The 70,730-nt window shown below is 49.0% G+C and overlaps 3 long non-coding RNA genes across 3 annotated transcripts; all 3 read left to right on the top strand.

Moving 5' to 3' along the window:
• The first annotated feature begins 34,504 nt into the window (after positions 1-34,504).
• On the top strand, positions 34,505-37,015 carry LOC135578169 (uncharacterized). The gene is made up of 3 exons (XR_010469508.1): positions 34,505-34,754; positions 35,394-35,505; positions 36,940-37,015. It is a non-coding gene; the product is annotated as an uncharacterized LOC135578169 (long non-coding RNA).
• Positions 37,016-48,219: 11,204 nt separating this feature from the next.
• LOC135578168 (uncharacterized) lies at positions 48,220-50,583 on the top strand. Its single transcript, XR_010469507.1, has 3 exons — positions 48,220-48,322; positions 48,962-49,073; positions 50,508-50,583. It is a non-coding gene; the product is annotated as an uncharacterized LOC135578168 (long non-coding RNA).
• Positions 50,584-60,520: 9,937 nt separating this feature from the next.
• Positions 60,521-64,142, top strand: LOC135578167 (uncharacterized). The gene is made up of 3 exons (XR_010469506.1): positions 60,521-61,881; positions 62,521-62,632; positions 64,067-64,142. It is a non-coding gene; the product is annotated as an uncharacterized LOC135578167 (long non-coding RNA).
• Positions 64,143-70,730: the final 6,588 nt, after the last annotated feature.

Here is a 70,730-nt window from a genome sequence, read left to right as displayed (position 1 = left end):
GGCCAATGACATCCTGGGGTGTATTAGAAGGGAGGTAGTTAGTAGGTTGAAAGAGGTTCTCCTGCCCCTCTACTCTACCCTGGTGAGACCGCATCTGGAATATTGTGTCCAGTTCTGGGCCCCTCAGTTCAAGAAGGACAGGGAACTGCTGGAGAGAGTCCAGCGCAGGGCGACAAAGTTGATTAAGGGAGTGGAGCATCTCCCTACTGAGGAAAGGCTGAGGGAGCTGGGTCTCTTTAGTTTGGAGAAGAGGAGACTGAGGGGTGACCTCATTAATGTTTGTAAATATGTAAAGGGTGAGTGTCACGAGGATGGAGCCAGGCTCTTCTCACTGACAACCAATGATAAGACATGGGGCAATGGGTACAAACTGCAACACAGGAGGTTCCACTTAAATAGGAGAAGAAACTTCTTCTCAGTGAGGCTGGCAGAGCACTGGAACGGGCTGCCCAGGGAGGCTGAGGAGTCTCCTCCTCTGGAGACATTCAAAAGCCACCTGGACACATTCCTGTGTAACCTCATCTAGGTGTTCCTGCTCTGGCGGGGGGATTGGACTAGACGATCTTCTGAGGTCCCTTCCAATCCCTAACATTCTGTGATTCTGTGATTCATAGTCTGATACCTCTCAATCCTTTCCCCCGCTGAGCTCAGGTGCCAAACCAGTTGTAAAAACAACCTTCGTCCTTCAATAGCTCCTTGCAGGGCTGAGGCAGAGGCGAGAGAGCGAGGCAGGTGCGCGGGGGGGGGGCCGTGGGGGGTGGGGGTCTGTCGGTGGGAAAAGCGGGGATCGAACCAGGGACCCATTTGACCAATCCGCGGGTCCGGCGCCCTGGCCGCTCCGCCAGCGCGATCCCACGGCCGTGGAACGCACGGCGCCCCCTATAGGCCGCAGAGCGGCGTGCGCTGCCGCTAGGGCCGCGAGCAGGTAGCTGTCAGCAGCGGGAGGTCTTGGGCTCTGTCAGGCGAGGGGCGGGTGGGGGGGTGTGTGATTGGGCGGGGGGCAGGTGGGGTTGCAGCGTGGTGGTGGGAGGCAGCGAGTCGGTGGGTGCCCCCCGGCATGGGCCGAGCTTAGCGGGCGGGCGGAGGTTTGTAGGGGGAGCTGTGGCGTCCCCCGGCGGTGGGGATGGCGGTAGAGGAGCGGCCAGGTCGCGGGACGCTGGTCCGCAGGGCACCCACTTCCATCCCCACCCCGCCCACCGCCCCCCCGGCCTTTAGCCGCCGCGCAGGCCGCTCTGCGGCCTATAGGGGGCGCCGTGCGTTCCACGGCCGTGGGATCGCGCTGGCGGAGCGGCCAGGGCGCCGGACCCGCGGATTGGTCAAATGGGTCCCTGGTTCGATCCCCGCTTTTCCCACCGACAAACCGCCCCCCCCACGGCGCCCCCCACGGCGCCCCCCCCCGTGCACCTGCCTCGCTCTCTCGCCTCTGCCTCAGCCCTGCAAGGAAGGAGCCCTTCGAGAAGGAATGTTGCTTTTGCAACTCAGCTGCCACCTCACCCAGCGAGGGGGGAAGGATTGACACACATCACACTGGGAATCCTTCCCACAAACCAACTCTCTTCCAACTCATGCTGCAATGCAAACTCATTCCTGCATTTCAAAAACAAGTGCAGCTAGAGGGAAGGCTAACCCAAGAGCCAGGAACCCACCTTTGCAATAGATCCAGCAGGGGAAGGGCCTTCTTAGCATGAGATGAATGAGTCCTGGAAACTGAGGCAGGCGGCGGGCAGTCCGGAAAGCCTGCAGTACCCAACCCCTGGGGAACAGGGCAGGGAATTTGCAGCTGGCATTTGTGGGGGCGTATAAGCTTTTTGCCCTATTGCGTGTGCCTACTTTTAGGTAGAACGGCCCGTTTCGCAAAAGCCTTAATAAAACGTGCTTTGCCGAGAGATCCTGCCTGAGCCTATTCTGTTGGCAAGATGATGGTTTCCTACAAGTCTGGGGGCTCGTCCGAGACTCGACGTCGTCATCTCGGGGGTCCCTGTCGCCAATGGACGGGAAGGCGTGCCCCGTTGATTTCAATGGCCTTCTGGATGGTCGGTGGGGATTCCAGGACGGACGGACAGACAGAAACTGCAGGGCTGTGGGGACGAAGGCGGATCCCCGCAAACCATAGGCGAAAGGAGAAAGGAAAAAGCGGGAAGCACGATACGAGCGAGCGGGCAACTTTGTGCGTGGACCAAGGTAAGAAAACAGACTGTTAAGTACTACCTTGGTGGTCGGGGGCATTCTGAGAGGAGGGACGAGGCGCAAGGAGAAGCCTCGAGACTCAGAATGGGAAATAGAAAGGAAAAATGGTGACATTCCTCCGTCCAGTCCTTTAGGGAGGATGTTAAGGTACCGGGGAAACGTGTGGTGTACAAAAAGGAAGGATAAATAGAAAATGATAAAGTATTGTGTTTTGTCTGGACAAAATAGCCCTTAATAGAGTGATATTCTGGCCAAAATACGGATCCAATGACAATTGGCTATGCAAAGATCTAAATTGGTATGTAAAAAAAACTGTAGGGCCTTTAAATCTTCCTCCACACCAGGGTGGGTGCGAGTCCCTCCCTTCCTGCAGTATGTTTTTGAGTGCAAAGTGTGTGGCCTGATCAGTGTAAAGTGCACATAAAAGCAGTGTTCGAGTCTCTCTTGAGAATGGGAAAATATCCTTTAGACATAAGCCGTTGACCAAGTCTGAGACTAGGATGGGATCCAGCCGCACCTAAACTCCTCTCTGAAGGAGATTAGAAAGCAAGGGGCTCCCTCTGAACCTCGTGACTCAACGGAAGCGTGTCTCTGAATTTTTTTAGTGATGGGAAATAAAACTCGGCATAGAGAAGGGGACACCCTTGGCCGAGGTATTGCAAAATTGGGAAAATACTTATGGTACAGCAAGGTTTTCAAGAAAAGCATGCAATGACCTTATATCGAGGAGACTGGCAAACTGTAACTAAAAAACACCTAGAAAACAGATGTCCTGGACAAATGAATTACTGGTACGTATAGGATGATTTGGCATATGACCACCATAAAGAGGATGGTCGAAAACGAGTATAAAAACCTAGGGAAAGAATTTTAGCTGCAGTTGGGAGTAATTTAACTAAGGTGCTTGCAGAGCTGGTCTCTGCTCTCTGTATCACCTCTTGATTACCTCCCCAACTGTCTTTCTTGTCCTTACTGCTTTTGCTGGGCTTTACCCTGGGATTGCTAAAGTTATTTTGCAGTGCAGCCAGCAGCAGATGTGCGTGCGTATGTGTGTGTAGGGGAGCAAGTGCGAAGGGGGGGATGTACATGTGAATGCCCTCCAGTGTTCCAGTGTTACACGGATGCACCCCCTGGCACTCTGGGGATTTGATTATGTGAGGAAATCGAACTCTGAAGGGAAGATGGGGATCGATGAGCATCATGATTTTCTAATTTTTTTTTTTGGGGGGGGGGAGGGGGGGAGCGGCTAGAATCCATTCTGAGCCGATGTTATCCTGTTATTGAGAGAGTTGGTCTTTCCGGAAACATCATTTAAAAGAATGTGGAACTAACCCCACAGGCAGTGGGAGACTACCTGGCCCCAAGGTGATTCTAATTGAGATGATAATAATCAAACAAATGGAGATAATTGCCAAACGGTGGTTAAAAATCTGATAAAAGCTTTTGAGCTTTTGAGGAGATAAGAGTAAACTGAACTGAAGTGCAGGAATGTAGACAGAAGCCAGGGGAGCACCGACTGGGGAAGATTTTTGGAAAGCTTTGTGGACTGGTAGCAAGTGTGTTTGTGGATCTACGGAAGTATTTCCGAGAGCATGTGCCAGGTTGGCAGGAAGAATTTGCAAAAAATCTGAGTGTGGTCGTGTTTGTGTATGATGGTCGGGAACTGAAGCGAAAAGTTGAAGCAGACTGATTGGTTGCAAGTGAAAGACTGGAAGGGAAAAGAACAAAACAAAACCGCAGAAGATTTAGACCAAAGTCAGTGAAAAAAGTGAGAGAATGAGAGAAAATGGGATGCTATTATTGTGGAAATCTGGGATATTTACCCCTAGGGCGGCAACTGTTGGAAATGACTAAAGGAAGAAAACTCAATACACTTTGGAAAATCAGAGGGGCTGAAAATGTTTTTGGTGTTGTGGTGGCTTTTTTTATTGGTGTTTTTTTTTGTTTGGTGTTTTGTTTGTTTGTTTGTTTGTTTGTTTTTTGTGGGGAAACGTTTAAATTGGAAAAGAGCATGTAATTGGTAAAGTAATGGTGGTAATTGGTAATGAGGTCTAGTTTTTAGCAGAAACAGAAGCTCCCATGTCCCTTCTAAATTCTCCCCTAAAAAGATCCAGAACTGAAGACGGAGTTGTAATAAATGGGGTAGCAGGGAGGAAGGAGAGACAATTATGAATAAATTCCTATTTGTGATAATAAGAATTAAAAGCGTATGGGGAAGGAATATATTAGGGGAAGATTCCCCAGCTTCTATATTAGAGAGAAACCTTTTACAGGCTCTGGGTGTGGAAACACAGTTACTGCCTGGGGGGTGACAAGGAGAAAATTTGAAAGATATTGTATTACCTGGAAGTTTGTGTTGGTTTTGGCTGGGCTGGAGTTAATTTTCTTTGTGGTACCTGGTATGGGACTATGTTTTTGATTGATGCTTAAAACAGTGTTGATAATACAGAGATGTTTTTGTTATTGTTGAGCAATGCTTGCACAGAGTGGAGGCCTGTTCTGCCTCTCACGCTGCTCCAGCAGCAAGTGGGCTGGGGGGGAAGCGACAAGCAGTGGCACACTGATCTAAGCTCTTAGACCCAGTGTCTCGAGGTTGGCCAGAGTGTGTGCAAGCTGCAGCAGCAACTGCTCTTCTGGTGGGAGAAAGCAGGAAATTAAACCCTGCTGCTTTCCTATGGAGAGGTGGCAATGGGCTGCACCTCTTCATAGATGGGTCTTCAAGGGTAATTCAGGGGAAGAGACACAATGGGTGTGCCATCGTTGAAGGTGTGAATGGTGAAATAAGAGAAACGGGAAGGTTGCCTAATAACTGGTCAGCTCAAACATGCCAGCCACAAGCCGTCAGTCAGGCACTGCAAATGTTAGAAGGAAAAGAAGGTACCATCCGTAATGGTTCTAGATACGCATTTGGAGAAGTGCACACCTTTGGGAAAATTTGGGAAGAATGGGGTCTAATTAATAGCAAAGGTAAAGAATTGGTTCATGAAGAACTAGTTGGACAAGTGTTATGGAATCTGATGTCACCAATAGAAGTGGCTGTAGTACATGTTAATGGACATCAGAGGGGCAACTCTTTTTGTGTCGGGGAAGTTGGTTAGCAGATGAAATGGCCTGAGAAGCAGCCTTAACTTATTTATTGCTTCAGGTTTTATCTCACGCCCGAGGTCCTGGCCCCACAAGAAATTCCAGTTTTCAATGAAAGATAAAAAGAAGTCCTCCAAGAGTTGGAAGCCAGGGAACAGAATGGGAAATGCGTACTCCCAGAGGGTAGAGAAATGTTAAATAAGCAAACCATGAGGAAGGTATTAGCAATTTTACATCAAGAGAGTTAATGAGGAAAACAAGTAATGGGTGCCATAGTGTTATAAAAATATGGGTGTACTGGAATTTATACTATAGCCAAGCAAATTTGTGAATGATGTGTGGTTTGTAAAAAAGTAAATGAAAAGGCACTTAGGAAGCAGCCTGCAGGAGGTTGAAGGCCAAGTTTATGACCCTTCCAAAATATACAAGTTGATTTCACAGAATTACCTGCAGTTGGCTGAATTAAAAACTTACTAGTGTTTGATCATCTTACCAGGTGGGGAGAAGCCTTCCCTCTTAGCACTGCCACGGGGGCAGTGGTAGCAAAAGCGAAATAACGGATGGACCCCCACGGTTTGAAACTAAGGATTTGTTTCTCAAAAACTGTATGCTCGGGTTGTCTTTTCTGTCTTCTCTCAGGCACCAAGGGCTTCTGGCACAAACTCTGCCTTTAGAGTCTGCAGCTCACAAGTTTCAGCCTGGACAGCAGGTCCTGGTCAAATCCTGGAAAGACGCTAAGCTTCAGCCAGATTGGGAAGGCGCATTTCAAGTTCTGCTGATCACCGAGACAGTGGTGCGACCAGCTGAGAAAGGGTGGACTCATTACACGTGGATTAAAGAGCCAATCAGACCTCCAAAGGACAGTGAGGAGTGGCAAGTACTGACAACTGACGACCCACTTCAACTAAAGATACAGAGATGAAAATGAAATGAAACTTTTGGGGATTACTAATCCTGTATTATGTAGAATTTACAAATGGGTTACTTAACGTGAACGTCACTGAAACTGAAGGTTCCCTAACAATTTGAGTAGACGCTTGCCAGATCCATAGGTGTGGGGATGTACAGAGCTAAAGGGAATTGAGTTATGAAAACAAACATGTGTCCAAGGGGACCGAGTCTAAGGATGATTTAAATAAGTGCATAGTTTTTGTTGCTGTCTCTCATTGCCCCTCCTGATACAGTGTTATCTGGACCACAGAGTTTGGGGGATGGACAGTGAGCAATGAATGGTTATAGAATGAAAAAGAAAACTTACCCTATCCAAAGGGCAATCTCTCCCGGGATGTGAGTCTCTGCAGTGCAACCCTTTGCTAATTACGCTACAGGGAGCAGATGATTCAGTAAGTGAGGTTTATGGATCACGAATAGACATTAGTAGAAAAGATGCCCTCGCCTCAGCCCCACCTGGCCCGGCACCAGACGCCCAAAGCCCTTGGCCTTTCCTCCTTGCCGCTCACCAGCCTGCGCTGCCTGCCGCCCGCTTGGCCCTCTTGCTCTTGCTTCCCCGGCCCCCGGCAGACACACAGCCAGGGACACCCAGGCAGCACAGCAGGAGGGGAGCCCTTTGGCCTGCTGCCCTCCTGCCCACCCCCAAGCCCACCCCAAATCATGCATGCGCCCAGAAACCCTGACCTGCACCACAAAGGCAGCAGCAGCAGCACCAGCAGCAAGGAACACCAGGCCTGTGGGCGCAGCTGGCCTACAGCAGGGGACGGCCCTTTGGCCACTTCCCGGATGCTCTCCTGCTCTCCACCCTCCCAACCTCTTGCACACCCCCAGCCTCGGCGCTGCAGGAAAAAGAGACAACCTCACGGCTCCGGGAGGCCCGCACTCGCAGCAACAGCCACACCACAGCTGCAGTAAGCAACACCGCTTTAGCCACCCCTGCCAAACACGGTGCTAGGCCAGCTGCCACTAACAAGAGTCAACTCCGTCCCAGCCAGAGCAAGTCCGCAGAGGCAGTGGCACCTAGCCCACCCTGGGCAGAAGGCAAGATGCAGGATGCCGAAAAACCAAGAGAATCAAGCCCTGTTCACTTGTCCTCACCACTAGCAGGACCCTGGCTGTGACTCCAGATGATTTGTGCGCTTACCGTCTGTCACCCTCCTCAAGTGACCAGTGTGGCCAAGTCTCTGTACGGATCCCTGGGGGACTGTGCCCTGGAAGGAGTCCAGTCCAGCAGCACCAACGGGCACGTTCAAACGCAGCTTGCGACAAGGCCCTTCCTCTGCTTAGGAGCGCCGTCCTCCGGGCTTGCCTCTGCAGATGTCTTTTGCTCAACAGTGCCCATCCTTGGCAGAACCTTTGGCTTCTGCTTCTCACCTAGGCGTCGAAAGAGAAGCTTTGAAGTGAGAACCAAACAGGTTGCCACTAACCTTGCACTCTGTCCCCAGGGGAAAGTCGCTAACGCTGTCCCTCTTCAACACACCCGAGCCCAGATTTTAAACCACTCTTTTTTTTTTCGGAATAAAACCCAACAAGTGGGTGAGGGAGGTGACACTTAGGGCCAAGGCAGGAAGGAAGGAAGGAAGGACGGAAGAGTTTGCATCTGGTTTGCGCCCCAGAGTCTCCCGTGGGTGGGCCTGGGCCGGTTGTTCCATTTGGGTGACGCTTGCTCCCAGGCCCCGAGCAGGTAGCTGTCAGCAGCGGGAGGTCTTGGGCTCTGTCAGGCGAGGGGTGGGGTGGGCGTGGGGGGGGATGTGTTTGGGCGGGGGGCAGGTGGGGTTGTAGCGGGGCTGGAGGTGGTGTGCAGAGGGGTAGGAAGGGGGGAAGAGGGGAGGGGGGTATGCTCTTTGCTCTGGGAAAGCGATGACAAGACAGGTCCAGATTCTTCAAGTGCGTAGGAGCTGTGATTTATTTGTAGTTGTTTGTGAAACAGATGTGAAAAACTGGTCAATGACTTGGGCTTCTGCTCAGATTGGTAGCTAATGCAACAGCTGCTTTTGCTGTTTGACAGGGGTTTTTTGTTAATAATTCTTAAATTCCAGTCTTAGAGAGCGAGACTAGAGAAGCTCTTCAGGATACCTACAATGTGACCACGTGCTGGCAGGAGTGGTTCATCGAGGCTCTGCTCATCTCAGTGACCCATTCATATTACAGGTAATAGGAACTAATGTTTAACTCTATTTGTCTACTCTTATATGGTATCTGTTATGCGGCATGCATGTAATAACTCTTCTGAAATAGTGTGTCGGTCTTAGCTGTGTATGTTGTTTGCCATACGAGGCCAGTATGACAGGATTTTAAGGCTGCAGAGAGTTCTTTGTACTCTCTCTTTAATCGAGCTTGAGCTTCTCACCTGCTCCAATTGAAACAAAACAAAAAACCCCAAACCTAACAAAACCAGACAAACAAATCCAACCAACAAACCAAGCAAAAATAAACCAAAACCAAAACCAAAAGCCTCTGTTTTTGAAATGATTTGGCTGCTGGAGAGCTTATTTTCCAGAATTATTTTCCAGCTGAGGTATTTAGTTCTTTCTCCTACTGTTCATGAGACAAGCCTGGAGTCGGTTTTGTCTAATCAATTCTTTGACAGGCAGTTGTGAAGGAGTGAAACGAGAGCTGTGGCTGCCAGTTCTCATCAAAGGTCTGCAGGGCACGTGTGCCTGCTGCCCTCTGCTCAGTGCCAGTGAGTGCAAGGGGCTGTGCCAGTGCGAGCTGAGTTATAGGAGTCAAGTGCAGAGCTTATTACACATTATTACCTTACACATAATATCTCACAGCCCATCTCACAGCCCATCTTCACCAATGTTCACGTGTCCTTTCTGTGCATTGACCAGTAAAGGTGGGGAAGACCTCCTCTTTTTTTTTTTTTTTTTAAATATGCACAGGTTTCCTCATATGTGGCTCTGAGATTTCAGCAAGTACTTGCTGGCTACGTGTCGTGACATCTCTTTTCTGAGAGGGAAAACGGAAAATGAATTTGCCAGCAGTTGTGTTGCCCCTGATCTGTGGAAAATGAGTCAGGCATCCAGTGAAGGACACTTTTGTCCCAGTTTGTGTATTTGTCAAAGCACTTGGAGTAGGAGAAGACTAAGAGATCCAGGTGACTTGCCAGTCAGTGGGAGAGGTTTTGTAGTCACCAAGTAGATGCAGGACTAAGACCTTGAATTTCTTATGTCACATGCTTATATAATGAGGTTTGGTTTCAGCTGCTATCCTGTGCTGTGATTATTGTCATAATTGTGCATATTAGCATTATATTAACTCAATTACGTTGCGTGCTGAAAGGATGCTGTAGGAAAGACTTAACTACCATTAGATCTGTCGACTGTCTTCACAGCAAACGTGTTTTCCTCTAAGCCGGGGGTGTCAAACTCATTTTCACTGGGGGGCACATCAGCCTCGCGGTTGCCTTCAAAGGGCCAAACGTAATTTTAGGACTCTAGAAATGCGACTACTCCTACATTTATACAGTCCTAAAAATGCATTTGCTACAAATGAGTTTGACACCCCTGCACTAAACATACTTTCTGAAGAGGCTGCAAAGCGCTTTTTGCATTTTGGCAAAACTTGTGGATCTTTCAACAGGACAAAGCCCCTTTCTCGCTGACAGAATGGAGAACGTGCTGATGAAGCAAAGGGGAGAAATGGATGGGCTACAAAGGTAATGCCTCTGTCAAAAGAAAACCTTATCCATCTGTTTGGGCTTTTAATAAGTACCTCGGAGTGTCAGGACACGACCCTGTGTGCTCACAGCAGCTTGTGTAGTTGTCGTGTTAACGTCACAGGGTCTGAAAATGAATTCAGTCGTGATGTCTTTTTATTTGTCCTTTCAGCTTTCTAATTTGTAACATTCTTGAGTGCGATGCTATAGGAAAGACACATGTGAACAGCTTTTAATTTCCTCAGAGTATCCAGTTGCTGCAGAGGGTAACTTACAATGTTCAGGTCTTTTGTGCTGGTGCCAACGTCAATGAATTAATTTCATTTCTAATGCATCATGTGTAAGTGTGCACTCAGTTACCTTCTCTCATGGGAAACACCTGGCTAAGTTTCTAAACTTTCTGAAGGCCATTAGCATATTGCACTAACCTGGTCTCCAGAGTGACCTGTGGCATTTTTACTCCAAGCTAAACAGAGGTTTTTCTTAGCAAACCATGTTGTTACAGCCTGTCAAATGCAGTGGTTGTGGGACTTTCAGTGACTGGATATTAACTGGCCTCTTAGCCCACCTGCATATCCCAGGGAGCTGTCAAAGAGAAGACCCAGGGGAAAAGTCATGCTCGTCATTAGGAACAGACTTATGTTACATTAAAATGACTTTTGTGCAAGGGTCCTTGTAAGAGATCTAGTGACTCTTAAAAGCACCTGCAATAAAGGACCTTTGATAGTGCTGGTCTCTGATAGACATTTTTTTTTTTTTTTTCCCCCAGATGTGCTCAGTTAAAAACTGCCCACACTATGGGGATTGCAATCTGAATTTTGCTTGGCTTGGCAGAATGGTGTCTAGTTAAAAAACAAAACAATACCACACTCCCCTCCCCACCGCCACGGCAACAAAATAGAGTCCCCCAAGCACCCCACCCTCAACCCCCAAATTCTGGTAACTAATTTCTGGATGCTTTAATTAAAAGTCTTTGTTTGACTTCCTGGACTTTTCAGTCAAACCACAGAAGATGAGGTAATGATACCATGTTTAGGACTCCTGGCGAATCTCCGTCATCACAACTTACCTGTTCAAGCTAAGATGAAATCTTTGGTAAGAGTTTTGTTTTTGTGGCACGACCCTGGCTTGAGGGCAAGAGAGTTACTGGACTCTGGGGAATTGCCTTAGTATTTCTTATGCTCGTTTTTGTGGGACCAATAACCCTGACCTGTTTGTTCTCCAGAGTTGGTGGTTGTTTCTCCTGTATTGGAGAAAATAACCAGTAGAACAGGCGGTTGGGTGTTCTCTTTCCTTCTCTACGTTTCTGTGTTGTTGCGCTAGCTTGTGTTAGGCATTCAGTTTCTGCAGCTGTTCTCTGCAAACGAAGGATGAATTTAAAATTTGAGCATTCTTCCTTTGACAGTCTAAATGTTGTTAACACATGAGGACTGTAGTTGGTTTTCTGGTAAGCTGCCTGAACTTTGACCGACAAAGATCTCAGTCTATTAAAGGATAGATCAAGACAATGTCACTGATGTTGGTGTCAGGCCAGGACCCTTGAATACTCATACACATCCATGTCTGAGCTGCTCAGTTCGTCTCTCTGCTTGGAGTGGTGCCAAGGGGAGTTATGGTTCAATTCAGAAATGCAAGTTAATCTACATGGCACTGAATGTGACACTGTTTACCTTGGGAGAAAGGAGAGGGAAGGAGTAGGAGGAACTCTTGTCATCTCTGCCCACTGAGGAGAGAAGGAAGGGGGGTCATTGTTCAGTGGTTCTTTTCTATTGGAGACATAAGCAAAATTACCTTCTCATCTTTCTTTAAAATAATGATGGCGTTTATTGGCTTATTCTTTTTTTCCGTGTTTCCTTATACAAGTTCAACACAGACTTTATTCATTGACATCCACACCAGTGTGGTGCACTAGAAGACTAAAGTAGATAACCTAGAGAACGTTGCGCTCTGACGCCAGGGGGAAGTCGGTAACGCCATCCCTCTGCAACACACCCCTGAGCCCAGATTTTAAACTGCTCTTCTCCCTTTAAAAAAAAAAAAAAAAAAAAAAATCAAGCGGGTGAGGGAGGTGACACTTAGGGCCTAGAGCACACCACCAAGCAGGTGTCCCTGGTGGCCAAAGGCTGGTACCAGACTCTGTCACCCAGTCTGCTTCCAAAACAGCTCCTTGGGAAAGAAGAAGCAACCTGTCATTCCTTTCATTTTTGGGGACTCCATGCGAAGAGCAGCTGCAGACAAATGTTTCTTTCCTTTCTCTGCAGACTTCTGAAGGTGTTCCAGAGAGGATCTTCAGAATATTGAAGGATTCAATATACACTTACGACAAGCCAAATCAAGGACTGATAACAAACCTCCACTACCCGGTAATGAAACCAAAGGCTTCACAAAGAAGCCAAGGGTTCCAGTCAGGAAAGGATGACATCTATGCAGGTGAGAAACATAGCCCTGCCTTAGTGGTTTTGGGCTTATTTTTTTTTTTTTTTTAAAACGAATGCATTGCCAGGTGTGAGGTGAATAGTTGCTACGTGTCCTCTGAGACCAGCTTGCATGGGCAGCAGTTCAACGTCTTTCTCCTTCACGTTCACTGGAAAACTGTTATCCCCAGCTTGCAGTTCCACACCCTCATCCACTACAAATTTGCAAGTTAACATTGCGAGAGACGCTGAAGGCAAAGCAGGACATTGCCCACAGCTCGCTCCTTCGTGGGTGTTGGTGCTTCCAGGCTAGGGAAGGCTGAGGGCCTGGGTTAGGGACCGATTAAGCAATCTGGACATCCATAAATCCATGGCTCCAGGTGGGATGCACCCGCGGGTGCTGAGGGAGCTGGCTGATCATTGCTAGGCCACTCTCCGTCACCTTTGCTAAGTCATGGGAAACGGGAGGGGTGCCTGAGGGCTGGAGGAAAGCAAATGTCATTCCAGTCTTCAAAAAGGGCAAGAAGGAGGACCCGGGTAACTATGGACCGGTCAGCCTCACCTCCATCCCTGGGAAACTGATGGAACGACTTATCCTTGGTGCCATCTCAAGGCATATCAGGGATAAGGGGGTCATTAGGGGCAGTCAACGTGGCTTCACCAAAGGGAAGTCGTGCTTGACCAACCTCATAGACTTTTATGAGGACATAACCGGGTGGACAGATGATGGTAAAGCAGTGGATGTGGTCTGTCTTGATTTCAGTGAAGCGTTTGACACGGTCTCCCACAGCATCCTCCCAGCTAAACTGAGGAAGTGTGGTCTGGACGATCGGGTAGCGATGTGGACTGTGAACTGGCTGAAGGAAAGAAGCCAGAGAGTCGTGATCAACGGGGCAGAGTCTAGTTGGAGGCCTGTGGAGTCCCTCAAGGGTCGGTACTGGGGCCAGTACTATTCAATATATTCATCAATGACTTGGATGAGGGAATAGAGTGACTGTCAGCAAGTTTGCTGATGACACCAAGCTGGGAGGAGTGGCTGACACGCCAGAAGGCTGTGCTGCCATCCAGCGAGAGCTGGACAGGCTGGAGAGTTGGGCGGGGAAAACATGAATGAACTATAACAAGCGCAAGTGTAGAGTCTTGCATCTGGGCAAGAAGAACCCCAGGTACTAGTATAAGTCGGGGAATGACCTGTCAGAGAGCAGTGAAAGGGACCTGGGGGTCCCGGTGGATGGCACGATGACCATGAGCCAGCACTGTGCCCTTGTGGCCAAGAAGGCCAATGACATCCTGGGGTGTATTAGAAGGGAGGTAGTTAGTAGGTTGAAAGAGGTTCTCCTGCCCCTCTACTCTACCCTGGTGAGACCGCATCTGGAATATTGTGTCCAGTTCTGGGCCCCTCAGTTCAAGAAGGACAGGGAACTGCTGGAGAGAGTCCAGCGCAGGGCGACAAAGTTGATTAAGGGAGTGGAGCATCTCCCTACTGAGGAAAGGCTGAGGGAGCTGTGTCTCTTTAGTTTGGAGAAGAGGAGACTGAGGGGTGACCTCATTAATGTTTGTAAATATGTAAAGGGTGAGTGTCACGAGGATGGAGCCAGGCTCTTCTCACTGACAACCAATGATAAGACATGGGGCAATGGGTACAAACTGCAACACAGGAGGTTCCACTTAAATAGGAGAAGAAACTTCTTCTCAGTGAGGCTGGCAGAGCACTGGAACGGGCTGCCCAGGGAGGCTGAGGAGTCTCCTCCTCTGGAGACATTCAAAAGCCACCTGGACACATTCCTGTGTAACCTCATCTAGGTGTTCCTGCTCTGGCGGGGGGATTGGACTAGACGATCTTCTGAGGTCCCTTCCAATCCCTAACATTCTGTGATTCTGTGATTCATAGTCTGATACCTCTCAATCCTTTCCCCCGCTGAGCTCAGGTGCCAAACCAGTTGTAAAAACAACCTTCGTCCTTCAATAGCTCCTTGCAGGGCTGAGGCAGAGGCGAGAGAGCGAGGCAGGTGCGCGGGGGGGGGGGCCGTGGGGGGTGGGGGTCTGTCGGTGGGAAAAGCGGGGATCGAACCAGGGACCCATTTGACCAATCCGCGGGTCCGGCGCCCTGGCCGCTCCGCCAGCGCGATCCCACGGCCGTGGAACGCACGGCGCCCCCTATAGGCCGCAGAGCGGCGTGCGCTGCCGCTAGGGCCGCGAGCAGGTAGCTGTCAGCAGCGGGAGGTCTTGGGCTCTGTCAGGCGAGGGGCGGGTGGGGGGGTGTGTGATTGGGCGGGGGGCAGGTGGGGTTGCAGCGTGGTGGTGGGAGGCAGCGAGTCGGTGGGTGCCCCCCGGCATGGGCCGAGCTTAGCGGGCGGGCGGAGGTTTGTAGGGGGAGCTGTGGCGTCCCCCGGCGGTGGGGATGGCGGTAGAGGAGCGGCCAGGTCGCGGGACGCTGGTCCGCAGGGCACCCACTTCCATCCCCACCCCGCCCACCGCCCCCCCGGCCTTTAGCCGCCGCGCAGGCCGCTCTGCGGCCTATAGGGGGCGCTGTGCGTTCCACGGCCGTGGGATCGCGCTGGCGGAGCGGCCAGGGCGCCGGACCCGCGGATTGGTCAAATGGGTCCCTGGTTCGATCCCCGCTTTTCCCACCGACAAACCGCCCCCCCCACGGCGCCCCCCACGGCGCCCCCCCCGTGCACCTGCCTCGCTCTCTCGCCTCTGCCTCAGCCCTGCAAGGAAGGAGCCCTTCAAGAAGGAATGTTGCTTTTGCAACTCAGCTGCCACCTCACCCAGCGAGGGGGGAAGGATTGACACACATCACACTGGGAATCCTTCCCACAAACCAACTCTCTTCCAACTCATGCTGCAATGCAAACTCATTCCTGCATTTCAAAAACAAGTGCGGCTAGAGGGAAGGCTAACCCAAGAGCCAGGAACCCACCTTTGCAATAGATCCAGCAGGGGAAGGGCCTTCTTAGCATGAGATGAATGAGTCCTGGAAACTGAGGCAGGCGGCGGGCAGTCCGGAAAGCCTGCAGTACCCAACCCCTGGGGAACAGGGCAGGGAATTTGCAGCTGGCATTTGTGGGGGCGTATAAGCTTTTTGCCCTATTGCGTGTGCCTACTTTTAGGTAGAACGGCCCGTTTCGCAAAAGCCTTAATAAAACGTGCTTTGCCGAGAGATCCTGCCTGAGCCTATTCTGTTGGCAAGATGATGGTTTCCTACAAGTCTGGGGGCTCGTCCGAGACTCGACGTCGTCATCTCGGGGGTCCCTGTCGCCAATGGACGGGAAGGCGTGCCCCGTTGATTTCAATGGCCTTCTGGATGGTCGGTGGGGATTCCAGGACAGACGGACAGACAGAAACTGCAGGGCTGTGGGGACGAAGGCGGATCCCCGCAAACCATAGGCGAAAGGAGAAAGGAAAAAGCGGGAAGCACGATACGAGCGAGCGGGCAACTTTGTGCGTGGACCAAGGTAAGAAAACAGACTGTTAAGTACTACCTTGGTGGTCGGGGGCATTCTGAGAGGAGGGACGAGGCGCAAGGAGAAGCCTCGAGACTCAGAATGGGAAATAGAAAGGAAAAATGGTGACATTCCTCCTTCCAGTCCTTTAGGGAGGATGTTAAGGTACCGGGGAAACGTGTGGTGTACAAAAAGGAAGGATAAATAGAAAATGATAAAGTATTGTGTTTTGTCTGGACAAAATAGCCCTTAATAGAGTGATATTCTGGCCAAAATACGGATCCAATGACAATTGGCTATGCAAAGATCTAAATTGGTATGTAAAAAAAACTGTAGGGCCTTTAAATCTTCCTCCACACCAGGGTGGGTGCGAGTCCCTCCCTTCCTGCAGTATGTTTTTGAGTGCAAAGTGTGTGGCCTGATCAGTGTAAAGTGCACATAAAAGCAGTGTTCGAGTCTCTCTTGAGAATGGGAAAATATCCTTTAGACATAAGCCGTTGACCAAGTCTGAGACTAGGATGGGATCCAGCCGCACCTAAACTCCTCTCTGAAGGAGATTAGAAAGCAAGGGGCTCCCTCTGAACCTCGTGACTCAACGGAAGCGTGTCTCTGAATTTTTTTAGTGATGGGAAATAAAACTCGGCATAGAGAAGGGGACACCCTTGGCCGAGGTATTGCAAAATTGGGAAAATACTTATGGTACAGCAAGGTTTTCAAGAAAAGCATGCAATGACCTTATATCGAGGAGACTGGCAAACTGTAACTAAAAAACACCTAGAAAACAGATGTCCTGGACAAATGAATTACTGGTACGTATAGGATGATTTGGCATATGACCACCATAAAGAGGATGGTCGAAAACGAGTATAAAAACCTAGGGAAAGAATTTTAGCTGCAGTTGGGAGTAATTTAACTAAGGTGCTTGCAGAGCTGGTCTCTGCTCTCTGTATCACCTCTTGATTACCTCCCCAACTGTCTTTCTTGTCCTTACTGCTTTTGCTGGGCTTTACCCTGGGATTGCTAAAGTTATTTTGCAGTGCAGCCAGCAGCAGATGTGCGTGCGTATGTGTGTGTAGGGGAGCAAGTGCGAAGGGGGGGATGTACATGTGAATGCCCTCCAGTGTTCCAGTGTTACACGGATGCACCCCCTGGCACTCTGGGGATTTGATTATGTGAGGAAATCAAACTCTGAAGGGAAGATGGGGATCGATGAGCATCATGATTTTCTAATTTTTTTTTTTGGGGGGGGGGAGGGGGGGAGCGGCTAGAATCCATTCTGAGCCGATGTTATCCTGTTATTGAGAGAGTTGGTCTTTCCGGAAACATCATTTAAAAGAATGTGGAACTAACCCCACAGGCAGTGGGAGACTACCTGGCCCCAAGGTGATTCTAATTGAGATGATAATAATCAAACAAATGGAGATAATTGCCAAACGGTGGTTAAAAATCTGATAAAAGCTTTTGAGCTTTTGAGGAGATAAGAGTAAACTGAACTGAAGTGCAGGAATGTAGACAGAAGCCAGGGGAGCACCGACTGGGGAAGATTTTTGGAAAGCTTTGTGGACTGGTAGCAAGTGTGTTTGTGGATCTACGGAAGTATTTCCGAGAGCATGTGCCAGGTTGGCAGGAAGAATTTGCAAAAAATCTGAGTGTGGTCGTGTTTGTGTATGATGGTCGGGAACTGAAGCGAAAAGTTGAAGCAGACTGATTGGTTGCAAGTGAAAGACTGGAAGGGAAAAGAACAAAACAAAACCGCAGAAGATTTAGACCAAAGTCAGTGAAAAAAGTGAGAGAATGAGAGAAAATGGGATGCTATTATTGTGGAAATCTGGGATATTTACCCCTAGGGCGGCAACTGTTGGAAATGACTAAAGGAAGAAAACTCAATACACTTTGGAAAATCAGAGGGGCTGAAAATGTTTTTGGTGTTGTGGTGGCTTTTTTTATTGGTGTTTTTTTTTTTTTTTTTTTGTTTGTTTGTTTTTTGTGGGGAAACGTTTAAATTGGAAAAGAGCATGTAATTGGTAAAGTAATGGTGGTAATTGGTAATGAGGTCTAGTTTTTAGCAGAAACAGAAGCTCCCATGTCCCTTCTAAATTCTCCCCTAAAAAGATCCAGAACTGAAGACGGAGTTGTAATAAATGGGGTAGCAGGGAGGAAGGAGAGACAATTATGAATAAATTCCTATTTGTGATAATAAGAATTAAAAGCGTATGGGGAAGGAATATATTAGGGGAAGATTCCCCAGCTTCTATATTAGAGAGAAACCTTTTACAGGCTCTGGGTGTGGAAACACAGTTACTGCCTGGGGGGTGACAAGGAGAAAATTTGAAAGATATTGTATTACCTGGAAGTTTGTGTTGGTTTTGGCTGGGCTGGAGTTAATTTTCTTTGTGGTACCTGGTATGGGACTATGTTTTTGATTGATGCTTAAAACAGTGTTGATAATACAGAGATGTTTTTGTTATTGTTGAGCAATGCTTGCACAGAGTGGAGGCCTGTTCTGCCTCTCACGCTGCTCCAGCAGCAAGTGGGCTGGGGGGGAAGCGACAAGCAGTGGCACACTGATCTAAGCTCTTAGACCCAGTGTCTCGAGGTTGGCCAGAGTGTGTGCAAGCTGCAGCAGCAACTGCTCTTCTGGTGGGAGAAAGCAGGAAATTAAACCCTGCTGCTTTCCTATGGAGAGGTGGCAATGGGCTGCACCTCTTCATAGATGGGTCTTCAAGGGTAATTCAGGGGAAGAGACACAATGGGTGTGCCATCGTTGAAGGTGTGAATGGTGAAATAAGAGAAACGGGAAGGTTGCCTAATAACTGGTCAGCTCAAACATGCCAGCCACAAGCCGTCAGTCAGGCACTGCAAATGTTAGAAGGAAAAGAAGGTACCATCCGTAATGGTTCTAGATACGCATTTGGAGAAGTGCACACCTTTGGGAAAATTTGGGAAGAATGGGGTCTAATTAATAGCAAAGGTAAAGAATTGGTTCATGAAGAACTAGTTGGACAAGTGTTATGGAATCTGATGTCACCAATAGAAGTGGCTGTAGTACATGTTAATGGACATCAGAGGGGCAACTCTTTTTGTGTCGGGGAAGTTGGTTAGCAGATGAAATGGCCTGAGAAGCAGCCTTAACTTAGTTATTGCTTCAGGTTTTATCTCACGCCCGAGGTCCTGGCCCCACAAGAAATTCCAGTTTTCAATGAAAGATAAAAAGAAGTCCTCCAAGAGTTGGAAGCCAGGGAACAGAATGGGAAATGCGTACTCCCAGAGGGTAGAGAAATGTTAAATAAGCAAACCATGAGGAAGGTATTAGCAATTTTACATCAAGAGAGTTAATGAGGAAAACAAGTAATGGGTGCCATAGTGTTATAAAAATATGGGTGTACTGGAATTTATACTATAGCCAAGCAAATTTGTGAATGATGTGTGGTTTGTAAAAAAGTAAATGAAAAGGCACTTAGGAAGCAGCCTGCAGGAGGTTGAAGGCCAAGTTTATGACCCTTCCAAAATATACAAGTTGATTTCACAGAATTACCTGCAGTTGGCTGAATTAAAAACTTACTAGTGTTTGATCATCTTACCAGGTGGGGAGAAGCCTTCCCTCTTAGCACTGCCACGGGGGCAGTGGTAGCAAAAGCGAAATAACGGATGGACCCCCACGGTTTGAAACTAAGGATTTGTTTCTCAAAAACTGTATGCTCGGGTTGTCTTTTCTGTCTTCTCTCAGGCACCAAGGGCTTCTGGCACAAACTCTGCCTTTAGAGTCTGCAGCTCACAAGTTTCAGCCTGGACAGCAGGTCCTGGTCAAATCCTGGAAAGACGCTAAGCTTCAGCCAGATTGGGAAGGCGCATTTCAAGTTCTGCTGATCACCGAGACAGTGGTGCGACCAGCTGAGAAAGGGTGGACTCATTACACGTGGATTAAAGAGCCAATCAGACCTCCAAAGGACAGTGAGGAGTGGCAAGTACTGACAACTGACGACCCACTTCAACTAAAGATACAGAGATGAAAATGAAATGAAACTTTTGGGGATTACTAATCCTGTATTATGTAGAATTTACAAATGGGTTACTTAACGTGAACGTCACTGAAACTGAAGGTTCCCTAACAATTTGAGTAGACGCTTGCCAGATCCATAGGTGTGGGGATGTACAGAGCTAAAGGGAATTGAGTTATGAAAACAAACATGTGTCCAAGGGGACCGAGTCTAAGGATGATTTAAATAAGTGCATAGTTTTTGTTGCTGTCTCTCATTGCCCCTCCTGATACAGTGTTATCTGGACCACAGAGTTTGGGGGATGGACAGTGAGCAATGAATGGTTATAGAATGAAAAAGAAAACTTACCCTATCCAAAGGGCAATCTCTCCCGGGATGTGAGTCTCTGCAGTGCAACCCTTTGCTAATTATGCTACAGGGAGCAGATGATTCAGTAAGTGAGGTTTATGGATCACGAATAGACATTAGTAGAAAAGATGCCCTCGCCTCAGCCCCACCTGGCCCGGCACCAGACGCCCAAAGCCCTTGGCCTTTCCTCCTTGCCGCTCACCAGCCTGCGCTGCCTGCCGCCCGCTTGGCCCTCTTGCTCTTGCTTCCCCGGCCCCCGGCAGACACACAGCCAGGGACACCCAGGCAGCACAGCAGGAGGGGAGCCCTTTGGCCTGCTGCCCTCCTGCCCACCCCCAAGCCCACCCCAAATCATGCATGCGCCCAGAAACCCTGACCTGCACCACAAAGGCAGCAGCAGCAGCACCAGCAGCAAGGAACACCAGGCCTGTGGGCGCAGCTGGCCTACAGCAGGGGACGGCCCTTTGGCCACTTCCCAGATGCTCTCCTGCTCTCCACCCTCCCAACCTCTTGCACACCCCCAGCCTCGGTGCTGCAGGAAAAAGAGACAACCTCACGGCTCCGGGAGGCCCGCACTCGCAGCAACAGCCACACCACAGCTGCAGTAAGCAACACCGCTTTAGCCACCCCTGCCAAACACGGTGCTAGGCCAGCTGCCACTAACAAGAGTCAACTCCGTCCCAGCCAGAGCAAGTCCGCAGAGGCAGTGGCACCTAGCCCACCCCGGGCAGAAGGCAAGATGCAGGATGCCGAAAAACCAAGAGAATCAAGCCCTGTTCACTTGTCCTCACCACTAGCAGGACCCTGGCTGTGACTCCAGATGATTTGTGCGCTTACCGTCTGTCACCCTCCTCAAGTGACCAGTGTGGCCAAGTCTCTGTACGGATCCCTGGGGGACTGTGCCCTGGAAGGAATCCAGTCCAGCAGCACCAACGGGCACGTTCAAACGCAGCTTGCGACAAGGCCCTTCCTCTGCTTAGGAGCGCCGTCCTCCGGGCTTGCCTCTGCAGATGTCTTTTGCTCGACAGTGCCCATCCTTGGCAGAACCTTTGGCTTCTGCTTCTCACCTAGGCGTCGAAAGAGAAGCTTTGAAGTGAGAACCAAACAGGTTGCCACTAACCTTGCACTCTGTCCCCAGGGGAAAGTCGCTAACGCTGTCCCTCTTCAACACACCCGAGCCCAGATTTTAAACCACTCTTTTTTTTTTCGGAATAAAACCCAACAAGTGGGTGAGGGAGGTGACACTTAGGGCCAAGGCAGGAAGGAAGGAAGGAAGGACGGAAGAGTTTGCATCTGGTTTGCGCCCCAGAGTCTCCCGTGGGTGGGCCTGGGCCGGTTGTTCCATTTGGGTGACGCTTGCTCCCAGGCCCCGAGCAGGTAGCTGTCAGCAGCGGGAGGTCTTGGGCTCTGTCAGGCGAGGGGTGGGGTGGGCGTGGGGGGGGATGTGTTTGGGCGGGGGGCAGGTGGGGTTGTAGCGGGGCTGGAGGTGGTGTGCAGAGGGGTAGGAAGGGGGGAAGAGGGGAGGGGGGTATGCTCTTTGCTCTGGGAAAGCGATGACAAGACAGGTCCAGATTCTTCAAGTGCGTAGGAGCTGTGATTTATTTGTAGTTGTTTGTGAAACAGATGTGAAAAACTGGTCAATGACTTGGGCTTCTGCTCAGATTGGTAGCTAATGCAACAGCTGCTTTTGCTGTTTGACAGGGGTTTTTTGTTAATAATTCTTAAATTCCAGTCTTAGAGAGCGAGACTAGAGAAGCTCTTCAGGATACCTACAATGTGACCACGTGCTGGCAGGAGTGGTTCATCGAGGCTCTGCTCATCTCAGTGACCCATTCATATTACAGGTAACAGGAACTAATGTTTAACTCTATTTGTCTACTCTTATATGGTATCTGTTATGCGGCATGCATGTAATAACTCTTCTGAAATAGTGTGTCGGTCTTAGCTGTGTATGTTGTTTGCCATACGAGGCCAGTATGACAGGATTTTAAGGCTGCAGAGAGTTCTTTGTACTCTCTCTTTAATCGAGCTTGAGCTTCTCACCTGCTCCAATTGAAACAAAACAAAAAACCCCAAACCTAACAAAACCAGACAAACAAATCCAACCAACAAACCAAGCAAAAATAAACCAAAACCAAAACCAAAAGCCTCTGTTTTTGAAATGATTTGGCTGCTGGAGAGCTTATTTTCCAGAATTATTTTCCAGCTGAGGTATTTAGTTCTTTCTCCTACTGTTCATGAGACAAGCCTGGAGTCGGTTTTGTCTAATCAATTCTTTGACAGGCAGTTGTGAAGGAGTGAAACGAGAGCTGTGGCTGCCAGTTCTCATCGAAGGTCTGCAGGGCACGTGTGCCTGCTGCCCTCTGCTCAGTGCCAGTGAGTGCAAGGGGCTGTGCCAGTGCGAGCTGAGTTATAGGAGTCAAGTGCAGAGCTTATTACACATTATTACCTTACACATAATATCTCACAGCCCATCTCACAGCCCATCTTCACCAATGTTCACGTGTCCTTTCTGTGCATTGACCAGTAAAGGTGGGGAAGACCTCCTCTTTTTTTTTTTTTTTTTAAATATGCACAGGTTTCCTCATATGTGGCTCTGAGATTTCAGCAAGTACTTGCTGGCTACGTGTCGTGACATCTCTTTTCTGAGAGGGAAAACGGAAAATGAATTTGCCAGCAGTTGTGTTGCCCCTGATCTGTGGAAAATGAGTCAGGCATCCAGTGAAGGACACTTTTGTCCCAGTTTGTGTATTTGTCAAAGCACTTGGAGTAGGAGAAGACTAAGAGATCCAGGTGACTTGCCAGTCAGTGGGAGAGGTTTTGTAGTCACCAAGTAGATGCAGGACTAAGACCTTGAATTTCTTATGTCACATGCTTATATAATGAGGTTTGGTTTCAGCTGCTATCCTGTGCTGTGATTATTGTCATAATTGTGCATATTAGCATTATATTAACTCAATTACGTTGCGTGCTGAAAGGATGCTGTAGGAAAGACTTAACTACCATTAGATCTGTCGACTGTCTTCACAGCAAACGTGTTTTCCTCTAAGCCGGGGGTGTCAAACTCATTTTCACTGGGGGGCACATCAGCCTCGCGGTTGCCTTCAAAGGGCCAAACGTAATTTTAGGACTCTAGAAATGCGACTACTCCTACATTTATACAGTCCTAAAATTGCATTTGCTACAAATGAGTTTGACACCCCTGCACTAAACATACTTTCTGAAGAGGCTGCAAAGCGCTTTTTGCATTTTGGCAAAACTTGTGGATCTTTCAACAGGACAAAGCCCCTTTCTCGCTGACAGAATGGAGAACGTGCTGATGAAGCAAAGGGGAGAAATGGATGGGCTACAAAGGTAATGCCTCTGTCAAAAGAAAACCTTATCCATCTGTTTGGGCTTTTAATAAGTACCTCGGAGTGTCAGGACACGACCCTGTGTGCTCACAGCAGCTTGTGTAGTTGTCGTGTTAACGTCACAGGGTCTGAAAATGAATTCAGTCGTGATGTCTTTTTATTTGTCCTTTCAGCTTTCTAATTTGTAACATTCTTGAGTGCGATGCTATAGGAAAGACACATGTGAACAGCTTTTAATTTCCTCAGAGTATCCAGTTGCTGCAGAGGGTAACTTACAATGTTCAGGTCTTTTGTGCTGGTGCCAACGTCAATGAATTAATTTCATTTCTAATGCATCATGTGTAAGTGTGCACTCAGTTACCTTCTCTCATGGGAAACACCTGGCTAAGTTTCTAAACTTTCTGAAGGCCATTAGCATATTGCACTAACCTGGTCTCCAGAGTGACCTGTGGCATTTTTACTCCAAGCTAAACAGAGGTTTTTCTTAGCAAACCATGTTGTTACAGCCTGTCAAATGCAGTGGTTGTGGGACTTTCAGTGACTGGATATTAACTGGCCTCTTAGCCCACCTGCATATCCCAGGGAGCTGTCAAAGAGAAGACCCAGGGGAAAAGTCATGCTCGTCATTAGGAACAGACTTATGTTACATTAAAATGACTTTTGTGCAAGGGTCCTTGTAAGAGATCTAGTGACTCTTAAAAGCACCTGCAATAAAGGACCTTTGATAGTGCTGGTCTCTGATAGACCTTTTTTTTTTTTTTTTCCCCCAGATGTGCTCAGTTAAAAACTGCCCACACTATGGGGATTGCAATCTGAATTTTGCTTGGCTTGGCAGAATGGTGTCTAGTTAAAAAACAAAACAATACCACACTCCCCTCCCCACCGCCACGGCAACAAAATAGAGTCCCCCAAGCACCCCACCCTCAACCCCCAAATTCTGGTAACTAATTTCTGGATGCTTTAATTAAAAGTCTTTGTTTGACTTCCTGGACTTTTCAGTCAAACCACAGAAGATGAGGTAATGATACCATGTTTAGGACTCCTGGCGAATCTCCGTCATCACAACTTACCTGTTCAAGCTAAGATGAAATCTTTGGTAAGAGTTTTGTTTTTGTGGCACGACCCTGGCTTGAGGGCAAGAGAGTTACTGGACTCTGGGGAATTGCCTTAGTATTTCTTATGCTCGTTTTTGTGGGACCAATAACCCTGACCTGTTTGTTCTCCAGAGTTGGTGGTTGTTTCTCCTGTATTGGAGAAAATAACCAGTAGAACAGGCGGTTGGGTGTTCTCTTTCCTTCTCTACGTTTCTGTGTTGTTGCGCTAGCTTGTGTTAGGCATTCAGTTTCTGCAGCTGTTCTCTGCAAACGAAGGATGAATTTAAAATTTGAGCATTCTTCCTTTGACAGTCTAAATGTTGTTAACACATGAGGACTGTAGTTGGTTTTCTGGTAAGCTGCCTGAACTTTGACCGACAAAGATCTCAGTCTATTAAAGGATAGATCAAGACAATGTCACTGATGTTGGTGTCAGGCCAGGACCCTTGAATACTCATACACATCCATGTCTGAGCTGCTCAGTTCGTCTCTCTGCTTGGAGTGGTGCCAAGGGGAGTTATGGTTCAATTCAGAAATGCAAGTTAATCTACATGGCACTGAATGTGACACTGTTTACCTTGGGAGAAAGGAGAGGGAAGGAGTAGGAGGAACTCTTGTCATCTCTGCCCACTGAGGAGAGAAGGAAGGGGGGTCATTGTTCAGTGGTTCTTTTCTATTGGAGACATAAGCAAAATTACCTTCTCATCTTTCTTTAAAATAATGATGGCGTTTATTGGCTTATTCTTTTTTTCCGTGTTTCCTTATACAAGTTCAACACAGACTTTATTCATTGACATCCACACCAGTGTGGTGCACTAGAAGACTAAAGTAGATAACCTAGAGAACGTTGCGCTCTGACGCCAGGGGGAAGTCGGTAACGCCATCCCTCTGCAACACACCCCTGAGCCCAGATTTTAAACTGCTCTTCTCCCTTTAAAAAAAAAAAAAAAAAAAAAAAAAAAAAAATCAAGCGGGTGAGGGAGGTGACACTTAGGGCCTAGAGCACACCACCAAGCAGGTGTCCCTGGTGGCCAAAGGCTGGTACCAGACTCTGTCACCCAGTCTGCTTCCAAAACAGCTCCTTGGGAAAGAAGAAGCAACCTGTCATTCCTTTCATTTTTGGGGACTCCATGCGAAGAGCAGCTGCAGACAAATGTTTCTTTCCTTTCTCTGCAGACTTCTGAAGGTGTTCCAGAGAGGATCTTCAGAATATTGAAGGATTCAATATACACTTACGACAAGCCAAATCAAGGACTGATAACAAACCTCCGCTACCCGGTAATGAAACCAAAGGCTTCACAAAGAAGCCAAGGGTTCCAGTCAGGAAAGGATGACATCTATGCAGGTGAGAAACATAGCCCTGCCTTAGTGGTTTTGGGCTTATTTTTTTTTTTTTTTTAAAACGAATGCATTGCCAGGTGTGAGGTGAATAGTTGCTACGTGTCCTCTGAGACCAGCTTGCATGGGCAGCAGTTCAACGTCCTTCTCCTTCACGTTCACTGGAAAACTGTTATCCCCAGCTTGCAGTTCCACACCCTCATCCACTACAAATTTGCAAGTTAACATTGCGAGAGACGCTGAAGGCAAAGCAGGACATTGCCCACAGCTCGCTCCTTCGTGGGTGTTGGTGCTTCCAGGCTAGGGAAGGCTGAGGGCCTGGGTTAGGGACCGATTAAGCAATCTGGACATCCATAAATCCATGGCTCCAGGTGGGATGCACCCGCGGGTGCTGAGGGAGCTGGCTGATCATTGCTAGGCCACTCTCCGTCACCTTTGCTAAGTCATGGGAAACGGGAGGGGTGCCTGAGGGCTGGAGGAAAGCAAATGTCATTCCAGTCTTCAAAAAGGGCAAGAAGGAGGACCCGGGTAACTATGGACCGGTCAGCCTCACCTCCATCCCTGGGAAACTGATGGAACGACTTATCCTTGGTGCCATCTCAAGGCATATCAGGGATAAGGGGGTCATTAGGGGCAGTCAACGTGGCTTCACCAAAGGGAAGTCGTGCTTGACCAACCTCATAGACTTTTATGAGGACATAACCGGGTGGACAGATGATGGTAAAGCAGTGGATGTGGTCTGTCTTGATTTCAGTGAAGCGTTTGACACGGTCTCCCACAGCGTCCTCCCAGCTAAACTGAGGAAGTGTGGTCTGGACGATCGGGTAGCGATGTGGACTGTGAACTGGCTGAAGGAAAGAAGCCAGAGAGTCGTGATCGACGGGGCAGAGTCTAGTTGGAGGCCTGTGGAGTCCCTCAAGGGTCGGTACTGGGGCCAGTACTATTCAATATATTCATCAATGACTTGGATGAGGGAATAGAGTGACTGTCAGCAAGTTTGCTGATGACACCAAGCTGGGAGGAGTGGCTGACACGCCAGAAGGCTGTGCTGCCATCCAGCGAGAGCTGGACAGGCTGGAGAGTTGGGCGGGGAAAACATGAATGAACTATAACAAGCGCAAGTGTAGAGTCTTGCATCTGGGCAAGAAGAACCCCAGGTACTAGTATAAGTCGGGGAATGACCTGTCAGAGAGCAGTGAAAGGGACCTGGGGGTCCCGGTGGACGGCACGATGACCATGAGCCAGCACTGTGCCCTTGTGGCCAAGAAGGCCAATGACATCCTGGGGTGTATTAGAAGGGGGGTAGTTAGTAGGTTGAAAGAGGTTCTCCTGCCCCTCTACTCTACCCTGGTGAGACCGCATCTGGAATATTGTGTCCAGTTCTGGGCCCCTCAGTTCAAGAAGGACAGGGAACTGCTGGAGAGAGTCCAGCGCAGGGCGACAAAGTTGATTAAGGGAGTGGAGCATCTCCCTACTGAGGAAAGGCTGAGGGAGCTGGGTCTCTTTAGTTTGGAGAAGAGGAGACTGAGGGGTGACCTCATTAATGTTTGTAAATATGTAAAGGGTGAGTGTCACGAGGATGGAGCCAGGCTCTTCTCACTGACAACCAATGATAAGACATGGGGCAATGGGTACAAACTGCAACACAGGAGGTTCCACTTAAATAGGAGAAGAAACTTCTTCTCAGTGAGGCTGGCAGAGCACTGGAACGGGCTGCCCAGGGAGGCTGAGGAGTCTCCTCCTCTGGAGACATTCAAAAGCCACCTGGACACATTCCTGTGTAACCTCATCTAGGTGTTCCTGCTCTGGCGGGGGGATTGGACTAGACGATCTTCTGAGGTCCCTTCCAATCCCTAACATTCTGTGATTCTGTGATTCATAGTCTGATACCTCTCAATCCTTTCCCCCGCTGAGCTCAGGTGCCAAACCAGTTGTAAAAACAACCTTCGTCCTTCAATAGCTCCTTGCAGGGCTGAGGCAGAGGCGAGAGAGCGAGGCAGGTGCGCGGGGGGGGGGCCGTGGGGGGTGGGGGTCTGTCGGTGGGAAAAGCGGGGATCGAACCAGGGACCCATTTGACCAATCCGCGGGTCCGGCGCCCTGGCCGCTCCGCCAGCGCGATCCCACGGCCGTGGAACGCACGGCGCCCCCTATAGGCCGCAGAGCGGCGTGCGCTGCCGCTAGGGCCGCGAGCAGGTAGCTGTCAGCAGCGGGAGGTCTTGGGCTCTGTCAGGCGAGGGGCGGGTGGGGGGGTGTGTGATTGGGCGGGGGGCAGGTGGGGTTGCAGCGTGGTGGTGGGAGGCAGCGAGTCGGTGGGTGCCCCCCGGCATGGGCCGAGCTTAGCGGGCGGGCGGAGGTTTGTAGGGGGAGCTGTGGCGTCCCCCGGCGGTGGGGATGGCGGTAGAGGAGCGGCCAGGTCGCGGGACGCTGGTCCGCAGGGCACCCACTTCCATCCCCACCCCGCCCACCGCCCCCCCGGCCTTTAGCCGCCGCGCAGGCCGCTCTGCGGCCTATAGGGGGCGCCGTGCGTTCCACGGCCGTGGGATCGCGCTGGCGGAGCGGCCAGGGCGCCGGACCCGCGGATTGGTCAAATGGGTCCCTGGTTCGATCCCCGCTTTTCCCACCGACAAACCGCCCCCCCCACGGCGCCCCCCACGGCGCCCCCCCCCGTGCACCTGCCTCGCTCTCTCGCCTCTGCCTCAGCCCTGCAAGGAAGGAGCCCTTCGAGAAGGAATGTTGCTTTTGCAACTCAGCTGCCACCTCACCCAGCGAGGGGGGAAGGATTGACACACATCACACTGGGAATCCTTCCCACAAACCAACTCTCTTCCAACTCATGCTGCAATGCAAACTCATTCCTGCATTTCAAAAACAAGTGCAGCTAGAGGGAAGGCTAACCCAAGAGCCAGGAACCCACCTTTGCAATAGATCCAGCAGGGGAAGGGCCTTCTTAGCATGAGATGAATGAGTCCTGGAAACTGAGGCAGGCGGCGGGCAGTCCGGAAAGCCTGCAGTACCCAACCCCTGGGGAACAGGGCAGGGAATTTGCAGCTGGCATTTGTGGGGGCGTATAAGCTTTTTGCCCTATTGCGTGTGCCTACTTTTAGGTAGAACGGCCCGTTTCGCAAAAGCCTTAATAAAACGTGCTTTGCCGAGAGATCCTGCCTGAGCCTATTCTGTTGGCAAGATGATGGTTTCCTACAAGTCTGGGGGCTCGTCCGAGACTCGACGTCGTCATCTCGGGGGTCCCTGTCGCCAATGGACGGGAAGGCGTGCCCCGTTGATTTCAATGGCCTTCTGGATGGTCGGTGGGGATTCCAGGACGGACGGACAGACAGAAACTGCAGGGCTGTGGGGACGAAGGCGGATCCCCGCAAACCATAGGCGAAAGGAGAAAGGAAAAAGCGGGAAGCACGATACGAGCGAGCGGGCAACTTTGTGCGTGGACCAAGGTAAGAAAACAGACTGTTAAGTACTACCTTGGTGGTCGGGGGCATTCTGAGAGGAGGGACGAGGCGCAAGGAGAAGCCTCGAGACTCAGAATGGGAAATAGAAAGGAAAAATGGTGACATTCCTCCGTCCAGTCCTTTAGGGAGGATGTTAAGGTACCGGGGAAACGTGTGGTGTACAAAAAGGAAGGATAAATAGAAAATGATAAAGTATTGTGTTTTGTCTGGACAAAATAGCCCTTAATAGAGTGATATTCTGGCCAAAATACGGATCCAATGACAATTTGCTATGCAAAGATCTAAATTGGTATGTAAAAAAAACTGTAGGGCCTTTAAATCTTCCTCCACACCAGGGTGGGTGCGAGTCCCTCCCTTCCTGCAGTATGTTTTTGAGTGCAAAGTGTGTGGCCTGATCAGTGTAAAGTGCACATAAAAGCAGTGTTCGAGTCTCTCTTGAGAATGGGAAAATATCCTTTAGACATAAGCCGTTGACCAAGTCTGAGACTAGGATGGGATCCAGCCGCACCTAAACTCCTCTCTGAAGGAGATTAGAAAGCAAGGGGCTCCCTCTGAACCTCGTGACTCAACGGAAGCGTGTCTCTGAATTTTTTTAGTGATGGGAAATAAAACTCGGCATAGAGAAGGGGACACCCTTGGCCGAGGTATTGCAAAATTGGGAAAATACTTATGGTACAGCAAGGTTTTCAAGAAAAGCATGCAATGACCTTATATCGAGGAGACTGGCAAACTGTAACTAAAAAACACCTAGAAAACAGATGTCCTGGACAAATGAATTACTGGTACGTATAGGATGATTTGGCATATGACCACCATAAAGAGGATGGTCGAAAACGAGTATAAAAACCTAGGGAAAGAATTTTAGCTGCAGTTGGGAGTAATTTAACTAAGGTGCTTGCAGAGCTGGTCTCTGCTCTCTGTATCACCTCTTGATTACCTCCCCAACTGTCTTTCTTGTCCTTACTGCTTTTGCTGGGCTTTACCCTGGGATTGCTAAAGTTATTTTGCAGTGCAGCCAGCAGCAGATGTGCGTGCGTATGTGTGTGTAGGGGAGCAAGTGCGAAGGGGGGGATGTACATGTGAATGCCCTCCAGTGTTCCAGTGTTACACGGATGCACCCCCTGGCACTCTGGGGATTTGATTATGTGAGGAAATCGAACTCTGAAGGGAAGATGGGGATCGATGAGCATCATGATTTTCTAATTTTTTTTTTTGGGGGGGGGGAGGGGGGGAGCGGCTAGAATCCATTCTGAGCCGATGTTATCCTGTTATTGAGAGAGTTGGTCTTTCCGGAAACATCATTTAAAAGAATGTGGAACTAACCCCACAGGCAGTGGGAGACTACCTGGCCCCAAGGTGATTCTAATTGAGATGATAATAATCAAACAAATGGAGATAATTGCCAAACGGTGGTTAAAAATCTGATAAAAGCTTTTGAGCTTTTGAGGAGATAAGAGTAAACTGAACTGAAGTGCAGGAATGTAGACAGAAGCCAGGGGAGCACCGACTGGGGAAGATTTTTGGAAAGCTTTGTGGACTGGTAGCAAGTGTGTTTGTGGATCTACGGAAGTATTTCCGAGAGCATGTGCCAGGTTGGCAGGAAGAATTTGCAAAAAATCTGAGTGTGGTCGTGTTTGTGTATGATGGTCGGGAACTGAAGCGAAAAGTTGAAGCAGACTGATTGGTTGCAAGTGAAAGACTGGAAGGGAAAAGAACAAAACAAAACCGCAGAAGATTTAGACCAAAGTCAGTGAAAAAAGTGAGAGAATGAGAGAAAATGGGATGCTATTATTGTGGAAATCTGGGATATTTACCCCTAGGGCGGCAACTGTTGGAAATGACTAAAGGAAGAAAACTCAATACACTTTGGAAAATCAGAGGGGCTGAAAATGTTTTTGGTGTTGTGGTGGCTTTTTTTATTGGTGTTTTTTTTTTTGTTTGTTTGTTTGTTTGTTTGTTTTTTGTGGGGAAACGTTTAAATTGGAAAAGAGCATGTAATTGGTAAAGTAATGGTGGTAATTGGTAATGAGGTCTAGTTTTTAGCAGAAACAGAAGCTCCCATGTCCCTTCTAAATTCTCCCCTAAAAAGATCCAGAACTGAAGACGGAGTTGTAATAAATGGGGTAGCAGGGAGGAAGGAGAGACAATTATGAATAAATTCCTATTTGTGATAATAAGAATTAAAAGCGTATGGGGAAGGAATATATTAGGGGAAGATTCCCCAGCTTCTATATTAGAGAGAAACCTTTTACAGGCTCTGGGTGTGGAAACACAGTTACTGCCTGGGGGGTGACAAGGAGAAAATTTGAAAGATATTGTATTACCTGGAAGTTTGTGTTGGTTTTGGCTGGGCTGGAGTTAATTTTCTTTGTGGTACCTGGTATGGGACTATGTTTTTGATTGATGCTTAAAACAGTGTTGATAATACAGAGATGTTTTTGTTATTGTTGAGCAATGCTTGCACAGAGTGGAGGCCTGTTCTGCCTCTCACGCTGCTCCAGCAGCAAGTGGGCTGGGGGGGAAGCGACAAGCAGTGGCACACTGATCTAAGCTCTTAGACCCAGTGTCTCGAGGTTGGCCAGAGTGTGTGCAAGCTGCAGCAGCAACTGCTCTTCTGGTGGGAGAAAGCAGGAAATTAAACCCTGCTGCTTTCCTATGGAGAGGTGGCAATGGGCTGCACCTCTTCATAGATGGGTCTTCAAGGGTAATTCAGGGGAAGAGACACAATGGGTGTGCCATCGTTGAAGGTGTGAATGGTGAAATAAGAGAAACGGGAAGGTTGCCTAATAACTGGTCAGCTCAAACATGCCAGCCACAAGCCGTCAGTCAGGCACTGCAAATGTTAGAAGGAAAAGAAGGTACCATCCGTAATGGTTCTAGATACGCATTTGGAGAAGTGCACACCTTTGGGAAAATTTGGGAAGAATGGGGTCTAATTAATAGCAAAGGTAAAGAATTGGTTCATGAAGAACTAGTTGGACAAGTGTTATGGAATCTGATGTCACCAATAGAAGTGGCTGTAGTACATGTTAATGGACATCAGAGGGGCAACTCTTTTTGTGTCGGGGAAGTTGGTTAGCAGATGAAATGGCCTGAGAAGCAGCCTTAACTTATTTATTGCTTCAGGTTTTATCTCACGCCCGAGGTCCTGGCCCCACAAGAAATTCCAGTTTTCAATGAAAGATAAAAAGAAGTCCTCCAAGAGTTGGAAGCCAGGGAACAGAATGGGAAATGCGTACTCCCAGAGGGTAGAGAAATGTTAAATAAGCAAACCATGAGGAAGGTATTAGCAATTTTACATCAAGAGAGTTAATGAGGAAAACAAGTAATGGGTGCCATAGTGTTATAAAAATATGGGTGTACTGGAATTTATACTATAGCCAAGCAAATTTGTGAATGATGTGTGGTTTGTAAAAAAGTAAATGAAAAGGCACTTAGGAAGCAGCCTGCAGGAGGTTGAAGGCCAAGTTTATGACCCTTCCAAAATATACAAGTTGATTTCACAGAATTACCTGCAGTTGGCTGAATTAAAAACTTACTAGTGTTTGATCATCTTACCAGGTGGGGAGAAGCCTTCCCTCTTAGCACTGCCACGGGGGCAGTGGTAGCAAAAGCGAAATAACGGATGGACCCCCACGGTTTGAAACTAAGGATTTGTTTCTCAAAAACTGTATGCTCGGGTTGTCTTTTCTGTCTTCTCTCAGGCACCAAGGGCTTCTGGCACAAACTCTGCCTTTAGAGTCTGCAGCTCACAAGTTTCAGCCTGGACAGCAGGTCCTGGTCAAATCCTGGAAAGACGCTAAGCTTCAGCCAGATTGGGAAGGCGCATTTCAAGTTCTGCTGATCACCGAGACAGTGGTGCGACCAGCTGAGAAAGGGTGGACTCATTACACGTGGATTAAAGAGCCAATCAGACCTCCAAAGGACAGTGAGGAGTGGCAAGTACTGACAACTGACGACCCACTTCAACTAAAGATACAGAGATGAAAATGAAATGAAACTTTTGGGGATTACTAATCCTGTATTATGTAGAATTTACAAATGGGTTACTTAACGTGAACGTCACTGAAACTGAAGGTTCCCTAACAATTTGAGTAGACGCTTGCCAGATCCATAGCTGTGGGGATGTACAGAGCTAAAGGGAATTGAGTTATGAAAACAAACATGTGTCCAAGGGGACCGAGTCTAAGGATGATTTAAATAAGTGCATAGTTTTTGTTGCTGTCTCTCATTGCCCCTCCTGATACAGTGTTATCTGGACCACAGAGTTTGGGGGATGGACAGTGAGCAATGAATGGTTATAGAATGAAAAAGAAAACTTACCCTATCCAAAGGGCAATCTCTCCCGGGATGTGAGTCTCTGCAGTGCAACCCTTTGCTAATTATGCTACAGGGAGCAGATGATTCAGTAAGTGAGGTTTATGGATCACGAATAGACATTAGTAGAAAAGATGCCCTCGCCTCAGCCCCACCTGGCCCGGCACCAGACGCCCAAAGCCCTTGGCCTTTCCTCCTTGCCGCTCACCAGCCTGCGCTGCCTGCCGCCCGCTTGGCCCTCTTGCTCTTGCTTCCCCGGCCCCCGGCAGACACACAGCCAGGGACACCCAGGCAGCACAGCAGGAGGGGAGCCCTTTGGCCTGCTGCCCTCCTGCCCACCCCCAAGCCCACCCCAAATCATGCATGCGCCCAGAAACCCTGACCTGCACCACAAAGGCAGCAGCAGCAGCACCAGCAGCAAGGAACACCAGGCCTGTGGGCGCAGCTGGCCTACAGCAGGGGACGGCCCTTTGGCCACTTCCCAGATGCTCTCCTGCTCTCCACCCTCCCAACCTCTTGCACACCCCCAGCCTCGGTGCTGCAGGAAAAAGAGACAACCTCACGGCTCCGGGAGGCCCGCACTCGCAGCAACAGCCACACCACAGCTGCAGTAAGCAACACCGCTTTAGCCACCCCTGCCAAACACGGTGCTAGGCCAGCTGCCACTAACAAGAGTCAACTCCGTCCCAGCCAGAGCAAGTCCGCAGAGGCAGTGGCACCTAGCCCACCCCGGGCAGAAGGCAAGATGCAGGATGCCGAAAAACCAAGAGAATCAAGCCCTGTTCACTTGTCCTCACCACTAGCAGGACCCTGGCTGTGACTCCAGATGATTTGTGCGCTTACCGTCTGTCACCCTCCTCAAGTGACCAGTGTGGCCAAGTCTCTGTACGGATCCCTGGGGGACTGTGCCCTGGAAGGAATCCAGTCCAGCAGCACCAACGGGCACGTTCAAACGCAGCTTGCGACAAGGCCCTTCCTCTGCTTAGGAGCGCCGTCCTCCGGGCTTGCCTCTGCAGATGTCTTTTGCTCAACAGTGCCCATCCTTGGCAGAACCTTTGGCTTCTGCTTCTCACCTAGGCGTCGAAAGAGAAGCTTTGAAGTGAGAACCAAACAGGTTGCCACTAACCTTGCACTCTGTCCCCAGGGGAAAGTCGCTAACGCTGTCCCTCTTCAACACACCCGAGCCCAGATTTTAAACCACTCTTTTTTTTTTCGGAATAAAACCCAACAAGTGGGTGAGGGAGGTGACACTTAGGGCCAAGGCAGGAAGGAAGGAAGGAAGGACGGAAGAGTTTGCATCTGGTTTGCGCCCCAGAGTCTCCCGTGGGTGGGCCTGGGCCGGTTGTTCCATTTGGGTGACGCTTGCTCCCAGGCCCCGAGCAGGTAGCTGTCAGCAGCGGGAGGTCTTGGGCTCTGTCAGGCGAGGGGTGGGGTGGGCGTGGGGGGGGATGTGTTTGGGCGGGGGGCAGGTGGGGTTGTAGCGGGGCTGGAGGTGGTGTGCAGAGGGGTAGGAAGGGGGGAAGAGGGGAGGGGGGTATGCTCTTTGCTCTGGGAAAGCGATGACAAGACAGGTCCAGATTCTTCAAGTGCGTAGGAGCTGTGATTTATTTGTAGTTGTTTGTGAAACAGATGTGAAAAACTGGTCAATGACTTGGGCTTCTGCTCAGATTGGTAGCTAATGCAACAGCTGCTTTTGCTGTTTGACAGGGGTTTTTTGTTAATAATTCTTAAATTCCAGTCTTAGAGAGCGAGACTAGAGAAGCTCTTCAGGATACCTACAATGTGACCACGTGCTGGCAGGAGTGGTTCATCGAGGCTCTGCTCATCTCAGTGACCCATTCATATTACAGGTAACAGGAACTAATGTTTAACTCTATTTGTCTACTCTTATATGGTATCTGTTATGCGGCATGCATGTAATAACTCTTCTGAAATAGTGTGTCGGTCTTAGCTGTGTATGTTGTTTGCCATACGAGGCCAGTATGACAGGATTTTAAGGCTGCAGAGAGTTCTTTGTACTCTCTCTTTAATCGAGCTTGAGCTTCTCACCTGCTCCAATTGAAACAAAACAAAAAACCCCAAACCTAACAAAACCAGACAAACAAATCCAACCAACAAACCAAGCAAAAATAAACCAAAACCAAAACCAAAAGCCTCTGTTTTTGAAATGATTTGGCTGCTGGAGAGCTTATTTTCCAGAATTATTTTCCAGCTGAGGTATTTAGTTCTTTCTCCTACTGTTCATGAGACAAGCCTGGAGTCGGTTTTGTCTAATCAATTCTTTGACAGGCAGTTGTGAAGGAGTGAAACGAGAGCTGTGGCTGCCAGTTCTCATCGAAGGTCTGCAGGGCACGTGTGCCTGCTGCCCTCTGCTCAGTGCCAGTGAGTGCAAGGGGCTGTGCCAGTGCGAGCTGAGTTATAGGAGTCAAGTGCAGAGCTTATTACACATTATTACCTTACACATAATATCTCACAGCCCATCTCACAGCCCATCTTCACCAATGTTCACGTGTCCTTTCTGTGCATTGACCAGTAAAGGTGGGGAAGACCTCCTCTTTTTTTTTTTTTTTTTAAATATGCACAGGTTTCCTCATATGTGGCTTTGAGATTTCAGCAAGTACTTGCTGGCTACGTGTCGTGACATCTCTTTTCTGAGAGGGAAAACGGAAAATGAATTTGCCAGCAGTTGTGTTGCCCCTGATCTGTGGAAAATGAGTCAGGCATCCAGTGAAGGACACTTTTGTCCCAGTTTGTGTATTTGTCAAAGCACTTGGAGTAGGAGAAGACTAAGAGATCCAGGTGACTTGCCAGTCAGTGGGAGAGGTTTTGTAGTCACCAAGTAGATGCAGGACTAAGACCTTGAATTTCTTATGTCACATGCTTATATAATGAGGTTTGGTTTCAGCTGCTATCCTGTGCTGTGATTATTGTCATAATTGTGCATATTAGCATTATATTAACTCAATTACGTTGCGTGCTGAAAGGATGCTGTAGGAAAGACTTAACTACCATTAGATCTGTCGACTGTCTTCACAGCAAACGTGTTTTCCTCTAAGCCGGGGGTGTCAAACTCATTTTCACTGGGGGGCACATCAGCCTCGCGGTTGCCTTCAAAGGGCCAAACGTAATTTTAGGACTCTAGAAATGCGACTACTCCTACATTTATACAGTCCTAAAATTGCATTTGCTACAAATGAGTTTGACACCCCTGCACTAAACATACTTTCTGAAGAGGCTGCAAAGCGCTTTTTGCATTTTGGCAAAACTTGTGGATCTTTCAACAGGACAAAGCCCCTTTCTCGCTGACAGAATGGAGAACGTGCTGATGAAGCAAAGGGGAGAAATGGATGGGCTACAAAGGTAATGCCTCTGTCAAAAGAAAACCTTATCCATCTGTTTGGGCTTTTAATAAGTACCTCGGAGTGTCAGGACACGACCCTGTGTGCTCACAGCAGCTTGTGTAGTTGTCGTGTTAACGTCACAGGGTCTGAAAATGAATTCAGTCGTGATGTCTTTTTATTTGTCCTTTCAGCTTTCTAATTTGTAACATTCTTGAGTGCGATGCTATAGGAAAGACACATGTGAACAGCTTTTAATTTCCTCAGAGTATCCAGTTGCTGCAGAGGGTAACTTACAATGTTCAGGTCTTTTGTGCTGGTGCCAACGTCAATGAATTAATTTCATTTCTAATGCATCATGTGTAAGTGTGCACTCAGTTACCTTCTCTCATGGGAAACACCTGGCTAAGTTTCTAAACTTTCTGAAGGCCATTAGCATATTGCACTAACCTGGTCTCCAGAGTGACCTGTGGCATTTTTACTCCAAGCTAAACAGAGGTTTTTCTTAGCAAACCATGTTGTTACAGCCTGTCAAATGCAGTGGTTGTGGGACTTTCAGTGACTGGATATTAACTGGCCTCTTAGCCCACCTGCATATCCCAGGGAGCTGTCAAAGAGAAGACCCAGGGGAAAAGTCATGCTCGTCATTAGGAACAGACTTATGTTACATTAAAATGACTTTTGTGCAAGGGTCCTTGTAAGAGATCTAGTGACTCTTAAAAGCACCTGCAATAAAGGACCTTTGATAGTGCTGGTCTCTGATAGACCTTTTTTTTTTTTTTTTCCCCCAGATGTGCTCAGTTAAAAACTGCCCACACTATGGGGATTGCAATCTGAATTTTGCTTGGCTTGGCAGAATGGTGTCTAGTTAAAAAACAAAACAATACCACACTCCCCTCCCCACCGCCACGGCAACAAAATAGAGTCCCCCAAGCACCCCACCCTCAACCCCCAAATTCTGGTAACTAATTTCTGGATGCTTTAATTAAAAGTCTTTGTTTGACTTCCTGGACTTTTCAGTCAAACCACAGAAGATGAGGTAATGATACCATGTTTAGGACTCCTGGCGAATCTCCGTCATCACAACTTACCTGTTCAAGCTAAGATGAAATCTTTGGTAAGAGTTTTGTTTTTGTGGCACGACCCTGGCTTGAGGGCAAGAGAGTTACTGGACTCTGGGGAATTGCCTTAGTATTTCTTATGCTCGTTTTTGTGGGACCAATAACCCTGACCTGTTTGTTCTCCAGAGTTGGTGGTTGTTTCTCCTGTATTGGAGAAAATAACCAGTAGAACAGGCGGTTGGGTGTTCTCTTTCCTTCTCTACGTTTCTGTGTTGTTGCGCTAGCTTGTGTTAGGCATTCAGTTTCTGCAGCTGTTCTCTGCAAACGAAGGATGAATTTAAAATTTGAGCATTCTTCCTTTGACAGTCTAAATGTTGTTAACACATGAGGACTGTAGTTGGTTTTCTGGTAAGCTGCCTGAACTTTGACCGACAAAGATCTCAGTCTATTAAAGGATAGATCAAGACAATGTCACTGATGTTGGTGTCAGGCCAGGACCCTTGAATACTCATACACATCCATGTCTGAGCTGCTCAGTTCGTCTCTCTGCTTGGAGTGGTGCCAAGGGGAGTTATGGTTCAATTCAGAAATGCAAGTTAATCTACATGGCACTGAATGTGACACTGTTTACCTTGGGAGAAAGGAGAGGGAAGGAGTAGGAGGAACTCTTGTCATCTCTGCCCACTGAGGAGAGAAGGAAGGGGGGTCATTGTTCAGTGGTTCTTTTCTATTGGAGACATAAGCAAAATTACCTTCTCATCTTTCTTTAAAATAATGATGGCGTTTATTGGCTTATTCTTTTTTTCCGTGTTTCCTTATACAAGTTCAACACAGACTTTATTCATTGACATCCACACCAGTGTGGTGCACTAGAAGACTAAAGTAGATAACCTAGAGAACGTTGCGCTCTGACGCCAGGGGGAAGTCGGTAACGCCATCCCTCTGCAACACACCCCTGAGCCCAGATTTTAAACTGCTCTTCTCCCTTTAAAAAAAAAAAAAAAAAAAAAAAAAAAAAATCAAGCGGGTGAGGGAGGTGACACTTAGGGCCTAGAGCACACCACCAAGCAGGTGTCCCTGGTGGCCAAAGGCTGGTACCAGACTCTGTCACCCAGTCTGCTTCCAAAACAGCTCCTTGGGAAAGAAGAAGCAACCTGTCATTCCTTTCATTTTTGGGGACTCCATGCGAAGAGCAGCTGCAGACAAATGTTTCTTTCCTTTCTCTGCAGACTTCTGAAGGTGTTCCAGAGAGGATCTTCAGAATATTGAAGGATTCAATATACACTTACGACAAGCCAAATCAAGGACTGATAACAAACCTCCGCTACCCGGTAATGAAACCAAAGGCTTCACAAAGAAGCCAAGGGTTCCAGTCAGGAAAGGATGACATCTATGCAGGTGAGAAACATAGCCCTGCCTTAGTGGTTTTGGGCTTATTTTTTTTTTTTTTTTAAAACGAATGCATTGCCAGGTGTGAGGTGAATAGTTGCTACGTGTCCTCTGAGACCAGCTTGCATGGGCAGCAGTTCAATGTCCTTCTCCTTCACGTTCACTGGAAAACTGTTATCCCCAGCTTGCAGTTCCACACCCTCATCCACTACAAATTTGCAAGTTAACATTGCGAGAGACGCTGAAGGCAAAGCAGGACATTGCCCACAGCTCGCTCCTTCGTGGGTGTTGGTGCTTCCAGGCTAGGGAAGGCTGAGGGCCTGGGTTAGGGACCGATTAAGCAATCTGGACATCCATAAATCCATGGCTCCAGGTGGGATGCACCCGCGGGTGCTGAGGGAGCTGGCTGATCATTGCTAGGCCACTCTCCGTCACCTTTGCTAAGTCATGGGAAACGGGAGGGGTGCCTGAGGGCTGGAGGAAAGCAAATGTCATTCCAGTCTTCAAAAAGGGCAAGAAGGAGGACCCGGGTAACTATGGACCGGTCAGCCTCACCTCCATCCCTGGGAAACTGATGGAACGACTTATCCTTGGTGCCATCTCAAGGCATATCAGGGATAAGGGGGTCATTAGGGGCAGTCAACGTGGCTTCACCAAAGGGAAGTCGTGCTTGACCAACCTCATAGACTTTTATGAGGACATAACCGGGTGGACAGATGATGGTAAAGCAGTGGATGTGGTCTGTCTTGATTTCAGTGAAGCGTTTGACACGGTCTCCCACAGCATCCTCCCAGCTAAACTGAGGAAGTGTGGTCTGGACGATCGGGTAGCGATGTGGACTGTGAACTGGCTGAAGGAAAGAAGCCAGAGAGTCGTGATCGACGGGGCAGAGTCTAGTTGGAGGCCTGTGGAGTCCCTCAAGGGTCGGTACTGGGGCCAGTACTATTCAATATATTCATCAATGACTTGGATGAGGGAATAGAGTGACTGTCAGCAAGTTTGCTGATGACACCAAGCTGGGAGGAGTGGCTGACACGCCAGAAGGCTGTGCTGCCATCCAGCGAGAGCTGGACAGGCTGGAGAGTTGGGCGGGGAAAACATGAATGAACTATAACAAGCGCAAGTGTAGAGTCTTGCATCTGGGCAAGAAGAACCCCAGGTACTAGTATAAGTCGGGGAATGACCTGTCAGAGAGCAGTGAAAGGGACCTGGGGGTCCCGGTGGACGGCACGATGACCATGAGCCAGCACTGTGCCCTTGTGGCCAAGAAGGCCAATGACATCCTGGGGTGTATTAGAAGGGGGGTAGTTAGTAGGTTGAAAGAGGTTCTCCTGCCCCTCTACTCTACCCTGGTGAGACCGCATCTGGAATATTGTGTCCAGTTCTGGGCCCCTCAGTTCAAGAAGGACAGGGAACTGCTGGAGAGAGTCCAGTGCAGGGCGACAAAGTTGATTAAGGGAGTGGAGCATCTCCCTACTGAGGAAAGGCTGAGGGAGCTGGGTCTCTTTAGTTTGGAGAAGAGGAGACTGAGGGGTGACCTCATTAATGTTTGTAAATATGTAAAGGGTGAGTGTCACGAGGATGGAGCCAGGCTCTTCTCACTGACAACCAATGATAAGACATGGGGCAATGGGTACAAACTGCAACACAGGAGGTTCCACTTAAATAGGAGAAGAAACTTCTTCTCAGTGAGGCTGGCAGAGCACTGGAACGGGCTGCCCAGGGAGGCTGAGGAGTCTCCTCCTCTGGAGACATTCAAAAGCCACCTGGACACATTCCTGTGTAACCTCATCTAGGTGTTCCTGCTCTGGCGGGGGGATTGGACTAGACGATCTTCTGAGGTCCCTTCCAATCCCTAACATTCTGTGATTCTGTGATTCATAGTCTGATACCTCTCAATCCTTTCCCCCGCTGAGCTCAGGTGCCAAACCAGTTGTAAAAACAACCTTCGTCCTTCAATAGCTCCTTGCAGGGCTGAGGCAGAGGCGAGAGAGCGAGGCAGGTGCGCGGGGGGGGGGCCGTGGGGGGTGGGGGTCTGTCGGTGGGAAAAGCGGGGATCGAACCAGGGACCCATTTGACCAATCCGCGGGTCCGGCGCCCTGGCCGCTCCGCCAGCGCGATCCCACGGCCGTGGAACGCACGGCGCCCCCTATAGGCCGCAGAGCGGCGTGCGCTGCCGCTAGGGCCGCGAGCAGGTAGCTGTCAGCAGCGGGAGGTCTTGGGCTCTGTCAGGCGAGGGGCGGGTGGGGGGGTGTGTGATTGGGCGGGGGGCAGGTGGGGTTGCAGCGTGGTGGTGGGAGGCAGCGAGTCGGTGGGTGCCCCCCGGCATGGGCCGAGCTTAGCGGGCGGGCGGAGGTTTGTAGGGGGAGCTGTGGCGTCCCCCGGCGGTGGGGATGGCGGTAGAGGAGCGGCCAGGTCGCGGGACGCTGGTCCGCAGGGCACCCACTTCCATCCCCACCCCGCCCACCGCCCCCCCGGCCTTTAGCCGCCGCGCAGGCCGCTCTGCGGCCTATAGGGGGCGCCGTGCGTTCCACGGCCGTGGGATCGCGCTGGCGGAGCGGCCAGGGCGCCGGACCCGCGGATTGGTCAAATGGGTCCCTGGTTCGATCCCCGCTTTTCCCACCGACAAACCGCCCCCCCCACGGCGCCCCCCACGGCGCCCCCCCCGTGCACCTGCCTCGCTCTCTCGCCTCTGCCTCAGCCCTGCAAGGAAGGAGCCCTTCGAGAAGGAATGTTGCTTTTGCAACTCAGCTGCCACCTCACCCAGCGAGGGGGGAAGGATTGACACACATCACACTGGGAATCCTTCCCACAAACCAACTCTCTTCCAACTCATGCTGCAATGCAAACTCATTCCTGCATTTCAAAAACAAGTGCAGCTAGAGGGAAGGCTAACCCAAGAGCCAGGAACCCACCTTTGCAATAGATCCAGCAGGGGAAGGGCCTTCTTAGCATGAGATGAATGAGTCCTGGAAACTGAGGCAGGCGGCGGGCAGTCCGGAAAGCCTGCAGTACCCAACCCCTGGGGAACAGGGCAGGGAATTTGCAGCTGGCATTTGTGGGGGCGTATAAGCTTTTTGCCCTATTGCGTGTGCCTACTTTTAGGTAGAACGGCCCGTTTCGCAAAAGCCTTAATAAAACGTGCTTTGCCGAGAGATCCTGCCTGAGCCTATTCTGTTGGCAAGATGATGGTTTCCTACAAGTCTGGGGGCTCGTCCGAGACTCGACGTCGTCATCTCGGGGGTCCCTGTCGCCAATGGACGGGAAGGCGTGCCCCGTTGATTTCAATGGCCTTCTGGATGGTCGGTGGGGATTCCAGGACGGACGGACAGACAGAAACTGCAGGGCTGTGGGGACGAAGGCGGATCCCCGCAAACCATAGGCGAAAGGAGAAAGGAAAAAGCGGGAAGCACGATACGAGCGAGCGGGCAACTTTGTGCGTGGACCAAGGTAAGAAAACAGACTGTTAAGTACTACCTTGGTGGTCGGGGGCATTCTGAGAGGAGGGACGAGGCGCAAGGAGAAGCCTCGAGACTCAGAATGGGAAATAGAAAGGAAAAATGGTGACATTCCTCCGTCCAGTCCTTTAGGGAGGATGTTAAGGTACCGGGGAAACGTGTGGTGTACAAAAAGGAAGGATAAATAGAAAATGATAAAGTATTGTGTTTTGTCTGGACAAAATAGCCCTTAATAGAGTGATATTCTGGCCAAAATACGGATCCAATGACAATTGGCTATGCAAAGATCTAAATTGGTATGTAAAAAAAACTGTAGGGCCTTTAAATCTTCCTCCACACCAGGGTGGGTGCGAGTCCCTCCCTTCCTGCAGTATGTTTTTGAGTGCAAAGTGTGTGGCCTGATCAGTGTAAAGTGCACATAAAAGCAGTGTTCGAGTCTCTCTTGAGAATGGGAAAATATCCTTTAGACATAAGCCGTTGACCAAGTCTGAGACTAGGATGGGATCCAGCCGCACCTAAACTCCTCTCTGAAGGAGATTAGAAAGCAAGGGGCTCCCTCTGAACCTCGTGACTCAACGGAAGCGTGTCTCTGAATTTTTTTAGTGATGGGAAATAAAACTCGGCATAGAGAAGGGGACACCCTTGGCCGAGGTATTGCAAAATTGGGAAAATACTTATGGTACAGCAAGGTTTTCAAGAAAAGCATGCAATGACCTTATATCGAGGAGACTGGCAAACTGTAACTAAAAAACACCTAGAAAACAGATGTCCTGGACAAATGAATTACTGGTACGTATAGGATGATTTGGCATATGACCACCATAAAGAGGATGGTCGAAAACGAGTATAAAAACCTAGAGAAAGAATTTTAGCTGCAGTTGGGAGTAATTTAACTAAGGTGCTTGCAGAGCTGGTCTCTGCTCTCTGTATCACCTCTTGATTACCTCCCCAACTGTCTTTCTTGTCCTTACTGCTTTTGCTGGGCTTTACCCTGGGATTGCTAAAGTTATTTTGCAGTGCAGCCAGCAGCAGATGTGCGTGCGTATGTGTGTGTAGGGGAGCAAGTGCGAAGGGGGGGATGTACATGTGAATGCCCTCCAGTGTTCCAGTGTTACACGGATGCACCCCCTGGCACTCTGGGGATTTGATTATGTGAGGAAATCAAACTCTGAAGGGAAGATGGGGATCGATGAGCATCATGATTTTCTAATTTTTTTTTTTTGGGGGGGGAGGGGGGGAGCGGCTAGAATCCATTCTGAGCCGATGTTATCCTGTTATTGAGAGAGTTGGTCTTTCCGGAAACATCATTTAAAAGAATGTGGAACTAACCCCACAGGCAGTGGGAGACTACCTGGCCCCAAGGTGATTCTAATTGAGATGATAATAATCAAACAAATGGAGATAATTGCCAAACGGTGGTTAAAAATCTGATAAAAGCTTTTGAGCTTTTGAGGAGATAAGAGTAAACTGAACTGAAGTGCAGGAATGTAGACAGAAGCCAGGGGAGCACCGACTGGGGAAGATTTTTGGAAAGCTTTGTGGACTGGTAGCAAGTGTGTTTGTGGATCTACGGAAGTATTTCCGAGAGCATGTGCCAGGTTGGCAGGAAGAATTTGCAAAAAATCTGAGTGTGGTCGTGTTTGTGTATGATGGTCGGGAACTGAAGCGAAAAGTTGAAGCAGACTGATTGGTTGCAAGTGAAAGACTGGAAGGGAAAAGAACAAAACAAAACCGCAGAAGATTTAGACCAAAGTCAGTGAAAAAAGTGAGAGAATGAGAGAAAATGGGATGCTATTATTGTGGAAATCTGGGATATTTACCCCTAGGGCGGCAACTGTTGGAAATGACTAAAGGAAGAAAACTCAATACACTTTGGAAAATCAGAGGGGCTGAAAATGTTTTTGGTGTTGTGGTGGCTTTTTTTATTGGTGGTTTTTTTTTGTTTGTTTGTTTGTTTGTTTGTTTTTTGTGGGGAAACGTTTAAATTGGAAAAGAGCATGTAATTGGTAAAGTAATGGTGGTAATTGGTAATGAGGTCTAGTTTTTAGCAGAAACAGAAGCTCCCATGTCCCTTCTAAATTCTCCCCTAAAAAGATCCAGAACTGAAGACGGAGTTGTAATAAATGGGGTAGCAGGGAGGAAGGAGAGACAATTATGAATAAATTCCTATTTGTGATAATAAGAATTAAAAGCGTATGGGGAAGGAATATATTAGGGGAAGATTCCCCAGCTTCTATATTAGAGAGAAACCTTTTACAGGCTCTGGGTGTGGAAACACAGTTACTGCCTGGGGGGTGACAAGGAGAAAATTTGAAAGATATTGTATTACCTGGAAGTTTGTGTTGGTTTTGGCTGGGCTGGAGTTAATTTTCTTTGTGGTACCTGGTATGGGACTATGTTTTTGATTGATGCTTAAAACAGTGTTGATAATACAGAGATGTTTTTGTTATTGTTGAGCAATGCTTGCACAGAGTGGAGGCCTGTTCTGCCTCTCACGCTGCTCCAGCAGCAAGTGGGCTGGGGGGGAAGCGACAAGCAGTGGCACACTGATCTAAGCTCTTAGACCCAGTGTCTCGAGGTTGGCCAGAGTGTGTGCAAGCTGCAGCAGCAACTGCTCTTCTGGTGGGAGAAAGCAGGAAATTAAACCCTGCTGCTTTCCTATGGAGAGGTGGCAATGGGCTGCACCTCTTCATAGATGGGTCTTCAAGGGTAATTCAGGGGAAGAGACACAATGGGTGTGCCATCGTTGAAGGTGTGAATGGTGAAATAAGAGAAACGGGAAGGTTGCCTAATAACTGGTCAGCTCAAACATGCCAGCCACAAGCCGTCAGTCAGGCACTGCAAATGTTAGAAGGAAAAGAAGGTACCATCCGTAATGGTTCTAGATACGCATTTGGAGAAGTGCACACCTTTGGGAAAATTTGGGAAGAATGGGGTCTAATTAATAGCAAAGGTAAAGAATTGGTTCATGAAGAACTAGTTGGACAAGTGTTATGGAATCTGATGTCACCAATAGAAGTGGCTGTAGTACATGTTAATGGACATCAGAGGGGCAACTCTTTTTGTGTCGGGGAAGTTGGTTAGCAGATGAAATGGCCTGAGAAGCAGCCTTAACTTATTTATTGCTTCAGGTTTTATCTCACGCCCGAGGTCCTGGCCCCACAAGAAATTCCAGTTTTCAATGAAAGATAAAAAGAAGTCCTCCAAGAGTTGGAAGCCAGGGAACAGAATGGGAAATGCGTACTCCCAGAGGGTAGAGAAATGTTAAATAAGCAAACCATGAGGAAGGTATTAGCAATTTTACATCAAGAGAGTTAATGAGGAAAACAAGTAATGGGTGCCATAGTGTTATAAAAATATGGGTGTACTGGAATTTATACTATAGCCAAGCAAATTTGTGAATGATGTGTGGTTTGTAAAAAAGTAAATGAAAAGGCACTTAGGAAGCAGCCTGCAGGAGGTTGAAGGCCAAGTTTATGACCCTTCCAAAATATACAAGTTGATTTCACAGAATTACCTGCAGTTGGCTGAATTAAAAACTTACTAGTGTTTGATCATCTTACCAGGTGGGGAGAAGCCTTCCCTCTTAGCACTGCCACGGGGGCAGTGGTAGCAAAAGCGAAATAACGGATGGACCCCCACGGTTTGAAACTAAGGATTTGTTTCTCAAAAACTGTATGCTCGGGTTGTCTTTTCTGTCTTCTCTCAGGCACCAAGGGCTTCTGGCACAAACTCTGCCTTTAGAGTCTGCAGCTCACAAGTTTCAGCCTGGACAGCAGGTCCTGGTCAAATCCTGGAAAGACGCTAAGCTTCAGCCAGATTGGGAAGGCGCATTTCAAGTTCTGCTGATCACCGAGACAGTGGTGCGACCAGCTGAGAAAGGGTGGACTCATTACACGTGGATTAAAGAGCCAATCAGACCTCCAAAGGACAGTGAGGAGTGGCAAGTACTGACAACTGACGACCCACTTCAACTAAAGATACAGAGATGAAAATGAAATGAAACTTTTGGGGATTACTAATCCTGTATTATGTAGAATTTACAAATGGGTTACTTAACGTGAACGTCACTGAAACTGAAGGTTCCCTAACAATTTGAGTAGACGCTTGCCAGATCCATAGGTGTGGGGATGTACAGAGCTAAAGGGAATTGAGTTATGAAAACAAACATGTGTCCAAGGGGACCGAGTCTAAGGATGATTTAAATAAGTGCATAGTTTTTGTTGCTGTCTCTCATTGCCCCTCCTGATACAGTGTTATCTGGACCACAGAGTTTGGGGGATGGACAGTGAGCAATGAATGGTTATAGAATGAAAAAGAAAACTTACCCTATCCAAAGGGCAATCTCTCCCGGGATGTGAGTCTCTGCAGTGCAACCCTTTGCTAATTACGCTACAGGGAGCAGATGATTCAGTAAGTGAGGTTTATGGATCACGAATAGACATTAGTAGAAAAGATGCCCTCGCCTCAGCCCCACCTGGCCCGGCACCAGACGCCCAAAGCCCTTGGCCTTTCCTCCTTGCCGCTCACCAGCCTGCGCTGCCTGCCGCCCGCTTGGCCCTCTTGCTCTTGCTTCCCCGGCCCCCGGCAGACACACAGCCAGGGACACCCAGGCAGCACAGCAGGAGGGGAGCCCTTTGGCCTGCTGCCCTCCTGCCCACCCCCAAGCCCACCCCAAATCATGCATGCGCCCAGAAACGCTGACCTGCACCACAAAGGCAGCAGCAGCAGCACCAGCAGCAAGGAACACCAGGCCTGTGGGCGCAGCTGGCCTACAGCAGGGGACGGCCCTTTGGCCACTTCCCGGATGCTCTCCTGCTCTCCACCCTCCCAACCTCTTGCACACCCCCAGCCTCGGCGCTGCAGGAAAAAGAGACAACCTCACGGCTCCGGGAGGCCCGCACTCGCAGCAACAGCCACACCACAGCTGCAGTAAGCAACACCGCTTTAGCCACCCCTGCCAAACACGGTGCTAGGCCAGCTGCCACTAACAAGAGTCAACTCCGTCCCAGCCAGAGCAAGTCCGCAGAGGCAGTGGCACCTAGCCCACCCTGGGCAGAAGGCAAGATGCAGGATGCCGAAAAACCAAGAGAATCAAGCCCTGTTCACTTGTCCTCACCACTAGCAGGACCCTGGCTGTGACTCCAGATGATTTGTGCGCTTACCGTCTGTCACCCTCCTCAAGTGACCAGTGTGGCCAAGTCTCTGTACGGATCCCTGGGGGACTGTGCCCTGGAAGGAGTCCAGTCCAGCAGCACCAACGGGCACGTTCAAACGCAGCTTGCGACAAGGCCCTTCCTCTGCTTAGGAGCGCCGTCCTCCGGGCTTGCCTCTGCAGATGTCTTTTGCTCAACAGTGCCCATCCTTGGCAGAACCTTTGGCTTCTGCTTCTCACCTAGGCGTCGAAAGAGAAGCTTTGAAGTGAGAACCAAACAGGTTGCCACTAACCTTGCACTCTGTCCCCAGGGGAAAGTCGCTAACGCTGTCCCTCTTCAACACACCCGAGCCCAGATTTTAAACCACTCTTTTTTTTTTCGGAATAAAACCCAACAAGTGGGTGAGGGAGGTGACACTTAGGGCCAAGGCAGGAAGGAAGGAAGGAAGGACGGAAGAGTTTGCATCTGGTTTGCGCCCCAGAGTCTCCCGTGGGTGGGCCTGGGCCGGTTGTTCCATTTGGGTGACGCTTGCTCCCAGGCCCCGAGCAGGTAGCTGTCAGCAGCGGAAGGTCTTGGGCTCTGTCAGGCGAGGGGTGGGGTGGGCGTGGGGGGGGATGTGTTTGGGTGGGGGACAGGTGGGGTTGTAGCGGGGCTGGAGGTGGTGTGCAGAGGGGTAGGAAGGGGGGAAGAGGGGAGGGGGCTATGCTCTTTGCTCTGGGAAAGCGATGACAAGACAGGTCCAGATTCTTCAAGTGCGTAGGAGCTGTGATTTATTTGTAGTTGTTTGTGAAACAGATGTGAAAAACTGGTCAATGACTTGGGCTTCTGCTCAGATTGGTAGCTAATGCAACAGCTGCTTTTGCTGTTTGACAGGGGTTTTTTGTTAATAATTCTTAAATTCCAGTCTTAGAGAGCGAGACTAGAGAAGCTCTTCAGGATACCTACAATGTGACCACGTGCTGGCAGGAGTGGTTCATCGAGGCTCTGCTCATCTCAGTGACCCATTCATATTACAGGTAATAGGAACTAATGTTTAACTCTATTTGTCTACTCTTATATGGTATCTGTTATGCGGCATGCATGTAATAACTCTTCTGAAATAGTGTGTCGGTCTTAGCTGTGTATGTTGTTTGCCATACGAGGCCAGTATGACAGGATTTTAAGGCTGCAGAGAGTTCTTTGTACTCTCTCTTTAATCGAGCTTGAGCTTCTCACCTGCTCCAATTGAAACAAAACAAAAAACCCCAAACCTAACAAAACCAGACAAACAAATCCAACCAACAAACCAAGCAAAAATAAACCAAAACCAAAACCAAAAGCCTCTGTTTTTGAAATGATTTGGCTGCTGGAGAGCTTATTTTCCAGAATTATTTTCCAGCTGAGGTATTTAGTTCTTTCTCCTACTGTTCATGAGACAAGCCTGGAGTCGGTTTTGTCTAATCAATTCTTTGACAGGCAGTTGTGAAGGAGTGAAACGAGAGCTGTGGCTGCCAGTTCTCATCAAAGGTCTGCAGGGCACGTGTGCCTGCTGCCCTCTGCTCAGTGCCAGTGAGTGCAAGGGGCTGTGCCAGTGCGAGCTGAGTTATAGGAGTCAAGTGCAGAGCTTATTACACATTATTACCTTACACATAATATCTCACAGCCCATCTCACAGCCCATCTTCACCAATGTTCACGTGTCCTTTCTGTGCATTGACCAGTAAAGGTGGGGAAGACCTCCTCTTTTTTTTTTTTTTTTTAAATATGCACAGGTTTCCTCATATGTGGCTCTGAGATTTCAGCAAGTACTTGCTGGCTACGTGTCGTGACATCTCTTTTCTGAGAGGGAAAACGGAAAATGAATTTGCCAGCAGTTGTGTTGCCCCTGATCTGTGGAAAATGAGTCAGGCATCCAGTGAAGGACACTTTTGTCCCAGTTTGTGTATTTGTCAAAGCACTTGGAGTAGGAGAAGACTAAGAGATCCAGGTGACTTGCCAGTCAGTGGGAGAGGTTTTGTAGTCACCAAGTAGATGCAGGACTAAGACCTTGAATTTCTTATGTCACATGCTTATATAATGAGGTTTGGTTTCAGCTGCTATCCTGTGCTGTGATTATTGTCATAATTGTGCATATTAGCATTATATTAACTCAATTACGTTGCGTGCTGAAAGGATGCTGTAGGAAAGACTTAACTACCATTAGATCTGTCGACTGTCTTCACAGCAAACGTGTTTTCCTCTAAGCCGGGGGTGTCAAACTCATTTTCACTGGGGGGCACATCAGCCTCGCGGTTGCCTTCAAAGGGCCAAACGTAATTTTAGGACTCTAGAAATGCGACTACTCCTACATTTATACAGTCCTAAAAATGCATTTGCTACAAATGAGTTTGACACCCCTGCACTAAACATACTTTCTGAAGAGGCTGCAAAGCGCTTTTTGCATTTTGGCAAAACTTGTGGATCTTTCAACAGGACAAAGCCCCTTTCTCGCTGACAGAATGGAGAACGTGCTGATGAAGCAAAGGGGAGAAATGGATGGGCTACAAAGGTAATGCCTCTGTCAAAAGAAAACCTTATCCATCTGTTTGGGCTTTTAATAAGTACCTCGGAGTGTCAGGACACGACCCTGTGTGCTCACAGCAGCTTGTGTAGTTGTCGTGTTAACGTCACAGGGTCTGAAAATGAATTCAGTCGTGATGTCTTTTTATTTGTCCTTTCAGCTTTCTAATTTGTAACATTCTTGAGTGCGATGCTATAGGAAAGACACATGTGAACAGCTTTTAATTTCCTCAGAGTATCCAGTTGCTGCAGAGGGTAACTTACAATGTTCAGGTCTTTTGTGCTGGTGCCAACGTCAATGAATTAATTTCATTTCTAATGCATCATGTGTAAGTGTGCACTCAGTTACCTTCTCTCATGGGAAACACCTGGCTAAGTTTCTAAACTTTCTGAAGGCCATTAGCATATTGCACTAACCTGGTCTCCAGAGTGACCTGTGGCATTTTTACTCCAAGCTAAACAGAGGTTTTTCTTAGCAAACCATGTTGTTACAGCCTGTCAAATGCAGTGGTTGTGGGACTTTCAGTGACTGGATATTAACTGGCCTCTTAGCCCACCTGCATATCCCAGGGAGCTGTCAAAGAGAAGACCCAGGGGAAAAGTCATGCTCGTCATTAGGAACAGACTTATGTTACATTAAAATGACTTTTGTGCAAGGGTCCTTGTAAGAGATCTAGTGACTCTTAAAAGCACCTGCAATAAAGGACCTTTGATAGTGCTGGTCTCTGATAGACCTTTTTTTTTTTTTTTTCCCCCAGATGTGCTCAGTTAAAAACTGCCCACACTATGGGGATTGCAATCTGAATTTTGCTTGGCTTGGCAGAATGGTGTCTAGTTAAAAAACAAAACAATACCACACTCCCCTCCCCACCGCCACGGCAACAAAATAGAGTCCCCCAAGCACCCCACCCTCAACCCCCAAATTCTGGTAACTAATTTCTGGATGCTTTAATTAAAAGTCTTTGTTTGACTTCCTGGACTTTTCAGTCAAACCACAGAAGATGAGGTAATGATACCATGTTTAGGACTCCTGGCGAATCTCCGTCATCACAACTTACCTGTTCAAGCTAAGATGAAATCTTTGGTAAGAGTTTTGTTTTTGTGGCACGACCCTGGCTTGAGGGCAAGAGAGTTACTGGACTCTGGGGAATTGCCTTAGTATTTCTTATGCTCGTTTTTGTGGGACCAATAACCCTGACCTGTTTGTTCTCCAGAGTTGGTGGTTGTTTCTCCTGTATTGGAGAAAATAACCAGTAGAACAGGCGGTTGGGTGTTCTCTTTCCTTCTCTACGTTTCTGTGTTGTTGCGCTAGCTTGTGTTAGGCATTCAGTTTCTGCAGCTGTTCTCTGCAAACGAAGGATGAATTTAAAATTTGAGCATTCTTCCTTTGACAGTCTAAATGTTGTTAACACATGAGGACTGTAGTTGGTTTTCTGGTAAGCTGCCTGAACTTTGACCGACAAAGATCTCAGTCTATTAAAGGATAGATCAAGACAATGTCACTGATGTTGGTGTCAGGCCAGGACCCTTGAATACTCATACACATCCATGTCTGAGCTGCTCAGTTCGTCTCTCTGCTTGGAGTGGTGCCAAGGGGAGTTATGGTTCAATTCAGAAATGCAAGTTAATCTACATGGCACTGAATGTGACACTGTTTACCTTGGGAGAAAGGAGAGGGAAGGAGTAGGAGGAACTCTTGTCATCTCTGCCCACTGAGGAGAGAAGGAAGGGGGGTCATTGTTCAGTGGTTCTTTTCTATTGGAGACATAAGCAAAATTACCTTCTCATCTTTCTTTAAAATAATGATGGCGTTTATTGGCTTATTCTTTTTTTCCGTGTTTCCTTATACAAGTTCAACACAGACTTTATTCATTGACATCCACACCAGTGTGGTGCACTAGAAGACTAAAGTAGATAACCTAGAGAACGTTGCGCTCTGACGCCAGGGGGAAGTCGGTAACGCCATCCCTCTGCAACACACCCCTGAGCCCAGATTTTAAACTGCTCTTCTCCCTTTAAAAAAAAAAAAAAAAAAAAAAAATCAAGCGGGTGAGGGAGGTGACACTTAGGGCCTAGAGCACACCACCAAGCAGGTGTCCCTGGTGGCCAAAGGCTGGTACCAGACTCTGTCACCCAGTCTGCTTCCAAAACAGCTCCTTGGGAAAGAAGAAGCAACCTGTCATTCCTTTCATTTTTGGGGACTCCATGCGAAGAGCAGCTGCAGACAAATGTTTCTTTCCTTTCTCTGCAGACTTCTGAAGGTGTTCCAGAGAGGATCTTCAGAATATTGAAGGATTCAATATACACTTACGACAAGCCAAATCAAGGACTGATAACAAACCTCCGCTACCCGGTAATGAAACCAAAGGCTTCACAAAGAAGCCAAGGGTTCCAGTCAGGAAAGGATGACATCTATGCAGGTGAGAAACATAGCCCTGCCTTAGTGGTTTTGGGCTTATTTTTTTTTTTTTTTTAAAACGAATGCATTGCCAGGTGTGAGGTGAATAGTTGCTACGTGTCCTCTGAGACCAGCTTGCATGGGCAGCAGTTCAACGTCCTTCTCCTTCACGTTCACTGGAAAACTGTTATCCCCAGCTTGCAGTTCCACACCCTCATCCACTACAAATTTGCAAGTTAACATTGCGAGAGACGCTGAAGGCAAAGCAGGACATTGCCCACAGCTCGCTCCTTCGTGGGTGTTGGTGCTTCCAGGCTAGGGAAGGCTGAGGGCCTGGGTTAGGGACCGATTAAGCAATCTGGACATCCATAAATCCATGGCTCCAGGTGGGATGCACCCGCGGGTGCTGAGGGAGCTGGCTGATCATTGCTAGGCCACTCTCCGTCACCTTTGCTAAGTCATGGGAAACGGGAGGGGTGCCTGAGGGCTGGAGGAAAGCAAATGTCATTCCAGTCTTCAAAAAGGGCAAGAAGGAGGACCCGGGTAACTATGGACCGGTCAGCCTCACCTCCATCCCTGGGAAACTGATGGAACGACTTATCCTTGGTGCCATCTCAAGGCATATCAGGGATAAGGGGGTCATTAGGGGCAGTCAACGTGGCTTCACCAAAGGGAAGTCGTGCTTGACCAACCTCATAGACTTTTATGAGGACATAACCGGGTGGACAGATGATGGTAAAGCAGTGGATGTGGTCTGTCTTGATTTCAGTGAAGCGTTTGACACGGTCTCCCACAGCATCCTCCCAGCTAAACTGAGGAAGTGTGGTCTGGACGATCGGGTAGCGATGTGGACTGTGAACTGGCTGAAGGAAAGAAGCCAGAGAGTCGTGATCGACGGGGCAGAGTCTAGTTGGAGGCCTGTGGAGTCCCTCAAGGGTCGGTACTGGGGCCAGTACTATTCAATATATTCATCAATGACTTGGATGAGGGAATAGAGTGACTGTCAGCAAGTTTGCTGATGACACCAAGCTGGGAGGAGTGGCTGACACGCCAGAAGGCTGTGCTGCCATCCAGCGAGAGCTGGACAGGCTGGAGAGTTGGGCGGGGAAAACATGAATGAACTATAACAAGCGCAAGTGTAGAGTCTTGCATCTGGGCAAGAAGAACCCCAGGTACTAGTATAAGTCGGGGAATGACCTGTCAGAGAGCAGTGAAAGGGACCTGGGGGTCCCGGTGGACGGCACGATGACCATGAGCCAGCACTGTGCCCTTGTGGCCAAGAAGGCCAATGACATCCTGGGGTGTATTAGAAGGGGGGTAGTTAGTAGGTTGAAAGAGGTTCTCCTGCCCCTCTACTCTACCCTGGTGAGACCGCATCTGGAATATTGTGTCCAGTTCTGGGCCCCTCAGTTCAAGAAGGACAGGGAACTGCTGGAGAGAGTCCAGCGCAGGGCGACAAAGTTGATTAAGGGAGTGGAGCATCTCCCTACTGAGGAAAGGCTGAGGGAGCTGGGTCTCTTTAGTTTGGAGAAGAGGAGACTGAGGGGTGACCTCATTAATGTTTGTAAATATGTAAAGGGTGAGTGTCACGAGGATGGAGCCAGGCTCTTCTCACTGACAACCAATGATAAGACATGGGGCAATGGGTACAAACTGCAACACAGGAGGTTCCACTTAAATAGGAGAAGAAACTTCTTCTCAGTGAGGCTGGCAGAGCACTGGAACGGGCTGCCCAGGGAGGCTGAGGAGTCTCCTCCTCTGGAGACATTCAAAAGCCACCTGGACACATTCCTGTGTAACCTCATCTAGGTGTTCCTGCTCTGGCGGGGGGATTGGACTAGACGATCTTCTGAGGTCCCTTCCAATCCCTAACATTCTGTGATTCTGTGATTCATAGTCTGATACCTCTCAATCCTTTCCCCCGCTGAGCTCAGGTGCCAAACCAGTTGTAAAAACAACCTTCGTCCTTCAATAGCTCCTTGCAGGGCTGAGGCAGAGGCGAGAGAGCGAGGCAGGTGCGCGGGGGGGGGGCCGTGGGGGGTGGGGGTCTGTCGGTGGGAAAAGCGGGGATCGAACCAGGGACCCATTTGACCAATCCGCGGGTCCGGCGCCCTGGCCGCTCCGCCAGCGCGATCCCACGGCCGTGGAACGCACGGCGCCCCCTATAGGCCGCAGAGCGGCGTGCGCTGCCGCTAGGGCCGCGAGCAGGTAGCTGTCAGCAGCGGGAGGTCTTGGGCTCTGTCAGGCGAGGGGCGGGTGGGGGGGTGTGTGATTGGGCGGGGGGCAGGTGGGGTTGCAGCGTGGTGGTGGGAGGCAGCGAGTCGGTGGGTGCCCCCCGGCATGGGCCGAGCTTAGCGGGCGGGCGGAGGTTTGTAGGGGGAGCTGTGGCGTCCCCCGGCGGTGGGGATGGCGGTAGAGGAGCGGCCAGGTCGCGGGACGCTGGTCCGCAGGGCACCCACTTCCATCCCCACCCCGCCCACCGCCCCCCCGGCCTTTAGCCGCCGCGCAGGCCGCTCTGCGGCCTATAGGGGGCGCCGTGCGTTCCACGGCCGTGGGATCGCGCTGGCGGAGCGGCCAGGGCGCCGGACCCGCGGATTGGTCAAATGGGTCCCTGGTTCGATCCCCGCTTTTCCCACCGACAAACCGCCCCCCCCACGGCGCCCCCCACGGCGCCCCCCCCGTGCACCTGCCTCGCTCTCTCGCCTCTGCCTCAGCCCTGCAAGGAAGGAGCCCTTCAAGAAGGAATGTTGCTTTTGCAACTCAGCTGCCACCTCACCCAGCGAGGGGGGAAGGATTGACACACATCACACTGGGAATCCTTCCCACAAACCAACTCTCTTCCAACTCATGCTGCAATGCAAACTCATTCCTGCATTTCAAAAACAAGTGCAGCTAGAGGGAAGGCTAACCCAAGAGCCAGGAACCCACCTTTGCAATAGATCCAGCAGGGGAAGGGCCTTCTTAGCATGAGATGAATGAGTCCTGGAAACTGAGGCAGGCGGCGGGCAGTCCGGAAAGCCTGCAGTACCCAACCCCTGGGGAACAGGGCAGGGAATTTGCAGCTGGCATTTGTGGGGGCGTATAAGCTTTTTGCCCTATTGCGTGTGCCTACTTTTAGGTAGAACGGCCCGTTTCGCAAAAGCCTTAATAAAACGTGCTTTGCCGAGAGATCCTGCCTGAGCCTATTCTGTTGGCAAGATGATGGTTTCCTACAAGTCTGGGGGCTCGTCCGAGACTCGACGTCGTCATCTCGGGGGTCCCTGTCGCCAATGGACGGGAAGGCGTGCCCCGTTGATTTCAATGGCCTTCTGGATGGTCGGTGGGGATTCCAGGACGGACGGACAGACAGAAACTGCAGGGCTGTGGGGACGAAGGCGGATCCCCGCAAACCATAGGCGAAAGGAGAAAGGAAAAAGCGGGAAGCACGATACGAGCGAGCGGGCAACTTTGTGCGTGGACCAAGGTAAGAAAACAGACTGTTAAGTACTACCTTGGTGGTCGGGGGCATTCTGAGAGGAGGGACGAGGCGCAAGGAGAAGCCTCGAGACTCAGAATGGGAAATAGAAAGGAAAAATGGTGACATTCCTCCTTCCAGTCCTTTAGGGAGGATGTTAAGGTACCGGGGAAACGTGTGGTGTACAAAAAGGAAGGATAAATAGAAAATGATAAAGTATTGTGTTTTGTCTGGACAAAATAGCCCTTAATAGAGTGATATTCTGGCCAAAATACGGATCCAATGACAATTGGCTATGCAAAGATCTAAATTGGTATGTAAAAAAAACTGTAGGGCCTTTAAATCTTCCTCCACACCAGGGTGGGTGCGAGTCCCTCCCTTCCTGCAGTATGTTTTTGAGTGCAAAGTGTGTGGCCTGATCAGTGTAAAGTGCACATAAAAGCAGTGTTCGAGTCTCTCTTGAGAATGGGAAAATATCCTTTAGACATAAGCCGTTGACCAAGTCTGAGACTAGGATGGGATCCAGCCGCACCTAAACTCCTCTCTGAAGGAGATTAGAAAGCAAGGGGCTCCCTCTGAACCTCGTGACTCAACGGAAGCGTGTCTCTGAATTTTTTTAGTGATGGGAAATAAAACTCAGCATAGAGAAGGGGACACCCTTGGCCGAGGTATTGCAAAATTGGGAAAATACTTATGGTACAGCAAGGTTTTCAAGAAAAGCATGCAATGACCTTATATCGAGGAGACTGGCAAACTGTAACTAAAAAACACCTAGAAAACAGATGTCCTGGACAAATGAATTACTGGTACGTATAGGATGATTTGGCATATGACCACCATAAAGAGGATGGTCGAAAACGAGTATAAAAACCTAGGGAAAGAATTTTAGCTGCAGTTGGGAGTAATTTAACTAAGGTGCTTGCAGAGCTGGTCTCTGCTCTCTGTATCACCTCTTGATTACCTCCCCAACTGTCTTTCTTGTCCTTACTGCTTTTGCTGGGCTTTACCCTGGGATTGCTAAAGTTATTTTGCAGTGCAGCCAGCAGCAGATGTGCGTGCGTATGTGTGTGTAGGGGAGCAAGTGCGAAGGGGGGGATGTACATGTGAATGCCCTCCAGTGTTCCAGTGTTACACGGATGCACCCCCTGGCACTCTGGGGATTTGATTATGTGAGGAAATCAAACTCTGAAGGGAAGATGGGGATCGATGAGCATCATGATTTTCTAATTTTTTTTTTTTGGGGGGGGAGGGGGGGAGCGGCTAGAATCCATTCTGAGCCGATGTTATCCTGTTATTGAGAGAGTTGGTCTTTCCGGAAACATCATTTAAAAGAATGTGGAACTAACCCCACAGGCAGTGGGAGACTACCTGGCCCCAAGGTGATTCTAATTGAGATGATAATAATCAAACAAATGGAGATAATTGCCAAACGGTGGTTAAAAATCTGATAAAAGCTTTTGAGCTTTTGAGGAGATAAGAGTAAACTGAACTGAAGTGCAGGAATGTAGACAGAAGCCAGGGGAGCACCGACTGGGGAAGATTTTTGGAAAGCTTTGTGGACTGGTAGCAAGTGTGTTTGTGGATCTACGGAAGTATTTCCGAGAGCATGTGCCAGGTTGGCAGGAAGAATTTGCAAAAAATCTGAGTGTGGTCGTGTTTGTGTATGATGGTCGGGAACTGAAGCGAAAAGTTGAAGCAGACTGATTGGTTGCAAGTGAAAGACTGGAAGGGAAAAGAACAAAACAAAACAAAACCGCAGAAGATTTAGACCAAAGTCAGTGAAAAAAGTGAGAGAATGAGAGAAAATGGGATGCTATTATTGTGGAAATCTGGGATATTTACCCCTAGGGCGGCAACTGTTGGAAATGACTAAAGGAAGAAAACTCAATACACTTTGGAAAATCAGAGGGGCTGAAAATGTTTTTGGTGTTGTGGTGGCTTTTTTTATTGGTGTTTTTTTTTTTTGTTTGTTTGTTTGTTTGTTTTTTGTGGGGAAACGTTTAAATTGGAAAAGAGCATGTAATTGGTAAAGTAATGGTGGTAATTGGTAATGAGGTCTAGTTTTTAGCAGAAACAGAAGCTCCCATGTCCCTTCTAAATTCTCCCCTAAAAAGATCCAGAACTGAAGACGGAGTTGTAATAAATGGGGTAGCAGGGAGGAAGGAGAGACAATTATGAATAAATTCCTATTTGTGATAATAAGAATTAAAAGCGTATGGGGAAGGAATATATTAGGGGAAGATTCCCCAGCTTCTATATTAGAGAGAAACCTTTTACAGGCTCTGGGTGTGGAAACACAGTTACTGCCTGGGGGGTGACAAGGAGAAAATTTGAAAGATATTGTATTACCTGGAAGTTTGTGTTGGTTTTGGCTGGGCTGGAGTTAATTTTCTTTGTGGTACCTGGTATGGGACTATGTTTTTGATTGATGCTTAAAACAGTGTTGATAATACAGAGATGTTTTTGTTATTGTTGAGCAATGCTTGCACAGAGTGGAGGCCTGTTCTGCCTCTCACGCTGCTCCAGCAGCAAGTGGGCTGGGGGGGAAGCGACAAGCAGTGGCACACTGATCTAAGCTCTTAGACCCAGTGTCTCGAGGTTGGCCAGAGTGTGTGCAAGCTGCAGCAGCAACTGCTCTTCTGGTGGGAGAAAGCAGGAAATTAAACCCTGCTGCTTTCCTATGGAGAGGTGGCAATGGGCTGCACCTCTTCATAGATGGGTCTTCAAGGGTAATTCAGGGGAAGAGACACAATGGGTGTGCCATCGTTGAAGGTGTGAATGGTGAAATAAGAGAAACGGGAAGGTTGCCTAATAACTGGTCAGCTCAAACATGCCAGCCACAAGCCGTCAGTCAGGCACTGCAAATGTTAGAAGGAAAAGAAGGTACCATCCGTAATGGTTCTAGATACGCATTTGGAGAAGTGCACACCTTTGGGAAAATTTGGGAAGAATGGGGTCTAATTAATAGCAAAGGTAAAGAATTGGTTCATGAAGAACTAGTTGGACAAGTGTTATGGAATCTGATGTCACCAATAGAAGTGGCTGTAGTACATGTTAATGGACATCAGAGGGGCAACTCTTTTTGTGTCGGGGAAGTTGGTTAGCAGATGAAATGGCCTGAGAAGCAGCCTTAACTTATTTATTGCTTCAGGTTTTATCTCACGCCCGAGGTCCTGGCCCCACAAGAAATTCCAGTTTTCAATGAAAGATAAAAAGAAGTCCTCCAAGAGTTGGAAGCCAGGGAACAGAATGGGAAATGCGTACTCCCAGAGGGTAGAGAAATGTTAAATAAGCAAACCATGAGGAAGGTATTAGCAATTTTACATCAAGAGAGTTAATGAGGAAAACAAGTAATGGGTGCCATAGTGTTATAAAAATATGGGTGTACTGGAATTTATACTATAGCCAAGCAAATTTGTGAATGATGTGTGGTTTGTAAAAAAGTAAATGAAAAGGCACTTAGGAAGCAGCCTGCAGGAGGTTGAAGGCCAAGTTTATGACCCTTCCAAAATATACAAGTTGATTTCACAGAATTACCTGCAGTTGGCTGAATTAAAAACTTACTAGTGTTTGATCATCTTACCAGGTGGGGAGAAGCCTTCCCTCTTAGCACTGCCACGGGGGCAGTGGTAGCAAAAGCGAAATAACGGATGGACCCCCACGGTTTGAAACTAAGGATTTGTTTCTCAAAAACTGTATGCTCGGGTTGTCTTTTCTGTCTTCTCTCAGGCACCAAGGGCTTCTGGCACAAACTCTGCCTTTAGAGTCTGCAGCTCACAAGTTTCAGCCTGGACAGCAGGTCCTGGTCAAATCCTGGAAAGACGCTAAGCTTCAGCCAGATTGGGAAGGCGCATTTCAAGTTCTGCTGATCACCGAGACAGTGGTGCGACCAGCTGAGAAAGGGTGGACTCATTACACGTGGATTAAAGAGCCAATCAGACCTCCAAAGGACAGTGAGGAGTGGCAAGTACTGACAACTGACGACCCACTTCAACTAAAGATACAGAGATGAAAATGAAATGAAACTTTTGGGGATTACTAATCCTGTATTATGTAGAATTTACAAATGGGTTACTTAACGTGAACGTCACTGAAACTGAAGGTTCCCTAACAATTTGAGTAGACGCTTGCCAGATCCATAGGTGTGGGGATGTACAGAGCTAAAGGGAATTGAGTTATGAAAACAAACATGTGTCCAAGGGGACCGAGTCTAAGGATGATTTAAATAAGTGCATAGTTTTTGTTGCTGTCTCTCATTGCCCCTCCTGATACAGTGTTATCTGGACCACAGAGTTTGGGGGATGGACAGTGAGCAATGAATGGTTATAGAATGAAAAAGAAAACTTACCCTATCTAAAGGGCAATCTCTCCCGGGATGTGAGTCTCTGCAGTGCAACCCTTTGCTAATTACGCTACAGGGAGCAGATGATTCAGTAAGTGAGGTTTATGGATCACGAATAGACATTAGTAGAAAAGATGCCCTCGCCTCAGCCCCACCTGGCCCGGCACCAGACGCCCAAAGCCCTTGGCCTTTCCTCCTTGCCGCTCACCAGCCTGCGCTGCCTGCCGCCCGCTTGGCCCTCTTGCTCTTGCTTCCCCGGCCCCCGGCAGACACACAGCCAGGGACACCCAGGCAGCACAGCAGGAGGGGAGCCCTTTGGCCTGCTGCCCTCCTGCCCACCCCCAAGCCCACCCCAAATCATGCATGCGCCCAGAAACCCTGACCTGCACCACAAAGGCAGCAGCACCAGCAGCAAGGAACACCAGGCCTGTGGGCGCAGCTGGCCTACAGCAGGGGACGGCCCTTTGGCCACTTCCCGGATGCTCTCCTGCTCTCCACCCTCCCAACCTCTTGCACACCCCCAGCCTCGGCGCTGCAGGAAAAAGAGACAACCTCACGGCTCCGGGAGGCCCGCACTCGCAGCAACAGCCACACCACAGCTGCAGTAAGCAACACCGCTTTAGCCACCCCTGCCAAACACGGTGCTAGGCCAGCTGCCACTAACAAGAGTCAACTCCGTCCCAGCCAGAGCAAGTCCGCAGAGGCAGTGGCACCTAGCCCACCCTGGGCAGAAGGCAAGATGCAGGATGCCGAAAAACCAAGAGAATCAAGCCCTGTTCACTTGTCCTCACCACTAGCAGGACCCTGGCTGTGACTCCAGATGATTTGTGCGCTTACCGTCTGTCACCCTCCTCAAGTGACCAGTGTGGCCAAGTCTCTGTACGGATCCCTGGGGGACTGTGCCCTGGAAGGAGTCCAGTCCAGCAGCACCAACGGGCACGTTCAAACGCAGCTTGCGACAAGGCCCTTCCTCTGCTTAGGAGCGCCGTCCTCCGGGCTTGCCTCTGCAGATGTCTTTTGCTCAACAGTGCCCATCCTTGGCAGAACCTTTGGCTTCTGCTTCTCACCTAGGCGTCGAAAGAGAAGCTTTGAAGTGAGAACCAAACAGGTTGCCACTAACCTTGCACTCTGTCCCCAGGGGAAAGTCGCTAACGCTGTCCCTCTTCAACACACCCGAGCCCAGATTTTAAACCACTCTTTTTTTTTTCGGAATAAAACCCAACAAGTGGGTGAGGGAGGTGACACTTAGGGCCAAGGCAGGAAGGAAGGAAGGAAGGACGGAAGAGTTTGCATCTGGTTTGCGCCCCAGAGTCTCCCGTGGGTGGGCCTGGGCCGGTTGTTCCATTTGGGTGACGCTTGCTCCCAGGCCCCGAGCAGGTAGCTGTCAGCAGCGGAAGGTCTTGGGCTCTGTCAGGCGAGGGGTGGGGTGGGCGTGGGGGGGGATGTGTTTGGGTGGGGGACAGGTGGGGTTGTAGCGGGGCTGGAGGTGGTGTGCAGAGGGGTAGGAAGGGGGGAAGAGGGGAGGGGGGTATGCTCTTTGCTCTGGGAAAGCGATGACAAGACAGGTCCAGATTCTTCAAGTGCGTAGGAGCTGTGATTTATTTGTAGTTGTTTGTGAAACAGATGTGAAAAACTGGTCAATGACTTGGGCTTCTGCTCAGATTGGTAGCTAATGCAACAGCTGCTTTTGCTGTTTGACAGGGGTTTTTTGTTAATAATTCTTAAATTCCAGTCTTAGAGAGCGAGACTAGAGAAGCTCTTCAGGATACCTACAATGTGACCACGTGCTGGCAGGAGTGGTTCATCGAGGCTCTGCTCATCTCAGTGACCCATTCATATTACAGGTAATAGGAACTAATGTTTAACTCTATTTGTCTACTCTTATATGGTATCTGTTATGCGGCATGCATGTAATAACTCTTCTGAAATAGTGTGTCGGTCTTAGCTGTGTATGTTGTTTGCCATACGAGGCCAGTATGACAGGATTTTAAGGCTGCAGAGAGTTCTTTGTACTCTCTCTTTAATCGAGCTTGAGCTTCTCACCTGCTCCAATTGAAACAAAACAAAAAACCCCAAACCTAACAAAACCAGACAAACAAATCCAACCAACAAACCAAGCAAAAATAAACCAAAACCAAAACCAAAAGCCTCTGTTTTTGAAATGATTTGGCTGCTGGAGAGCTTATTTTCCAGAATTATTTTCCAGCTGAGGTATTTAGTTCTTTCTCCTACTGTTCATGAGACAAGCCTGGAGTCGGTTTTGTCTAATCAATTCTTTGACAGGCAGTTGTGAAGGAGTGAAACGAGAGCTGTGGCTGCCAGTTCTCATCGAAGGTCTGCAGGGCACGTGTGCCTGCTGCCCTCTGCTCAGTGCCAGTGAGTGCAAGGGGCTGTGCCAGTGCGAGCTGAGTTATAGGAGTCAAGTGCAGAGCTTATTACACATTATTACCTTACACATAATATCTCACAGCCCATCTCACAGCCCATCTTCACCAATGTTCACGTGTCCTTTCTGTGCATTGACCAGTAAAGGTGGGGAAGACCTCCTCTTTTTTTTTTTTTTTTTAAATATGCACAGGTTTCCTCATATGTGGCTCTGAGATTTCAGCAAGTACTTGCTGGCTACGTGTCGTGACATCTCTTTTCTGAGAGGGAAAACGGAAAATGAATTTGCCAGCAGTTGTGTTGCCCCTGATCTGTGGAAAATGAGTCAGGCATCCAGTGAAGGACACTTTTGTCCCAGTTTGTGTATTTGTCAAAGCACTTGGAGTAGGAGAAGACTAAGAGATCCAGGTGACTTGCCAGTCAGTGGGAGAGGTTTTGTAGTCACCAAGTAGATGCAGGACTAAGACCTTGAATTTCTTATGTCACATGCTTATATAATGAGGTTTGGTTTCAGCTGCTATCCTGTGCTGTGATTATTGTCATAATTGTGCATATTAGCATTATATTAACTCAATTACGTTGCGTGCTGAAAGGATGCTGTAGGAAAGACTTAACTACCATTAGATCTGTCGACTGTCTTCACAGCAAACGTGTTTTCCTCTAAGCCGGGGGTGTCAAACTCATTTTCACTGGGGGGCACATCAGCCTCGCGGTTGCCTTCAAAGGGCCAAACGTAATTTTAGGACTCTAGAAATGCGACTACTCCTACATTTATACAGTCCTAAAAATGCATTTGCTACAAATGAGTTTGACACCCCTGCACTAAACATACTTTCTGAAGAGGCTGCAAAGCGCTTTTTGCATTTTGGCAAAACTTGTGGATCTTTCAACAGGACAAAGCCCCTTTCTCGCTGACAGAATGGAGAACGTGCTGATGAAGCAAAGGGGAGAAATGGATGGGCTACAAAGGTAATGCCTCTGTCAAAAGAAAACCTTATCCATCTGTTTGGGCTTTTAATAAGTACCTCGGAGTGTCAGGACACGACCCTGTGTGCTCACAGCAGCTTGTGTAGTTGTCGTGTTAACGTCACAGGGTCTGAAAATGAATTCAGTCGTGATGTCTTTTTATTTGTCCTTTCAGCTTTCTAATTTGTAACATTCTTGAGTGCGATGCTATAGGAAAGACACATGTGAACAGCTTTTAATTTCCTCAGAGTATCCAGTTGCTGCAGAGGGTAACTTACAATGTTCAGGTCTTTTGTGCTGGTGCCAACGTCAATGAATTAATTTCATTTCTAATGCATCATGTGTAAGTGTGCACTCAGTTACCTTCTCTCATGGGAAACACCTGGCTAAGTTTCTAAACTTTCTGAAGGCCATTAGCATATTGCACTAACCTGGTCTCCAGAGTGACCTGTGGCATTTTTACTCCAAGCTAAACAGAGGTTTTTCTTAGCAAACCATGTTGTTACAGCCTGTCAAATGCAGTGGTTGTGGGACTTTCAGTGACTGGATATTAACTGGCCTCTTAGCCCACCTGCATATCCCAGGGAGCTGTCAAAGAGAAGACCCAGGGGAAAAGTCATGCTCGTCATTAGGAACAGACTTATGTTACATTAAAATGACTTTTGTGCAAGGGTCCTTGTAAGAGATCTAGTGACTCTTAAAAGCACCTGCAATAAAGGACCTTTGATAGTGCTGGTCTCTGATAGACCTTTTTTTTTTTTTTTTCCCCCAGATGTGCTCAGTTAAAAACTGCCCACACTATGGGGATTGCAATCTGAATTTTGCTTGGCTTGGCAGAATGGTGTCTAGTTAAAAAACAAAACAATACCACACTCCCCTCCCCACCGCCACGGCAACAAAATAGAGTCCCCCAAGCACCCCACCCTCAACCCCCAAATTCTGGTAACTAATTTCTGGATGCTTTAATTAAAAGTCTTTGTTTGACTTCCTGGACTTTTCAGTCAAACCACAGAAGATGAGGTAATGATACCATGTTTAGGACTCCTGGCGAATCTCCGTCATCACAACTTACCTGTTCAAGCTAAGATGAAATCTTTGGTAAGAGTTTTGTTTTTGTGGCACGACCCTGGCTTGAGGGCAAGAGAGTTACTGGACTCTGGGGAATTGCCTTAGTATTTCTTATGCTCGTTTTTGTGGGACCAATAACCCTGACCTGTTTGTTCTCCAGAGTTGGTGGTTGTTTCTCCTGTATTGGAGAAAATAACCAGTAGAACAGGCGGTTGGGTGTTCTCTTTCCTTCTCTACGTTTCTGTGTTGTTGTGCTAGCTTGTGTTAGGCATTCAGTTTCTGCAGCTGTTCTCTGCAAACGAAGGATGAATTTAAAATTTGAGCATTCTTCCTTTGACAGTCTAAATGTTGTTAACACATGAGGACTGTAGTTGGTTTTCTGGTAAGCTGCCTGAACTTTGACCGACAAAGATCTCAGTCTATTAAAGGATAGATCAAGACAATGTCACTGATGTTGGTGTCAGGCCAGGACCCTTGAATACTCATACACATCCATGTCTGAGCTGCTCAGTTCGTCTCTCTGCTTGGAGTGGTGCCAAGGGGAGTTATGGTTCAATTCAGAAATGCAAGTTAATCTACATGGCACTGAATGTGACACTGTTTACCTTGGGAGAAAGGAGAGGGAAGGAGTAGGAGGAACTCTTGTCATCTCTGCCCACTGAGGAGAGAAGGAAGGGGGGTCATTGTTCAGTGGTTCTTTTCTATTGGAGACATAAGCAAAATTACCTTCTCATCTTTCTTTAAAATAATGATGGCGTTTATTGGCTTATTCTTTTTTTCCGTGTTTCCTTATACAAGTTCAACACAGACTTTATTCATTGACATCCACACCAGTGTGGTGCACTAGAAGACTAAAGTAGATAACCTAGAGAACGTTGCGCTCTGACGCCAGGGGGAAGTCGGTAACGCCATCCCTCTGCAACACACCCCTGAGCCCAGATTTTAAACTGCTCTTCTCCCTTTAAAAAAAAAAAAAAAAAAAAAAATCAAGCGGGTGAGGGAGGTGACACTTAGGGCCTAGAGCACACCACCAAGCAGGTGTCCCTGGTGGCCAAAGGCTGGTACCAGACTCTGTCACCCAGTCTGCTTCCAAAACAGCTCCTTGGGAAAGAAGAAGCAACCTGTCATTCCTTTCATTTTTGGGGACTCCATGCGAAGAGCAGCTGCAGACAAATGTTTCTTTCCTTTCTCTGCAGACTTCTGAAGGTGTTCCAGAGAGGATCTTCAGAATATTGAAGGATTCAATATACACTTACGACAAGCCAAATCAAGGACTGATAACAAACCTCCGCTACCCGGTAATGAAACCAAAGGCTTCACAAAGAAGCCAAGGGTTCCAGTCAGGAAAGGATGACATCTATGCAGGTGAGAAACATAGCCCTGCCTTAGTGGTTTTGGGCTTATTTTTTTTTTTTTTTTAAAACGAATGCATTGCCAGGTGTGAGGTGAATAGTTGCTACGTGTCCTCTGAGACCAGCTTGCATGGGCAGCAGTTCAACGTCCTTCTCCTTCACGTTCACTGGAAAACTGTTATCCCCAGCTTGCAGTTCCACACCCTCATCCACTACAAATTTGCAAGTTAACATTGCGAGAGACGCTGAAGGCAAAGCAGGACATTGCCCACAGCTCGCTCCTTCGTGGGTGTTGGTGCTTCCAGGCTAGGGAAGGCTGAGGGCCTGGGTTAGGGACCGATTAAGCAATCTGGACATCCATAAATCCATGGCTCCAGGTGGGATGCACCCGCGGGTGCTGAGGGAGCTGGCTGATCATTGCTAGGCCACTCTCCGTCACCTTTGCTAAGTCATGGGAAACGGGAGGGGTGCCTGAGGGCTGGAGGAAAGCAAATGTCATTCCAGTCTTCAAAAAGGGCAAGAAGGAGGACCCGGGTAACTATGGACCGGTCAGCCTCACCTCCATCCCTGGGAAACTGATGGAACGACTTATCCTTGGTGCCATCTCAAGGCATATCAGGGATAAGGGGGTCATTAGGGGCAGTCAACGTGGCTTCACCAAAGGGAAGTCGTGCTTGACCAACCTCATAGACTTTTATGAGGACATAACCGGGTGGACAGATGATGGTAAAGCAGTGGATGTGGTCTGTCTTGATTTCAGTGAAGCGTTTGACACGGTCTCCCACAGCATCCTCCCAGCTAAACTGAGGAAGTGTGGTCTGGACGATCGGGTAGCGATGTGGACTGTGAACTGGCTGAAGGAAAGAAGCCAGAGAGTCGTGATCGACGGGGCAGAGTCTAGTTGGAGGCCTGTGGAGTCCCTCAAGGGTCGGTACTGGGGCCAGTACTATTCAATATATTCATCAATGACTTGGATGAGGGAATAGAGTGACTGTCAGCAAGTTTGCTGATGACACCAAGCTGGGAGGAGTGGCTGACACGCCAGAAGGCTGTGCTGCCATCCAGCGAGAGCTGGACAGGCTGGAGAGTTGGGCGGGGAAAACATGAATGAACTATAACAAGCGCAAGTGTAGAGTCTTGCATCTGGGCAAGAAGAACCCCAGGTACTAGTATAAGTCGGGGAATGACCTGTCAGAGAGCAGTGAAAGGGACCTGGGGGTCCCGGTGGACGGCACGATGACCATGAGCCAGCACTGTGCCCTTGTGGCCAAGAAGGCCAATGACATCCTGGGGTGTATTAGAAGGGGGGTAGTTAGTAGGTTGAAAGAGGTTCTCCTGCCCCTCTACTCTACCCTGGTGAGACCGCATCTGGAATATTGTGTCCAGTTCTGGGCCCCTCAGTTCAAGAAGGACAGGGAACTGCTGGAGAGAGTCCAGCGCAGGGCGACAAAGTTGATTAAGGGAGTGGAGCATCTCCCTACTGAGGAAAGGCTGAGGGAGCTGGGTCTCTTTAGTTTGGAGAAGAGGAGACTGAGGGGTGACCTCATTAATGTTTGTAAATATGTAAAGGGTGAGTGTCACGAGGATGGAGCCAGGCTCTTCTCACTGACAACCAATGATAAGACATGGGGCAATGGGTACAAACTGCAACACAGGAGGTTCCACTTAAATAGGAGAAGAAACTTCTTCTCAGTGAGGCTGGCAGAGCACTGGAACGGGCTGCCCAGGGAGGCTGAGGAGTCTCCTCCTCTGGAGACATTCAAAAGCCACCTGGACACATTCCTGTGTAACCTCATCTAGGTGTTCCTGCTCTGGCGGGGGGATTGGACTAGACGATCTTCTGAGGTCCCTTCCAATCCCTAACATTCTGTGATTCTGTGATTCATAGTCTGATACCTCTCAATCCTTTCCCCCGCTGAGCTCAGGTGCCAAACCAGTTGTAAAAACAACCTTCGTCCTTCAATAGCTCCTTGCAGGGCTGAGGCAGAGGCGAGAGAGCGAGGCAGGTGCGCGGGGGGGGGGCCGTGGGGGGTGGGGGTCTGTCGGTGGGAAAAGCGGGGATCGAACCAGGGACCCATTTGACCAATCCGCGGGTCCGGCGCCCTGGCCGCTCCGCCAGCGCGATCCCACGGCCGTGGAACGCACGGCGCCCCCTATAGGCCGCAGAGCGGCGTGCGCTGCCGCTAGGGCCGCGAGCAGGTAGCTGTCAGCAGCGGGAGGTCTTGGGCTCTGTCAGGCGAGGGGCGGGTGGGGGGGTGTGTGATTGGGCGGGGGGCAGGTGGGGTTGCAGCGTGGTGGTGGGAGGCAGCGAGTCGGTGGGTGCCCCCCGGCATGGGCCGAGCTTAGCGGGCGGGCGGAGGTTTGTAGGGGGAGCTGTGGCGTCCCCCGGCGGTGGGGATGGCGGTAGAGGAGCGGCCAGGTCGCGGGACGCTGGTCCGCAGGGCACCCACTTCCATCCCCACCCCGCCCACCGCCCCCCCGGCCTTTAGCCGCCGCGCAGGCCGCTCTGCGGCCTATAGGGGGCGCCGTGCGTTCCACGGCCGTGGGATCGCGCTGGCGGAGCGGCCAGGGCGCCGGACCCGCGGATTGGTCAAATGGGTCCCTGGTTCGATCCCCGCTTTTCCCACCGACAAACCGCCCCCCCCACGGCGCCCCCCACGGCGCCCCCCCCGTGCACCTGCCTCGCTCTCTCGCCTCTGCCTCAGCCCTGCAAGGAAGGAGCCCTTCAAGAAGGAATGTTGCTTTTGCAACTCAGCTGCCACCTCACCCAGCGAGGGGGGAAGGATTGACACACATCACACTGGGAATCCTTCCCACAAACCAACTCTCTTCCAACTCATGCTGCAATGCAAACTCATTCCTGCATTTCAAAAACAAGTGCAGCTAGAGGGAAGGCTAACCCAAGAGCCAGGAACCCACCTTTGCAATAGATCCAGCAGGGGAAGGGCCTTCTTAGCATGAGATGAATGAGTCCTGGAAACTGAGGCAGGCGGCGGGCAGTCCGGAAAGCCTGCAGTACCCAACCCCTGGGGAACAGGGCAGGGAATTTGCAGCTGGCATTTGTGGGGGCGTATAAGCTTTTTGCCCTATTGCGTGTGCCTACTTTTAGGTAGAACGGCCCGTTTCGCAAAAGCCTTAATAAAACGTGCTTTGCCGAGAGATCCTGCCTGAGCCTATTCTGTTGGCAAGATGATGGTTTCCTACAAGTCTGGGGGCTCGTCCGAGACTCGACGTCGTCATCTCGGGGGTCCCTGTCGCCAATGGACGGGAAGGCGTGCCCCGTTGATTTCAATGGCCTTCTGGATGGTCGGTGGGGATTCCAGGACGGACGGACAGACAGAAACTGCAGGGCTGTGGGGACGAAGGCGGATCCCCGCAAACCATAGGCGAAAGGAGAAAGGAAAAAGCGGGAAGCACGATACGAGCGAGCGGGCAACTTTGTGCGTGGACCAAGGTAAGAAAACAGACTGTTAAGTACTACCTTGGTGGTCGGGGGCATTCTGAGAGGAGGGACGAGGCGCAAGGAGAAGCCTCGAGACTCAGAATGGGAAATAGAAAGGAAAAATGGTGACATTCCTCCTTCCAGTCCTTTAGGGAGGATGTTAAGGTACCGGGGAAACGTGTGGTGTACAAAAAGGAAGGATAAATAGAAAATGATAAAGTATTGTGTTTTGTCTGGACAAAATAGCCCTTAATAGAGTGATATTCTGGCCAAAATACGGATCCAATGACAATTGGCTATGCAAAGATCTAAATTGGTATGTAAAAAAAACTGTAGGGCCTTTAAATCTTCCTCCACACCAGGGTGGGTGCGAGTCCCTCCCTTCCTGCAGTATGTTTTTGAGTGCAAAGTGTGTGGCCTGATCAGTGTAAAGTGCACATAAAAGCAGTGTTCGAGTCTCTCTTGAGAATGGGAAAATATCCTTTAGACATAAGCCGTTGACCAAGTCTGAGACTAGGATGGGATCCAGCCGCACCTAAACTCCTCTCTGAAGGAGATTAGAAAGCAAGGGGCTCCCTCTGAACCTCGTGACTCAACGGAAGCGTGTCTCTGAATTTTTTTAGTGATGGGAAATAAAACTCAGCATAGAGAAGGGGACACCCTTGGCCGAGGTATTGCAAAATTGGGAAAATACTTATGGTACAGCAAGGTTTTCAAGAAAAGCATGCA

The sequence above is a fragment of the Columba livia genome, unplaced genomic scaffold (genome assembly GCF_036013475.1).
Source record: "Columba livia isolate bColLiv1 breed racing homer unplaced genomic scaffold, bColLiv1.pat.W.v2 Scaffold_85, whole genome shotgun sequence".
Taxonomy (NCBI): Eukaryota; Metazoa; Chordata; class Aves; order Columbiformes; family Columbidae; genus Columba; species Columba livia.
The sequence above is the reverse complement of the archived record's forward strand: the minus strand, read 5'-3'. Positions and strand labels throughout refer to the sequence as shown.